Below are 72,089 nucleotides of genomic sequence, written 5' to 3'. Positions count from 1 at the left end.
AAGATTCAGCAGCATCTGCTTAACCTGAGAAGAGGCCTTATAAAGCAGGTGCTGTCCACGCCCCACTCAGACCTCACAGACTGTGAGCACAAAAACCAGCACCGGATCCCCTGCCGTGCACAGAGCCTGTAACCACTGCACAGCAAAAGACCCGAACCGGAGTATCAGCTGCGCTCAGGTTACTCCGCTAGCACTTGTCTCCCGGTTGCCATGACGACGTGGCAGCACAGGGCAGGAGACCCTAACACCTGGTTGGACAGATATGCTCCGGGTGCCCGCCAGCTGGCTCCAGACTGACATCGGGTCGCCCTCCTCTATGGGCGACATTCCGCAAGTATAAGTCCAGGGAGCTTCCTCTCGTTTAGTGGTTCTGGACTTTGCTGAGAAGTGTTATAAACGTATAAACGCATAAAGGTTTAGGTATTGGGGTTGTTTTGATCTGTACGCCTGGTACAGTGTTGCCGTAGGCTTTGGGATCTCCAGGGCTAGAGTTCGGTTAGGGATATAGGTATGCCACAGTTCGGGGAGGTATACGGGGTGGGGGGATGCTTGGGGGCCGCTGTTGGCCTCTCAGCAGTTTTTCTGTTTTATGTTTTGAATTTACGAAGCCTATATACGTGTTATTCAGAGGGTGAGGTGGGGTTGCACGGTCTACAGGGGTTCGGCTCGGGGTCCGGGGCCTGCGGATAACATGATTGCGTGAACGGAGCGCCGGGTGGATGGGCGGTTGATGGGAGTGTTGTGCCCCTGTTGATGACTTGGCCGACATGCCCCCCTTAAAAATCTTGGCGTGGAATGTCCGGGGCATCAACAACAAAGTAAAGCGATCCTTAGTGTTTAAAATGATCAAGAAATATGGCCCGGATATCATTTGTCTAAGCGAAACCCATTTGGAGGGAAATAGGCTGTTGTCGCTCCGCAGGCCTTGGGTGGGGTGGGCATATCATTCCTCGCACTCCTCTTATTCCCGAGGGGTGTCGGTAATGATAAAGAGGACTGTACAGTTTGAGATGATCAGAGTAAATACAGATCCGCATGGTAGATACGTGTTCATAGAATGTAAACTGTTCTCATGAAATTTTTTCCTGTTGTCTGTGTATGTTCCCCCCCCGTTTTCATATGTTGTCCTACAAAAGGCCGCCTCATTTGTTGCCTCCTCCCCCCACACCCCTGTCATCTGTCTGGGGGACTTCAACGCTGTGTTGGATGCCTCCTTGGACAGATGGAGGGCTCCTCGAGATCAAGGGACGGGGGGCGGCTTAATCTCATCTGGATCTAAATTCGCAGATTTTCTAGATAGTATGCAGTGGGTAGACGCCTGGAGGATTCGGAATCCTAATCTTCGGCAATACTCCTGTTATTCGGGTACACATGGTTCCTTTTCCAGAATCGACCTGGCCCTGGTCTCGCCTGGGCTTCTGCCTGGTGTGACGGATGTCCGTTACGAAGCACGGGGGGTGTCCGATCACTCGCCCCTGGTGCTCTCATCAGATGGGGACTGTCAGAGGGGACAGTCATATTGGCGGCTGCACCCATCTTGGCTGGCCCAGCTGGGCGATTGCCCGGAGTTAGGATCCACATGGGAGGGATTTTTGCGGATAATGTGGGATCGGCCCCGGCCCCGGTTGTTTGGGATGCATTCAAAGCATATTTGCGAGGTACATTGATTGGCAAAATTGCTGCCATTACAAGGTGGCTAACAGGGCGATGGAAAGACAGCTCGAGACTGAGTGTAGGGATCTGGAGACGCGATACCTGACTGAGGGTACCCCCGCGCTGAAGGCCCGCTGGCTGGTGGCTCAGGAGGCCTGGCTGGCTCACCTTTCAGACAAAAATGCACGTTCCCTTTTGTTTAGGGCCACTAACATCTATATGCAGGCGGACAGACCAGGTAGCTTGCTGGCCCACTTAGTGCATTATGATCGACCTGGGACCACGATAGCGCAGCTGCTTGACTCCGACGGCTCTATGGTAGATGCCACTCCTGACATCGCACAGATGTTCCTCGGCTACTTCAGGGAGGTATACGATAGTCGACTGACATGTTCCACGGAGGAACTAGACCTGTACCTGACAAATATTCCCCTTTCTAAACTCTCCCCTGAGGCTAGGGACGCCTCGGACGCGCCTCTGACCCTGGAGGAGGTGGCGTCGGCGGTGGAGGTGTCTCCTAGTGGTAAATCCCCGGGTAGTGACGGTATCCCCACGAAACTATATAAACAGTACATTGAGTTCTTTGGTCCTCAGCTGCTTGACACGTACGTTGAAATGTTTGCCGCTAACAGCCTTCCTCCCTCAATGTCCGAGGCGATTCTCATAATGCTTCCAAAGCCTAGTAAGGACCCCAAGCTGTTGGAGTCCTACAGGCCGATCTCTTTTGTCACCACTGATGCCAAGATCCTGGCGAAAATTCTTGCGGTCCGGCTCAACCTAGTAATTAAATCTATAATTCATCCGGATCAAACCGGCTTCATGCCTGGGAAATCCACATCCATTAACTTGCGCAGGCTATACACCATTTTGCAGGCTCCTCGCGACTTCCCCTCGGACGCGGCTGTGGTCTCATTGGATGCAGCCAAGGCATTCGACAGTGTTGAGTGGCCTTACCTGTGGGGAGCCATGAGAAACATGGGCTTTGGCCCAAACTTTATTCAATGGATCAAATTGCTATACCAGAATCCACGCGCCAGGGTCTTGGTGAACGGCTACATTTCCTCCTCCTTCCCTTAGACACGGGGCACCAGACAGGGATGCCCCCTCTCTCCTGCCCTGTTTGCCATAGCCATAGAGCCCCTCCCTTGCTTGGTCAGATCGCACCCGGACATTGGGGGAGTGGGTACGGGTTCCTGCACCGACAAGATAGCCCTTTATGCGGATGACTTGCTGTTATTCCTTCGAGACTATGCGGTAGAGATGCCCACTGTGCTGCGGGTCATCAAGACCTTTGGTGGGTATTCGGGTCTCCGCATAAACTGGTCCAAATCATTTATTATGCCCATTATAGGCTCCCCCCCCCCCAGGTTCCGAAAATATCCCTGCCGCTATGTTGGACAGCCCAGTTTAAGTACCTCGGGATTCTAATTACCAACGACCCATCAGACTTTGTGCCCTTAAACCTTGACCCTCTTGTACAGACAGTAGTGCGCAAATCGAGAGCTTGGTGTAAGCTACCACTGACAATGACGGGCAGGGTCGGCCTCATTAAAATGGTAGTTTTGTCTAAACTATTGTATGTTCTATTGCAGTCCCCTGTATACATCTTTCCAGCCTTCTTTAGGAAATTAAATAGTGTCCTGACGTCCTTGATATGGGCCAATAAAAGATCTAGAATAAAATTAACCACCCTCACCAGACAAAAAAGGGACGGCGGCCTGGCCTTGCCCCACTTCCAACTGTATTACTATGCTGCTCAGCTATCACATATCGGTATGTGGCTTCAAGGAAGGGAGGGGGCTGAGCTGGGTCGGGCGTTCCTTCGGTGCTATTACCCGGATCTTTCCCCGGCACAGGTCCTGGTGGGGGGAAACCCTTCTAGATTCTCACCTCCTATTGTCTTTCAGGCTATGAAGATATGGCTAGCATTGAAGGGCCTGCTAGGGTACGAAGGTATGGACCCAGATACTCCCCTATGGCACTCCACATTGCTTAATGAACTGAGGTCTCTAGAGGGCGGGGAGGTATGGGCTCCATATTCGATAGACTCGCTGTTCCAGTTATATAGTGACGGTTCATTGAAATCATTTCAGCAATTAAAGGAGGAGTTTGGACTCCCGAACTCTCACTTTTACAGATTTCTACAGCTCAGGCACGCCTTGCAGGCACAATTCGGAGATTCCCCCCGGCGCTCCTCCCCTTTCCCATAAAAACATTTATACATTCACTGGGTCGAGTCAAGGTGATCTCCTTCACCTACTCGTACCTCCTTCAAACAGTACATGCAGACCCGCTCTCGAATCTTCAGGAGAACTGGGAGTGTGACTTAGGTCCCATAGACGGGGAAGACTGGGAGGGCGCTCTGGGCAATCCGAGCCAGGTCACCAAATCGCTGCGGTTTCAGCAGATACATCTTTTCATTCTGCATAGATCATACATGACACCGAGCAGGCTCGCCAGATTCAGGTCTGATAGTGCTGATGTTTGCCCCAAGTGCGGGGCTGCCGGAGGCACATTCTGGCACCTCATATGGGAATGCCCGTTGCTGCAGGTGTTCTGGGCTGGGGACGGGTCGATTCTGGAACATACGGGAATACCGAGAGGATTGCTGACTCCGAGATTTTGTATTTTGGGGGTGGGCGACTCTGATTCTGGGTCCCGACGGGAAAGCATGTATGCCCGCAGTGTGTGCGCGCTTGCAAAAGTGTGTATCGCGCGGACATGGATGGCCCCGTGTCCTCCCACGATGCCTGCTTTCAAAAGCTTGGTAAACGATACCCTATTAAAAGAACGATATGTATATATGAAATAAAATGCCCTTACCAGATACGAGAAGATATGGTCTCCCTGGATCACTTCCACATACTCCTCCCTTGCCCTTCAAATTTAGAGGGCACCGGCTCTCGCTGCGGGAGCGTTATTTGGGCCCCAGGGCGCTGGGCCGAGCCTTTTATCTCCCCTATAATGCAGCTGTTTAACTATCTGGCTGTCACACCACACCATACACACCTTAGCTTGACTAGGCTTGAGTTCGTTTCAGAGGGTTTCGTTTGGGGTTAGTGGGGTTGTGGGCTATATACGGCCCACTAGACGGGGTAATTACACAAAAGGTGTGGGGAGAAAATATTTAAAATGTTAAGTATGTGAATTATGACCTGTTTACAGACTGCGAACATTAAGTATATTGCGGGAAGACCGCGTGGGAATAGTAATATGGGGAATGTCATTCGTATATGTATACCATTAAAAAATAGACAAGAATGACTCAGAATATTGTGATAATTCAACTGTGCTTCCCAGTGTATACTGAAATGTCTGTATCTTTAACATGCTGTTGAATAAAAAATGACTCTATTAAAAAAAAAAAAAATTCAAAATAAAAGTTTATTTAACAGTCTCCGTGAAATGACAAGCAGCATTCAAAGTAAATCAAAGAGAGTGGCAAATAACACAGGTCCTGGATCACATAACCATAGGAGGTATCTCAGAGCACTGGTAGGTATAGAACAGATGTAAAAGTCCTTTGATGGAATCACCTTACCAGGCCTGGTTGTAGTAGTGGAGATAGCCGAGGAACATGCCAGTAGTTGTAACAGGTGAATCTGTAACTTGAGTATGCTGCTGTATCAGCTGGATGGAACCAGCCAGGTGGTAAGACACGGAGTGGATGCTGAGTGGAATCAGCCGGGTGATGAAACACAGAGTGGATGCTGAATGGAATCAGCCAGGTACTAAAGTCACGGAGTGGATGCTGGATGGAACCAGCCAGGTGATGAACGCAGAGTGAATGATGCGAGATGCTAGAGAGCGTAGAAACTGAATAGCTGATAAATGATTACCGGTGGTAGTGGACACTGCTGGTAAGATAGGATCCGCTGGATCAGCACCGGTGTTTAGTAGAAGCTGAAATCTGTTGAAAGCTGGCTGCTGGAAACAGATTGTAGATAGCTGGAAACTTGGACAGCCACGGAAGACTGTAGAGTCAGGCTACACCGCAAGATGGAAAGCAGGTGCAGGTCTCTTTGTGGATGCTGGAGACAGGAACTGGAACCTGGAGAAACAAACCACAGGAGAGAGAGACTGGAACAAGGTATGACATTCAAAGCACTGACATCTATCTGGCCTAGATACAGGATACTTATACCTGCTGCTATGCAGGCATTGGCTAGGCAATTATGCAGATTCCAGAGATGGTGGATTGGAGGAATTGGAGCATGTGATCAAATCCAACATGGCTGCGCCCATGCTGGAACCTGGAGGGAAAACTAGTTTGAAATGAAATGTGCAAACATAGTGATAATGGCGGCGCCGGCCACGGAGAACAGGAGACGCCAGATGGCAGTTATATGCTGAGACACGTGGAGGACAGCGGAGGCCGCGGCAGGCATAATAAACCACTCTGAGAACCTCCAGCAATATTACAGGAACGGCGGCGGAGGCCGCGGAGGACGGGAGACGCCATGTTGGATTCAAACATGGCGCCGCTGTGGTAGTGTCTCAGAACGACAGGAGGGATGCACAGAGTGTTGACACAGATAAGATCCGGACTTGGAACGCTGGGCCAGTCTCAGAAGACACCTGAACGGCAGGTAATGGCGTCCAGATACCCGGATCGTGACAGCACCCCCCCCTTTAGGAGTGGCCCCAGGACACTTTTTAGGCTTTAAAGGAAACTTTGAGTGGAAATTTCGGACCAAGGCAGGAGCATGGACGTCTGAGGCATTGGTCCAAGAGCGTTCTTCAGGACCATAGCCCTTCCAGTCAATGAGGTACTGTAACTGACCGTAACGAAAACGTGAGTCCAAAATCTTGGCCACCTCGTACTCGACTCCCCATTGAGTTTGAACTTTGGGAGCTGGAGGAAGTGCGAAATGAAACCGATTCAGGATCAGCGGTTTCAACAAGGAAACATGAAATGTCCTGGGTATTTTCAAGAAGGGTGGTAACTGTAATCTGTAGGCAACAGGATTGATGACTTGTTCAATCAAGAAGGGACCGATGTAGCGAGGTGCAAATTTCATGCTGGGAACTCTCAACCTCAAATTCTTCGTGAACAACCACACACGATCACCCACCTTGAGAGCAGGAACCACTCTACGCTTCCTATCGGCAAACTTCTTATACCTGGATGAGGCTTTAAGCAGGGCTGCATGGACGTTCTTCCAGTTATTTGAAAACTGACGCAAGGTGACATCCACTGCTGGAACAGAAGTTGCGGGAAGCGGTTGAAATTCTGGGACTTTAGGGTGGAATCCATAATTGATGAAGAATGGTGTCGAAGAAGATGAGGAATGGTATTGATTGTTGTGGCTGAACTCGGCCCAAGGAAGGAGTTGAACTCAGTCATCTTGAGAGGAAGACACATATATACGGAGGAAGGCCTCCAAGTCCTGATTCACCCTCTCGGTTTGACCATTGGTCTGAGGATGGTAAGCTGTGGAAAACTTTAACTTGACTTGGAGGGCTTGACACAAACTTCACCAAAATTTGGCTACAAATTGTACTCCACGATCCGAGATGATCTCTTCAGGAAGACCGTGAAGTCGGAAGATCTCTTGTATAAACACTTGAGCCAACTTGGAAGCTGACGGAAGACCGGTGAGCGGGATGAAATGTGCCATCTTGGTGAACCGGTCAACTACCACCCAGATGGTATTAAACTTGTTGCAGATAGGTAGATCAGTAATAAAGCCCATCGACAAATGGGTCCATGGTCGACGGGGAACAGATAATGGAACCAGTTGCCCCGCAGGCGACTGGCGGGAGACTTTGTGTTGGGCACACTTTGGGCAGGAGGCAATAAATTCCATAACGTCCTTCTTCAGAGTTGGCCACCAGTAGGACCTAGAGATAAATTCAAGGGTTTTCTGAATGCCTGTATGTCCAGCAAAACAGGAAGCATGGGCCCAATGCATGAGCTTCTTCCTTAGAACTGGCTTAACAAAACTTTTCCCTGGTGGGGGCGTAGAGTCCATCCCTACCGTGGAGAATGCCAACGGATTAATAATAGGATGCTTGTCTGCAGACTCGGACTCATTTTCTTGCTCCCATGAGCGGGAAAGGGCATCGGCCTTACGATTCTGAGAACTCGGACAGAACTGGAGCTTAAAGTCAAACCTAGAGAAGAAAAGTGCCCATCTGGCCTGACGAGGATTCAGACATTGTGCGCCTTTGAGATATAAAAGATTTTTGTGGTCGGTAAGTATGGTGATTGAGTGGGAAGCTCCCTCCAACAGGTATCTCCACTCCTCCAGAGCGAGCTTGATGGCTAGCAACTCCTGATCGCCAATGGCATAGTTGCGCTCAGCTGGGGAGAACTTCCGGGAGAAGAAACTGCAAGGATGTAGATGTCCATCTTTGGCCCTCTGGGATAACACCGCTCCTACTCCAACAGAGGAGGCATCTACCTCTAAAATAAAAGGAGAGTCGGTGTCGGGCTGTTTCAGAACTGGTGCAGAGATGAACCGTTGCTTCAGAAGGTGAAAGGCCTGCGTAGCTTCCTCGGACCACTTGGACGGATTAGCACCTTTCTTGGTTAATGCAGTGATAGGCGCCACAATGGCGGAAAAGTCTCGTATAAACTTTCTATAATAATTGGCGAACCCTAAGAACCTCTTGACCCCTTTGAGGGTTAAGGGTATAGGCCAATTCTGGATTGCTTGGAGTTTCTCAGGATCCATCTCTAGTCCGGAACTGGACACAATGTAACCTAGAAATGGAATGGTTTTAACTTAAAACACACACTTCTCCAATTTACAATAGAGGTGATTGACATGGAGACGGGAAAGAACCTCCTTTACCTAGAAACGATGATCTTCTAGATCAGTGGTTCTCAAACTCGGTCCTCAGGACCCCACACGGTTCACGTTTTCCATGTCACCCAGCAGGTGCACTGTGTATCACCAACTGTCACATTTTAAAAATCTACAGGTGACCTGCAAAACATGAACCGTGAGGGGTCCTGAGGACCGAGTTTGAGAACCTGTGTTCTAGATTATTAGCAAAGATGAGGATGTCATCTAGATAAACCACGACATGGCGGTATAAGATGTCCCTGAAGATCTCATTCACGAAGTGCTGGAAGACTGCTGGAGCGTTGCTCAATCCGAAGGGCATGACGAGGTACTCATAATGTCCGTCACGGGTGTTAAAGGCGGTCTTCCACTCGTCACCCTCACGGATTCGGATGAGATTGTAGGCACCCCTCAAGTCCAGCTTTGTGAAAATGGTTGCACCACTAACTCTATCAAAGAGCTCTGTAATCAGGGGTAAAGGGTATCGGTTCTTGACGGTAATGTCGTTCAGACCTCTGTAGTCGTTGCACGGACGCAGACCACCGTCTTTCTTCTTAACGAAGAAGAAGCCTGCGCCGGCTGGAGAAGAAGATGGTCGGATGAAACCCTTCGCCAGGTTCTCTTTGATGTGCTCTTCCATGGAGTGTGTCTCAGGCAGAGACAACGGATAAGTTCGGCCTCGCGGTGGAACCTTCCCTGGAATGAGGTCGATTGGGCAGTCCCATTCTCTATGAGGAGGAAGGATATCAGCAGAGGCTTTACTGAACACATCCGTGAAGTCTTGATATGGAGGAGGTGGAACATCAGATGACCTGGGGAAGGAAGAACAAACAGGAAGAACTTTGACTAAACAAGTCTCAGCACAGGAGGGACCCCATGCCAGTATTTGCGTAGTCGACCAGTCAATCGATGGGTTTTGAAGACGGAGCCATGGAAGGCCTAAAACCACTGGATGTGTGGCTCTTGGAATCACTAGAAAAGAAATATACTCAGAATGAAGAACTCCCACTCTCAGACGAACTGAAAGAGTCCTTAAGGAAATGACTGCGTCAAAAATCTTGCTGCCATCCACGGCAGTCAAACAGATGGACGAGGACAGTCTCTCGGTGGGTAGGAACCACCGTTTAACATAAGCTTCGGTTATGAAATTCCCAGCTGCTCCGGAATCAAGGAGGGCAATGACGTTCCTGTAACGTTGAGCAATTTGGAGCGACACTGGGAGGTTACAATCATGAGGAGATGGAGAGGAGATCATTACTCCTAGCCGGCCCTCTCCTTGGCGAGCTAGGGTCTGGAGTTTTCCCGAACGTTGATAGTGTGCGACGGAGCTGCACAGTAGAGACATAGAGACTCAGAGAGGCGTCTTCGGCGCTCAGCGGGAGATAGATGGGAACGACCAATTTGCATAGGCTCATCCTTGGATGGAGATGGTTGACGAGGAGGAGGAGCAGAAGATTTAGGAACGGATGATCTTCCTCGCTCGGTTGCTCTCTCTCTGAACCGTAGATCAACCTTCGTGCATAGTGAAATTAGCTCATCCAACTTAGAAGGCAAGTCTCTGGTAGCTAACTCATCTTTAATGCGTTCTGACAAGCCATGCCAGAATGCAGCATACAGGGCCTCGTCGTTCCAGGCCAGTTCAGATGCCAGGATTTTGAACTGTATAAGATACTGTCCCGCAGTACGTGTTCCCTGGCGTAGACGGAGAATCTCAGATGAAGCAGAGGATACCCGGCCTGGCTCGTCGAAGATGCGCCTGAATGGGATCAGATTTCTCCCATAACGGTGATGCCCAATCAAGGGCTGAGCCACTGAAAAGAGAAATAATATAAGCAACTTTGGTACGGTCACTGGGGAAGTTGCCAGGTTGAAGCTCAAAATGGATTTCGCATTGGTTGAGAAATCCCCTGCAGAACTTTGGAGATCCGTCAAATTTTGCTGGCGTTGGAAGATGAAGACGTGGTATGGAAATGGGTAAGGTGAGTGGGGTTACAGCTGGAGTCACTGTGGTGGACGCACCAGACGTGCCAGGTCCACGGAGGGTCGTCTGAATCCCATCCAGCCGAGTAGAGAGATCCTGGAGACAGCGGACGATGTGACCTTGTGCTGCCTCCTGATGTTCGAGTCTGGCTGCCAGTTCTTGCATAGGTCTAGCCGCTTGATCCTGGTCCCCGGCTGGATTCATATGGTCAGTGCTTACTGTCACAACTGAGGGTTTAGGCTGACGGGAGGAAGCCTCAGTTGTAGGGGCTGAGATGAAGTTAAACCTGGGAGGTTTAATCAGACCCCTGGACATGTAAGTGCAGATTGATTACCCGAAGGTGTGACCATGACAACCAGTTTAAAATTCAAAATAAAAGTTTATTTAACAGACTCCGTGAAATGACAAGCAGCATTCAAAGTAAATCAAAGACAGTGGCAAATAACACAGTTCCTGGATCACATAACCATAGGAGGTATCTCAGAGCACTGGTAGGTATAGAACAGATGTAAAAGTCCTTTGATGGAATCACCTTACCAGGCCTGGTTGTAGTAGTGGAGATAGCCGAGGAACATGCCAGTAGTTGTAACAGGTGAATCTTTAACTTGAGTATGCTGCTGTATCAGCTGGATGGAACCAGCCAGGTGGTAAGACACGGAGTGGATGCTGAGTGGAATCAGCCAGGTGATGAAACACAGAGTGGATGCTGAATGGAATCAGCCAGGTACTAAAGTCACGGAGTGGATGCTGGATGGAACCAGCCAGGTGATGAACACAGAGTGAATGATGTGAGATGCTAGGGAGCGTATAAACTGAATAGCTGATAAATGATTACCGGTGGTAGTGGATACTGCTGGTAAGATAGGATCCGCTGGATCAGCACCGGTGTTTAGTAGAAGCTGAAATCTGTTGAAAGCTGGCTGCTGGAAACAGATTGAAGATAGCTGGAAACTTGGACAGCCACGGAAGACTGTAGAGTCAGGCTGCACCGCAGGATAGAAAGCAGGCGCGGGTCTCTCTGTGGATGCTGGAGACAGGAACTGGAACCTGGAGAAACAAACCACAGGAGAGAGAGACTGGAACAAGGTATGACATTCAAAGCACTGACATCTATCTGGCCTAGACACAGGATACTTATACCTGCTGCTATGCAGGCATTGGCTAGGCAATTATGCAGATTCCAGAGATGGTGGATTGGAGGAATTGAGTGTTGACACAGATAAGATCCAGACTTGGAACGCTGGGCCAGTCTCAGAAGACACCTGAACGGCAGGTAATGGCGTCCAGATAACCGGATCGTGACATATATTTTTCAAAAGGCTATCTACCCTTCTGTCTGTGACATCATTTAGTGAGGTAGATGACAGTGGTAAAGCAGATTTATGCACGAGTCGCAGAACATGTGCATCTACTTTTGGAGGAACTTCTCTTTTCGAACAATCCACAGCTGGAAATGGATAATAAGAATCCCATCTCTTAGGAATCTTATACTTTTTACTGGGCGCTGCCCAAGACTCATCTGTCATTTCTGTCAGCTCATCTGACGCTGGGAATTCAGCTTTCCCTGATTTTGTTTGTTTAAATACAGGTGCTTTAGATTTTAACACTGTCTTGGCTGGCTCTTCCAACGAGAGAACAGCTTTCACAGCATTAATAAGTTCAGCTACATCATCTAAACTAAAACTCTGCGACTGATCATCATACGGAATCGAATCTATTGTATCATCGTCCGATGTATCATCTTGTGTAGTCTGCCACATAGACGTATCTGTCTTAATCTTAACGGTCTCTTGGTTGCTTGTAGAGGCTACTGGAACCAAGCCATAGGAAGGGAGCTGCATGTATGGGTTCATAGTGTAACCTAACCCCTGAGGTGGTGCTACTGTAGTTAACTTGTCCGCTATAGAAGATAGAGTCTTTGCGAACATATTCCATGGTGGCTCTGTTGGTGGTTGAACCAACTCCTGTCTTTTACTTCGCTGAAAAGTGAAACAGTTTGCACACAAACCCTCATAAGTGACCAATTGATTCATATCAATTACCCCTGACTTACAAGATAAGCATGTTAGGGCTATGGGAGTGCTTGATAAATTCTCCTCATCACTTTTGCCACTCACAGACATGGTAATAATTTGTTATTGACTACACAATTTTGTGACTGAAAAACACCCTATATGTCAGTATATAGAGGTGAGATCGATCTGACCACAGTGCACCTGATTTGAGGGTCAGAACAGGGCTGACATTACACAGAAAAGTCAGCACACATACTAGCAGTCAGTCACATGTTAAAGCATTAGGAAAATTGTACTTCTGTTTTAACTGGCTCTTTTTTCAACATAACATGCAGAAAACACAGTAATATACAGGTCTCATATGCAATAGGTACTAAAAATTAACAATGCATACTAAAAAGTAGAAGGAATTTTTAGTACTGTATACCCTGCCTCTGGAGAGCGGGATACAGGGAGACTCACCACACTTCCATATCCAAGCAAATACGCTCGTAAGACGCTGAGTGGATTCAGACGTTACTGGTGTACACTGCCGCTCTTGGTAACTGATAACGGACACGGCCGCTCACCAATGGACATGGACGCTGAGCGACTTCCACGTGTATGCAGACGCTAAGGCCTGCGACTCGGTCTGGCAGGTTTTATCTCCAGTGTACACAACCGCAGCGTCTAAGCTGCGACCGAATACCCTCGTGGTAGCGTCTGAGCCGGAAGTGAGGTCATTCAGTTCATGAAACGAGAGACACGCGGGAACTGGCCATGAACTCGGAGGAGGGATGGCCAGGAGAGCGTCTGAATCCCCCGTTGACTCAAGCTCCCAGGATTGCGGCCTCTACCTAGTCCTGGTGCCTATGATCCTCGGAGCGTAGCGCTGTCACACTCGAGATGTTCAGCGCATCAATACACTGTTTGTAGTCTCCACCAAATCAGTGTAGCTGTGTCCTGACCCCTCTAGTAAGAGGAAGTCCATAGACTCACCGTCTCCCCATGCTCCGGCACAGCCTGGTTACGTCTGCTGGACCTGCTAGAACATCCGACACAGACGCCCGTCGAGACAGCACTGATACCCGAAGGTAAGCATTGTTGCGACCCGGTGGGGAGTTGTTGGAGCGACTCTTTCTAATATGCGTTTAAGAAGCTGTTAAGAGAAGTCGCTCAAAAAAAACAATATAGTAAGTCCATAAAAAATAAAATAATAAAAGTTTTAGGCTGCTTTATTCACAGCAGCCCTGTGACCATGCGGCTTCCTGCCGCACCAAGCAAAAAACTGATCTCACTGAGTCAGTGGGCGGGACTATATAGTGGAGGCCCCAATGCATCCTGGGAGGCCAGAAAGCTCGTGACCGTGTTGGTGCCATTTTCGATGCCGCTCGACAATATCCCAATGTTATCCTGTGGATAATCCTGTGGACCCAGCCAGAGAAATGAATTGTGTGAATTTTGTTTAATGCACAAAGTTATAAAAAATATTGGCTGAAATTACCTTCAGGCTGGGTGTATAAGGTGTATATGTAACATAAATGCATTCTGTGCTTAGACTTAGGTCCCATCACCATAATATCTCATTATGGTATGCAATTATTCCAAAATACGGAAAAATACGATATCGAAAATTCCTCTGGTCCCAAGCATTTTGGATAAGGGAGACTCAACCTATATATATATATATATATATATATATATATATATATATATATATATATATATATATATATATGTCGACAGTGTCTAGGTTGACCACTATTGGTCGACAGTAACTAGGTCGTCATGTCGACAGGTCAAAAGGTTGACATAAGTTTTTAAATGGTTTTTCTCATACGTCCTAGAGGATGCTGGGGTCCACTTCATGACCATGGGGTATAGACGGTTCTGCAGGAGCCATGGGCACTCTTAAGACTTTTCAAAGGGTGTGAACTGGATCCTCCCCCTATGCCCCTCCTCCAGGCCTCAGTTTTAGAAATGTGCCCAGGCAGACTGGATGCACTCTGAGGAGCTCTACCGAGTTTCTCTGAAAAGACTTATGTTAGGTTTTTTATTTTCAGGGAGATCTGCTGGCAACAGTCTCCCTGCTTCGTGGGACTGAGGAGGCAGAAGTAGGAGCCAACTTCCTAAAGAGTTTCATGGCTCTGCTTCTGGCTGACAGGACACCATTAGCTCCTGAATGGTACTGAACGCTAGCAGTGCCTAGATGCTCACTCCCACAGCATGCCATCACCCCCCTCACAGAGCCAGAAGTCAGAAGACAGGTGAGTGTAAGAAGATCTTCAATCAAGAGAGTGACGGCTAAGGTGCAGCGCGGCTGGCGGGAGCGCGGTGCGCCATTGCTGCTTACACACACACAGGCACTGCAGGGTGCAGGATGCAGGGGGGAGGGGCACCCTGGGCAGCAAAAATACCTTATAAAAACTGGCTAAAAGGGGGCATAAGATGCCCAGGCACAGCCCTACCCCCGCCAGTATAAATATTATGTGAAAATCTCTGAGGAGAAGATGCACCATTGCGGGGGCAGAGCTTCCTCCTCAGTCAGCTAGCACACTGCTCAACGCCATTTTCTCTCTCTCCTCAAATATACAATATATGAGGAGGCTATAAGGGAGGGAGGTACTGGAAGTTACAGAAGTCACTCCTTTACCTTAGGAGAAGGCCTATTTCTATAAAGAAACGAAATCTAAGGTGACCTTCACTCCTTCCCACGAGCTAAAGAAGGGGTGTGGGTGAATCCCGAAAAGAAATTTCATATTCCCTAGAGGATTCAGATAGCTTATCCTTTCCCAGCAGAGGACAGAAAAAAATGGGAGTCACCCCCAGTGTTAGACAGTGCACTGCCCAGGTTGACAAAGAAGGTAATTCTCCCTGCACCTGGGACGGCTTCACTAAAGGAGCCGGCAGAACGCAAAATGGAGGCTACGTTAAAATCCATTTATGTGGCCAATAGTATGCTGCTCAGGCCCACAATTGTTTGCGCGTGGGTGAGTCGCGCTATTGAAAAATGGTCAGACAACTTGTCATCAGAAATTTACACGATTGATAAAGATGAGATACTCCTTAAGTTAGGGAATATCAAAGACGCTGCCGCATACATGCTAGAAGCGATGAAAGATATTGGACTCTTGGGTTCAACAGCCGCTACCATGGCAGTATTGACTCAGCGGGCATTGTGGATTCGCCAGTGGAACGCGGATGGAGATTCCAAAAGTAATATGGAGGCTCTCCCTTATTTGGTGATGGACTGGATGCGTTAGTCTCGGCGGTTACCGCAGGTAAATCGACTTTTTTGCCTTCTGCTCCTGCACCGGCAAAAAAGACATATCACTCTCACATGCAGTCCTTTCGGCCCAATAAATACAAAAAGGTGAAAGGTTCCCCCTTCTTTGCTGGTTGGGGAAGGGGAAAGGGAAAGAAGTCCACAGCGGCTTCAGGATCCCAGGAGTAGAAGTCAACCCCTACTTCTGCCAAATCGAAAGCATGATGCTGGGGCTCCCTTGCGGGAGGCCACTCGGGTGGGGCACATCTCAAACTGTTCAGCCATGGTTGTAATCAATCTGGCCTGGACCCCTGGGTGTTACAAACAGTGTCCCAGGGGTACAAGCTGGAGTTTCAAGACGTTCCCCCATGCCGATTTTTCAAATCGACCTTGCCTGCTTCTCTTCCAGAAAGAGAGGCGGTAACAGCGGCAATTCAAAAATTATGGCAGGATCAGGTCATAGTCCTGGTACCTTTGTCACAACAAGGGGAGGGGTTCTATTCAAGCCTCTTTATAGTTCCGAAGCCAGACGGCTCGGTCAGACCGATCTTAAACCTAAAAAAATCTGAATCTCTACTTGAAACGGTTCAAATTCAAAATGGAATCACTGAGAGCAGTGATTTCCAGTCTGGAGGAGGGGGACTATATGGTGTCAGTAGACATAAAGGATGCTTACCTGCATGTTCCCATTTATCCTCTTCACCAGGCTTATCTGAGATTCGCGGTTCAGGATTGCCATTACCAATTCCAGACGTTGCCTTTCGGTCTCTCCAAGGAACCGAGGGTATGCACCAAGGTGAGGTAAAATAATTACTTCAATTAAAGAAGAATATACTTGTCCAGTAGTGTATGGAATTGTCGAAAGAATGACATCAGACATATTTAATAAATTATTATGGACATCGGAAGGATTTACTTACCTGCAAGGGAGGAGTGTTATCTGATATATGCAATGAATTATTAAGGACATCTGAGGGATTCACTTACCTGCTAGGGAGTAGTTACATCCTTATAGGGTGTACTTACCTGATAGATCCAGATACACAGTAGATTGGAGAGGAGTAATGTATACCATTCAATATATGTATTTACGATTAAATTGAGCATATAACAACATAAGGAGTTTATTGGTACTTGAAGTTGTAGAGTATTAGCATATAACCCACATCATTGGGAGGTAGTGCACAATTTATGAGTTCATAAGTGCACAATATTTGGAATCAATATGTAGGAGGAATACATCCTTTATAGCACACTATATCATATATTTATTATGGAAGTAGTTCAAGTATGGAATATACTATTATAAACAATACAAGAGAGGTCATCAAGAGGGACTGGCCCTTCTGATTTATGATCACGAGCACGATTATTATTAATAATTTGTGTTACACGTCAGTCACATTTGCACACATTATGTTTTCATAACACATAAATATTATTATTTGTAGGATTATACAGGTACTAGGTAATATAAAATATATCATAATAGATTATTGTGTTAATATATCACCATAAATTAATATGTAGGAGAACATATCTGTCATAACATACCATAATGATTATGAAAGTGGCCTAAGTATGTAATAAACTATTATAATATAAGAGGGGTCATCAGGAGGGATTGGCCCTAATGGTTTATGATCACGAGCACAATCACTACAAAGAATTTATTTTACACTATAGTCACACTTGCACATACTATATTGTCATAATACACAAATTTCATTATCTGAAGGACAATACAGGCACATGGCAATAAAAAACATATTATAATAAATTAATATGACACATGACACGGTTTGATTTTTCACTAGTTTATAGTAATTTATTTTTCTATAGTTATTTTGGCACAGTCACTTTTATTTATTAATTTTTTATTTTCTATTCACAAATCAATGATTAGAATTATCAGTCACTTTTGCATCACTCAATACAATGAACCATTTAGTATTTGCAGAGGGTATTAGTATAATTACAATAGAAATGGATATAGTGAGGATATTTAGAAGTATGCCATAAGGCAGTAGACAATTATATTTTTAAGTTCCCCTATAGAGATTCCATGAATTAAAACAGAGAGCACAAATGGCACACTTGTCAAACATCTCAAAATAATTTATGAATGGGCAATAATCTGCATGGTATCCATTATAACAATTAGGATTTGCAAGGTATTTATTATAACTATCAGGACCTTAATCCCGTCTAGCCATGTAAATATCCCTTAGGTTATTTAATTTACAGGTTACAGGGTGTTTAAACCATTCAGACACAGGTTAAATAGTATACTACAGGGGGGAAGAATGATAGATTCTTCATTGAATCTAATTAGTGGCCAGCACGGAACCGCTGACAGAGCGGCTATGGAGAAGTAAGGGAGACGCGCTGCAGCTGTGTGTAATAGCAGCAGATTAGAAGCAGCGCACTGATTGTAACGAACAGGGATTTGAATTCCCTGTCCGATGTGTCCATTGGCTCCAGCTTGCTCGGCTCTCCTATGACAGGTAGTCAACACGTATAAATACACTTCCTGGGGCGGGCGCCGAGTACTATAGCCCTGACGAAGCTTAGTAAAGTGAAATGCGCATTGGCATCGCTGTGCGCTGTCTACACTGTGTAAAAATATGTACTGAATACCTGTGAATCCATATAGGCTACCAATGTTAGTTTAGAGGGGATCATTGTTTATAACACGACAGGCTTGCTGGCCGTAATTATGTGAGATAGGAGTGTTTAAATTGAAAAGAATACATCAGTTTGGCTCACGTATACTGCCACTGTGAGTTATAGGGAATATTGTGGCTGTTTGCAGCTAAGTTTGATGCTGGATGAACTGCAATTGATATACTTAGGGTCCAATGACCATTTACCTATAAAGATTTAGAGAACGCCAGCCAGGCAGTGAGGTATAGTAGAGGTGGGACTGTCATCAAAATATGTCGCAAATAAAAGTTTGATGACACAGGAGTGAATCCATATTATTGTTAGGCAGATATTTAAGATGCATGGTCTAATTCTGCAGCTCTCGATTATATAATGACTGTTAATAAGTTAGTGTATTAAGGACAAAGCGAGTGTTATTTAATACTCACAACACTACCAAATACTAGTGGCAATTCTGAAGACTCACTGATACAATACAGTTATCTGACAATATAAATCTCACATCTGTGTAATAATAGGCAGTAAAATCAGCAGTCACTTAAAGTGTCAATAAACATGAGTGGGGACCAGTTTGTTACAAACAGATCTGGCATTCCAGAGGGCACAGGATAGGGGGTATGAGTTTGTGGGAGAGATGTGAATTAGATTATCAGGGTTGCTGTAGCGATGAGGTGAGATTAACTTTGAGGGCAGGGATGATGAGAGAGTAGTGATGGTACGTGTGCCTGAGCTAGGAGGGGAAACTGCAGGAGGTGGGCAGGGAGGGAGGTCAGTGTGATGTGGATGGGGGTGTGGGGAGGTGACAGGGAAGGGAGAGAGGGAGCAGGGCTGAGTTGTGGGGTAGCAGGACCATGGGGCAGAGGTGAATGAAAGTGGGGTAACAGGAAAGGAGGGGGAAGGAAACAGAGGGATGGAGGGGAGACAGAGGAGGGGAGAGAGGAGGAGGTGTAGGAGACTAGGGGGGGGGGGAAGGATAGAGATACATTATTAGGTAGACACTGAGTGATGTGGGGAGTATAGGAAAGCCTTGACATAGTATTAAGTAGGTGAATAGGTTGAGGGAAAGTGGAAGTAGGAGAGGAGACTGTAAGGGAATCAGAGCAGAAGAATTGCAGAAATACAGGTGAGAAAAGCAGTGTAGGCTCAATGGGTGTAGATATAGTATGAAATGAGTCAAAAGCCTAGATAAAGTGGGTGCAGAAATGTATCTGGGCTGTAAGAAATGAAAGGATTGGTTAAGAAGCAATGGTAATTCTGTTTGATTTTTTTAAGTGCATGTAGATGAGAAGATGAAATCACAGTTGTCCCAAAGAAGATCTTTGTGATCCTGATTATGGATGGAAACTTGATCTTACATATGTTTCTTTCTAAACAAAACAGACAAATAATAGCTCTTCTATCTAAAGACAGCAGGATGGATGTAACGGCTAGTACAAACTCTACACAGATGCAATTTAATTCTATTCTAGTGACCTCTCTTATTAGATCCATATAACTGCAAATAGACAAATAATATAACTAGGTCACATCCAATTTGCAGTTATATGGATCTGATGAGAGGTCACTAGAATAGAATTAAGGTGCATCTGTGTAGAGTTTGTACTAGCCGTTACAGCTATCCTGTCTTTAGATAGAAGAGCTATTATTTGGCTCATTATGACAAATTGTCCCCTCGTGTATTTTGTCCACTGCTGTATAGTGTCAGTCTAGTTCCAGACATTCAGTTTTATGTGTTTATGTAACACTGTATTGTTTGCACAGAGGCGAGATCCACGTCCCAGGAGTACCCGGCACGCCGGCGCTTCGATGACATCATCAGGACTCCGACGGGACTCGTGGAGATGGTGATGGTGCACTCTTTATAAAGGTACGGTTTTTAATGGTTTCTGTGGTCTTGATAAAGGGAGTAAAATCCCGAAACGTTGAACGCATCTACCTTTGTACAGTTTGTCTCTTTGTCCACGAGTGCCAGTTACTTTTGGAATCTATGCAGTTGAAAATCGGGGCACCGTGGCACTATTTTTCTACAGCCAGAGTGCTGGACATATATTGCACTATATATATATATATATATATATAAATATAAAAACCTTGCTAGAACAACAAAATATTTATCTTTCATTGCACCTATATGGAGTCGTATGAGAGCTTAATATATTAATCAATACAGAATAGTGGCTGTTATGTGACCTATATGATATATGGAAACATATTGCGGTAAATAGTACTTTTAAATGACTTTACCTATATTTGGCCACTGAGTGATGTGATTTTGATACATTTTATCTATTGTCCCTCTCCCAGAGGTTATTATGTATATTGTGTGTTTTTATTAAACTGTTCGATGCAATTCTTATTAATCAAACATTTTCCATATATGCAACACAATAATTCCGAAACACTCAGCAGTTTATTAAACAGTGACAGAATCAGACACAGTAATTATCTTTGCATAACTTGGTTGGGCGTGAATTCCATTCATGCAAATGGTCATCAATCTAATCAAGTTTCCATCATCATTTACCTCCAGCCGCCATGTTTATCTCTTATCAGAGATCTGTGAGTGAAACGCGTAAAGAATTACTGGTTTTATTTTTTATTCATGATTTGTTGCTTATACCTAAAACTCCCTGCATATGTGGAGCAGTCAACAGTTTTTCTCCCATATGCATCCTGCGGTGTTTCCAAAGATTGGACTCGGCGGTAAAGCATTTCCCAAACCAAGTGACTTCTATCCCGTGTGACATCGTGAATGACGAATCAGTACATCTTTCCTTTGAAAACACTTACCACATTCTGAGCAGGAAAAACGCCTCTCCCCTGTGTGAACAGTCTGGTGTCGGATGAGTAACGACGGCTGTGGAAAACATTTCCCACATTCAGAACATGAATATGGCTTCTTTCCAGTGTGTTCTTTAACATGTTTGCAGAGTTCTGATCGACGGGGAAAACATTTCCCACAAAAAGAACAAGGAAATGTCTTTTCATCCGTATGAGACAGTAAATGTTGCTTCAGAGCATTGTTATGTCTGAAACGTCTCCCGCACTCAGAGCAAGGAAACGGCTTCTCTCCTGTGTGAATTGTCTGGTGCCGGATCAGGTGAGATTTCCGTGTAAAACCTTTAGTACATACTAGACACAGGAATGGTCGCTCCCCCGTGTGTCTGTTGAAATGCTCGTTGAGACGACATTTTTGATTAAACCGTTTTCCACATTCAGGACAGGAATATGGTTTCTCTCCCCTGTGGTTTCTCAGATGAATGGTAAGGTATGCTTTGTTGTTAAAACATTTACCACATTCTGTGCAACAAAATGGCTTCTCTCCTGTGTGGGTCAGTATATGTCGTTCTAGATCTGACTTTTGTCTAAAATGTTTTCCACACTCAGGACACAAATGTTGTTTCCCTTCTGTGTGAATTGTCAAATGTTGTGCAAGATGGATTTTCTGTGTAAAATGTTTCCCACATTCCAAGCAAGAATAACTTTTCTCGCTGGTATGAGTTATCTGGTGTCGGACAAGGTGTATTTCCTGTGTAAAACATTTACCACATTCAGAGCATGAAAATGGCTTCTCGCGCATACTACATTGAAAATTCTCATCATGATCCTCAAGCTGTCCAAAATCACCAACAGTTCCCGAAAAACAAAATGGTGGCACTCCTGTATCAATTATCTTCTGTCTGACACACGTTGGGCTTGTATTGAGATTCTCTCTGCATTTTGAATGAACTGCAAGTTTTTCTCCCTCATATAAGACACATTCCTCCTTAATATAAATAGGTGTATATTGTGTATGATCTGTGGGTCTATAATTGTCAGTGTCTGTGAGGTCTCCTCCATCACATGAGACAGGTTCCTCCTTAATATAAGTAGATGTATACTGTGTATGACCTGTGGGTGTATACATGTAAGTGTGTGTGAGGTCTCCTCCATCACATGAGACAGGTTCCTCCTTAATATGAGTAGCTGTATACTGTGTATGACCTGTGGGTGTATACATGTCAGTGTGTGTGAAGTTTCCTCCATCACATAAGACAGGATCCTCCTTAATTTGATTAGATGTACACTGTGTATGGTCTGTGGGCATATAGTTGTCAGAATCTGTGAGATCTTCTCCATCACATGAGACCGGTTCCTCCTTAATATGGGAAATGGGAGCATTGAACTGTACAGATTTATGGCAGGTCTCCGATAAATCTGTTGAAAGGAACAAAAATATCAGTATTTTATTCACAAACTAAAATATCAAAACAAACGGAGAAGAGAGGATTTTTGGTCACTTACCATTTGAATTCTCTTCTCTTAAGCAGGCTGGGGGACACTGGACCATAGGGGTGGTAGGTTGAGACTACTGGAGCTGGCACTTAAACTATAGCTTTAATTGAAAGCTCGAGACCTGCCCCCCACCCTCTGACCCAGCACAACTGAGCTGAGAAAGGAACACAGTGTCCTCCACCACCCTCCCTCAGGGGAGGGAACGCTCAGACTGCCTTACCGGAGAACCGTACGCCCAAAATGGCAGTCACCAGAGGCAAAAACATGACAACAGTAAAAATGAGAAAACGTGTGAACAGAAGACAGATTTGTTCTGCTGAAGCCCAGGAGGTCACCACTGCCCTAGTGGAATGTGTTTACACTAAGGTCTAGTGCCAGTCGCCCTACACTAGAATAGGCTTTAATGATGACCAAGTGGATCCAACTGGGTCTGCTTTGTAGCCACGTTTATGTGAATTGTAAAGAACAAGCAGAGAACCTGTGCAGCAGACAGAAGAAGTCCTGTCCAAGTAAACCCGCAGAGCTTGGAGCACGTCTAGCACATCTAGTTCATCCTGGTCCCGGGAAGTCGCCTCAGGAGGAAAAAAACGGAAAGATGATTTCCTGGTTTAAGTGGAAAGCCGAAAAAATAACTTTTGCCTGGAAAGTGAGAACTATATGGAGAACCAATCTATTGTTATGGAAGACAAGAAAAGGTGGCTTAAATTAATCCTGTTTGAGAGCTGAAAGGACCATATTAAGATCCCACGGTGCTACCAGCAGACAAAACAGTGGTTGAATACGCACCAAACCCTGTAAAAAGGTTCGGGCCTCTGGAAGAAGGGCCAAATGCCGCCAGAAATAAATTGACCGTGCTGAAAGCTGTACTTTCAAAGAAATATGCTTTTAAATCGGTCTTCCTGAAGGAAGGCCAAGAAATGAGAGAGCTGAAACTTGGAGGTATGGACTCTTCTCTGTTCACACCTTAAGATGTAGATTTTCCATACCCTGTTGTAATTGTGTGAGGAAACCTGTTTCCAGGCCCACAGCATGGTATGGATTACAGAGGGAGAAAGACGTTTAGCTTTTCAAAGCTCGGCCTCAAAAGCCAGACTGTTAATGCCAACCGAGGAAGGTCCTCGTGTAGATACAGACCTTGTTGCAGCAGGTTTGGTCAAAGTGGAAGATGCCACCAGAGACCTACCGACATTTTGAGAATGTTGGTGTACCACAACCTGCATGGCTTGTCTGGAGCCACTAGGATTACAACTGATCTTTGATATGCTTGGAGAAACTAAGGCAACACTGGGGTTGGCAGAAACAGATACACTTGATGAAAATCCCACAGAACCATCACTGCATTCTCTGCAAAAGCCTGCGGGTCCATGGATCACACACAAAAGTGTGGACCATGAAGTTATGTCAAGAAGCCATGAGATCCATCTGCGGAAGGCCCCACTTTCCAGCTAACTGTTAGAAGACTTCTGGATTGAGAAACCACTTTCCCGGGAGAAACCTAGTTCTGCTGAGGAAGTCTGCTTCCCAATTGTCTACTCCTGGTATTAACACCACAGAGAGTGCCGGAACAAAGGCCTTTTACCCAGGAAAGGATTTTGGGCTGCATCCATCATCACTTCCGTGCTCTATGTGCCTCCTCTGACGAGTGCTGTTGGACAGAAGGAGAAATTGAGTTGAGAGGCTGATCCCATCCAATTTTGGAGAATTTCCCACTGGAATTCCCACAAGTGGAACCTGGCGTACTGAATGATCTCGAAGTTGGAGACAATCGTGCCCAACAACTTCAACAGGTGAGGCACTGACAGTACTATCATTACCAAGTTCTATAGGGTCCATGCTTTTGACTCCGGCAAGAAAATTCGCTGAAGAGAGGTGTCGAAGACTACCCCCAGGAACTGAAGGTGCTGACGAGGTATTAGGTGAGACTTCTCGAAATTCAGAATCCAGCGGTGATCCTGCAGTACTTGAACTAAGCGATCTAAGTGCTTTTGTAACTGTAAAGTCGTGTCGGCCTTCACAAGCAGATAGTCTAAATAAGGTATGATCGGGATACCTTCCTTGCGTTGCAAGCTCGCCATTACTGACTTGATCTTGATGAAAACGCACTGCGTCATGGCTTTACCAAATGGTAGGACTTGATAGTGATCGGTTTTGACTGCAAAAAGGAGGAGAGAATGATGACATGGCCAAATCGGAACATGAAGATACGCGTCCTTGAAGTTCAGTGAGGCCATAAATGAATTGGCCTCCATGTTGTGGAGATTCCATTCCAAAACGATCTACCCATAACTTGGTGTTCAAGGCGCAAAGATTTAATAATCGGCCAGAATGAGCCGTTAGTCCTCCGAACAAGGAACAAGTTTCCATTCCAGCAGGGGAAATGGAGTAATGACGCTGTCCGAGAGGAGAGAATTGAAAGCCTGAGCCAATGCCTTCCTATTTTCCTCATCCCAGGGAACAGCGGTGACAGACCCTTAAGGTCGACAATGTAACTTCTGGAAACGATGCCCAGCACTCAGATGTCTGAAGACGACACAACCCAGTGGTCTTTGAACTGGAGCAACCGTCCTCCGACTGGCACCATACTGGGTGGAGAGAGACCCCATTAGGTGCAAGGCTTCTTCGGAGCCTTGGCCCCCGAGCATCAGTTGGCACCAGAAAATCTGCCATTAAAAACTGAACTCCTGTGGGGAGGAAATGGCCTCAGGCAGACTGACCTCTAGTGGGCGCCCCACCCTGTAAGAAGGAGCAAAGGCTTGAAAACGTGGACCTTACTGCTTAGGGAAGCCACCGGAAGAAAAGTGCTTTGTGAGGAATATTAGTATCCAGTAATGGCCCAAAAAAAACTTCCCCATCAAATAAAGATATTGCAAGGAACATTCAGATTCTGAATCCGCATTCCAAGCATGGATTCAAAGGACCCTGCAAGCCAATACAGCTATAGCTTAAACCCTAGAAGGCCTTGGACGGCCTCACAAACATATTCAGCTGCATTGCGAAGCTGCTCCGCTAAGTTCAGTAGGGAATCCTTGGCTGAATCACAGGGAAGCTCCTCGACGAGTTTGATGGCCCTAGTCTCCATAGCTCGAGTAACTCATGCTGAAGCTTGTAAAGGTCAGATAACGACCCCTGAGCCTATAGGACTTGAGAAAACCTTCCATTTTTTTATCTAACGGATCCTTCAAGGATAAGCCCTGAACAAGAAGAGCTGTGTGTTTAGCTAAATACGCCACCGCGAGTGTCAATCTTGGGAGGCAATTGCCACTTGGACATATGATCTGCTGGAAGTGGACAAAGCAAAGCAAATTGGCGAGGAACAGAAAACTTATCCGGAGCCTTCTTGCCTCCTCGTTGAGAGCCAAGAGATCTGAAGAAGAGAATATAACGCTCTTCCTGCATCGATGCTTGAACGGACCCACATATTCCACTTGGGAATCCATATCCAAACAATCTAGAGAGTGGTGTACCACAATAAGTTCCTCAACCTCTTGACTTGAGAAGGAGTCCTTATCCTCACCATCCGGGACAACGACATCCTCCAAAAGTTCCCTCTCTTCCGAATCCAAATTCTGTAACGGACCCCGTACCAAGAACCAGGCGCAGCAGCAGCCCTAATCTGATCCTCCCGCTGAAATGCTACTAGCTTCATGAAGTCGGAGACTGACTAACCCAAGGCCTGTGCCCATACCGGCTCTACCAGGGCAGAACACCCCAGAGTCCACCTGTTCATATTGTATTTTGTTATTACACTGGGCGCAAGTGAAAAACAATGCCATAGTAGCACTTTTTCTCTTACGTCCTAGAGGATGCTGGTGTCCACATTAGTACCATGGGGTATAGATGGGCCCACCAGGAGCCATTGGCACTTTAAGAATTTGAGAGTGTGGGCTGGCTCCTCCCTCTATGCCCCTCCTACCAGACTCAGTTTAGAAAATGTGCCCAGTCACAGTTAGGGGAGCTCTACAGAGCTTTTCTTGAAAAGTTTATTTTTAGAGTTTATTATTTTACAGGGAGCCTGCTGGCAACAGCATCCCTGCAGCGAGGAACTAAGGGGGGAGCAATGTCCGCCCTGCGGGGTCTGAGCCAGTCTCCGTTGACTGGACACTGAGCTTCAGAGGTGTCTGATCGTTCTCCGCCACAGGGGACCGCTCGCCCCAGCAGCATGACGCCAACCCCTTACAGAGCTGAAGAAGTGGTGAGTGAGACATCGACCGCGCCTAGCATGCGGGGGACCGGTGTGAAGATGGCGGCAGCGGGGAGGCAGCGCAGTATTAATTGCGCTCCTGGGAAGGCTCAGCGGCACATGGTGCGGCACTGTGAGGGGCTCCCTGGGCCAGCGCTTACCCTCTACACTGGTCCAGAAGCCTGTCGGGGTCCTCGGATCTTAGCCAGCACAATTTCCTCAGGCCAGTATAATCTATGAACAGCGGGAAGACAGTGCAATTAAGGAGGCGGAGCTTCTCCTCAGAGCGAACCCAGCAGCGTTTCAGCGCCATTTTCCTGCCTGCACAGCGCTGAGAGGAAGAACAGGTCCCTCCACAGCAACTCCAGCTATCTATACACGGTACCAGGGGGCTGTAGAAGGGAGGGGAGGCTGTAATAAGACTGTGTGTCCTATTAAGGTGCAGTCAGTGCTGACAAGGGGTCTCCCTTTGCTAAAAGCGCTGTGTGTGGGTTGGCTCCAATCTCTGGCCCTCATTCCGAGTTGTTCGCTCGCTAGCTGCTTTTAGCAGCATTGCACACGCTAGGCCGCCGCCCTCTGGGAGTGTATCTTAGCTTAGCAGAATTGCGAACGAAAGATTAGCAGATTTGCAAATAGAAATTTCTTAGCAGTTTCTGAGTAGCTCGAGACTTACTCCTCCACTGCGATCAGTTCAGTCAGTTTCGTTCCTGGTTTGACGTCACAAACACACCCAGCGTTCGCCCAGACACTCCCCCGTTTCTTCAGACACTCCCGCGTTTTTCCCAGAAACGCCAGCGTTTTTTCGCACACTCCCATAAAACAGCCAGTTTCCGCCCAGAAACACCCACTTCCTGTCAATCACACTCCGATCACCAGAACGATGAAAAATCCTCGTTATGCCGTGAGTAAAATACCTAACTTTTGAGTAAAATAACTAAGCGAATGTGCTCTGCGAACCTTGCGCATGCGCAGTAAGCGACTAATCGCAATATAGCGAAACTCGGCAACGAGCGAACAACTCGGAATGAGGGCCTCTGTGTCTCTCTTGCCATTCTTGGGAGGGGGACTGTGTGTGTGTGTGTGTGTGTGTGTGTGTGTGTGTGTGTGTGTGTGTGTGTGTGTGTGTGTGTGTGTGTGTGGTGGTCTGCTTTAGCTATGTCCAGGGATACTGTGTCATATGCTGCAGAGGATTTATCCTCCCAGGATGATCCCATTCCATGTAATCAGGATAGCGCTGGTTTAGCACATATACCAGCAAGGGAACCGGAGTGGTTTTCCTCCATCAAATCTTGGATTTCTCAGATTTCTGACAGGGTTGCAAGTAATAAATCTGCAACCCAGGTATTACAGAGCTCTATGGCAGTATGGCCGGTTTTTGGTACCTCAGGACGCCCCGCTATATACCCCCACAAACGTGCGTTTGTGCAGGTCACACAAGACGATACGGATACTGATTCTGACACCACAGATGGTGATGGGGATGTGTTGCGGGGGTCCGCATCTCTTGCAAAGGGGGGGCAATTGTTGATAGAGGCTATCAGGGATGTGTTGAATGTTAATGATACCACACCTGAGCAGGTTGAGGAGGCTTTTTTTACTGAAAATACAAAAGCCTCGCTAACCTTCCCTGCGTCAAAGGAATTGAATGCTATATTGGAGAAAGCATGGGTAAACCCTGAGAAAAAATTCCAGATCCCTAAAAGGGTCCAGGTAGCGTTTCCTTTCCCTGAGGAGGATAAAAAAAAATGGGAAAACCCGCCGATTGTTGACGCATCTATGTCCAGACTCTCAAAGAAGGTGGTTTTGCCTGTTCCAGGATCTACCGCCTTAAAGGAGCCGGCTACTAGAAAGATTGATAACACGTTTAAATCAATGTACACTGCTTCAGGGGCCATATTACGTCCCACTATTGCTACCGCATGGATTGCAAAGGCAATAGTAAAGTGTCGGCTACCTTACTTGAAGATTTGGATACGATGGTTAGGGATGATGTTGCATTATATTTACGCAATATACATGATTCAGCAGGTTTTATGGTAGGATCCATGAAAGACCTGGGTTCCATGGCTGCGGGAATATCTTCCATGTCTTTTTCAGCTTGTCGGGGACTGTGGCTGGGCCAGTGGTCGGCCGACGCGGAATCCAGAAAAAGTGTGGAGTCCCTACCCTATACAGGTCAGGCTCTCTTTGGGGAAGCTCTAGACGCGTGGATATCCACGGCTACAGCGGGTAAGTCTCCGTTTCTTCCCTCAGCAGCACCTGCTCCAAAGAAATCCTTCTCTTCATCTGCAACGCAGTCCTTTCGGCCTAACAAGCCTAGAAAGGCCAGATCGTCCAATACCTTCTTTAGGGGAGGTCGAGTTAAGTCCAAGAAACCTGCAGCAGCTGGTTCCCAGGAACAAAAGCCTGCTTCAGGTATGCAAAAGTCCTCCGCATGACGGTGGACTGCGCGGCCTGGAGGTGGGGCCAGTGGGAGCGAGACTCAGACACTTCAGTCAGGTCTGGGTATCGTCCGTGTGTAAGGAATTGATTACCCTGGGGTACTCGGGCGCTCTGAGTATGGGATGCTATACCAAGCAGCGGCCTCACAGATAAAAGGGAAGTCACTCCCACAAACATAAACAAAAAGCAAGATGGAGGCTGCGCTAAGTTTGTTCAATATGACAACAATAATGGTGTATCTAATAATTCCACAATTTAATAATAAAAAAGTTGATACACTAAAAGTTTAAAGGTAAATACACCATAAAAATGCATGCATCAATAATAAAGGGTTAAAAGGCACAAATAGTACAGTGAATGAATTTAGGGTTACCCAAACAGCCAGGAATTGAAAGAAGATTTAAAGGTGGGAAGTCCGTTCCAAAGTTGTTCCCCAAAGATGTCAAAGTCCAGCATAGGCAGATTTTAGGAGGTAAGCAATGTCCAATGTATTGACAAATTACCGCTAGAGGATGTAGTGCTCCGGGATTTTAGATGGTGAGCTCCTCATGCAATACGGTGGATGAAGTTCATCGGTTCAACTTGCTATTCGAAATCCTCCAAGTGCAAATAGTGATCTGGATTAAATAGGGGATGGTCCGGTCATCCAGCAGTAAGTTCCTGGCGTGGGTCCCTGTACACCTGACGCGTTTTGCTGCAATCAGCTAGCAGCTTTTTCAAAGGTATCAATGGTTTGAATATGTGGGGTTTATATACCCTTTCAATATGGTGGCTAATTAGCACCTGGTAACAGTATTGCATAATTACTGAGCAATGTGCATATAAAAACAGCAAAGTTATATAGAAGACAGACCTACATCTCCTATGATGGGAGAGATGTAAACATAATTCAATTTTTATTGTAATTTATTGTTTTACAAAGCGTACTTAACTTTGACAACAAAGATGAGCAGAAAGTATAAGTGGATAGCCAATCATTACATTTGTTATGGTTAATGTCACTATAGAAACACAATTTTGTGCAATGTTATTGGTTAGGGACAAAGATATAGGTGGCACAGTATTTACCCTCATAGATATCACGTCCCAAGTAGCCGCAGGCACCACTATAGGTTGGTTCAAATGAAACGCTGATACCACCTTAGGGAGGAATTGGGGAGGCGTCCTCAATTCTGCTCTGTCCATATGGAAGATCAGATAGGGGCTTTTACAGGACAAAGCCGCCAATTCTGACACCCGCCTAGCCGAAGCCAAGGCCAAAAGCATGACCACTTTCCACGTGAGATATTTTAAATCCACGGTCTGAAGTGGCTCAAACCAATGTGATTTTAGGAAATCCAACAAAACGTTAACATCCCAAGGTGCCACTGGGGGCACAAAAGGGGGCTGAATATGCAGCACTCCCTTAACAAACGTCTGAACTTCAGGCAGTGAAGCCAGTTCTTTTTTAAAGAAAATCGACAGGGCTGAAATCTGGACTTTTATGGATCCCAATTTTAGGCCCATAGTCACTCCTGACTGTAGGAAGTGCAGAAATCTACCCAGCTGAAATGCTTCTGTGGGGACCTTCATAGCCTCACACCAAGCAACATATTTTCGCCATATACGGTGATAATGCTTTGCTGTCACATCTTTCCTAGCTTTTATCAGCGTAGGAATTACTTCAACCGGAATGCCCTTTTCCATCAGGATCCGGCGTTCAACCGCCATGCCGTCAAACGCAGCCGCGGTAAGTCTTGGAACAGACAGGGCCCCTGCTGTAGTAGGTCCTGTCTGAGAGGCAGAGGCCAAGGGTCCTCTGAGATCACCTCTTGCAGTTCCGGGTACCAAGTCCTTCTTGGCCAATCCGGAACAATGAGTATAGTTCTTACTCCTCTTTTTCTTATTATCCTCAGCACCTTTGGTATGAGAGGAAGAGGAGGGAAGACATAAACCGACTGGTACACCCACGGTGTCACTAGAGCGTCCACAGCTATCGCCTGAGGGTCCCTTGACCTGGCGCAATATCTTTCTAGCTTTTTGTTGAGGCGGGACGCCATCATGTCCACCTGTGGCAGTTCCCATCGCTTTGCAATCTGTGTGAAGACTTCTTGATGAAGTCCCCACTCTCCCGGGTGGAGGTCGTGTCTGCTGAGGAAGTCTGCTTCCCAGTTGTCCACTCCCGGAATGAACACTGCTGACAGTGCTTGCACGTGATTCTCCGCCCACCGAAGAATCTTTGTGGCTTCCGCCATTGCCATCCTGCTTCTTGTGCCGCCCTCGCGGTTTACATGGGCGACCGCCGTGATGTTGTCTGACTGAATCAGCACTGGCCGGTTTCGAAGCAGGGGCTCTGCTGAGCACTCTGCAGCCACCACAGAAGAGACACCCTGGCCCTTGGGGACAGGGTGATCAGCCGATGCATCTGAAGATGCGATCCGGACCACTTGTCCAACAGATCCCACTGAAAGATCCTTGCATGGAACCTGCCGAAGGGAATGGCTTCGTATGAAGCCACCATCTTTCCCAGGACTCGCGTGCAGTGATGCACCGATACCTGTTTTGGTTTCAGGAGGTCCCTGACCAGAGATGCTAATTCCTGGGCCTTCTCCACCGGGAGAAACACCTTCTTCTGTTCTGTGTCCAGAATCATGCCCAGGAAAAGCAGACGCGTCGTAGGAATCAGCTGCGACTTTGGAATATTCAGAATCCAGCCGTGCTGTTGCAACACTTTCTGAGAGAGTGCTACGCTGATCAACAACTGCTCTCTGGACCTCGCCTTTATGAGGAGATCGTCCAAGTACGGGATAACTATAACTCCCTTCTGCCGAAGGAGTATCATCATTTCGGCCATTACCTTGGTAAATATCCTCGGTGCCGTGGACAGGCCAAACGGCAACGTCTGGAACTGGTAATGACAGTCCTGTACCACAAACCTGAGGTACTCCTGGTGAAGTGGGTAAATGGGGACATGCAAGTAAGCATCCTTGATGTCCAGCGACACCATAAAATCCCCCTCTTCCAGGCTTGCAATAACCGCTCTGAGCGATTCCATTTTGAACTTGAATTTCTTTATATAAGTGTTCAAGGATTTTAAATTCAGAATGGGTCTCACCGAACCGTCCGGTTTCGGTACCACAAACATTGTGGAATAGTAACCCCTTCCCTGTTGAAGGAGGGGGACCCTGATAACACTTGCTGGAGGTACAGCTTGTGAATTGCCGCAAGTACTACCTCCCTTTCTATAGGGGAAGCTGGCAAGGCTGATTTGAGGTAACGGTGGGGGGGAGTCGCTTCGAATTCCAGCTTGTATCCCTGAGATACAATTTGTACAGCCCAGAGATCCACCTGTGAGCGAACCCACTGGTTGCTGAGGTTTCGGAGACGCGCCCCCACCGCACCTGGCTCCGCCTGTGGAGCACCAACGTCATGCGGTGGACTTAGTGGAAGCAGGGGAGGACTTTTGTTCCTGGGAACTGGCTGCATGGTGCAGCTTCTTACCTCTACCCCTGCCTCTGGCAAGAAAGGATGCGCCCCTTACCCTCTTGCCTTTCTGAGAACGAAAGGACTGCATTTGATAATACGGTGCTTTCTTAGGCTGTGAGGAAACCGGAGGCAAGAAAGTCGACTTTCCAGCTGTCGCTGTGGACACGAGGTCCGATAGACCGTCCCCAAACAATTCCTCACCCTTATAAGGCAAAACCTCCATGTGTTTTTTAGAATCAGCATCTCCTGTCCATTGCCGAGTCCATAAGACCCTCCTGGCAGAAATGGACATAGCATTAATTCTTGAGCCCAGCAGGCAAATGTCCCTCTGAGCATCCCGCATATATAAGACGACGTCTTTTATATGGCCCAGGGTTAGCAAAACAGTATCCCTGTCGAGGGAATCTATGTCGTCTGACAGAGTATCTGTCCATTCTGCTACAGGACTACACATCCAGGCTGAAGCAATAGCAGGTCTCAGTAGAGTACCAGAGTGTGTATACACTGACTTCAGGATAGCTTCCTGCTTTCTATCCGCAGGCTCCTTTAGGGCGGCCATATCCTGAGACGGCAGGGCCACCTTTTTAGATAAGCGTGTCAGCGCCTTGTCCACCCTAGGGGATGTTTCCCAACGTAACCTGTCCGTTGGCGGGAAAGGGTACGCCATCAGTAACCTCTTAGAAATCACTAGTTTCTTATCAGGGGAACTCCACGCTTCTTCACATAATTCATTTAATTCATCAGATGGGGGAAAAGTCACTGGCTGCTTTTTCTCCCCAAACATATAAACCTTCTTGGTATTAACAGGGTTAATCTCAGAAATGTGTAATACATCTTTCATTGCAATAATCATGTATCGGATGGCCTTGGTCATTTTAGACTGTAAATGTGCCTCATCATCGTCGACACTTGAGTCGGACTCCGTGTCGACATCTGTGTCAACCATCTGAGATAGAGGGCGTTTATGAGCCCCTGACGGTTTCTGAGTCGCCTGGGCAGGCGCGGGCTGAGACCCCGGCTGTCCAAAGGCTGCAGCGTCATCAAATCTTTTATGTAAGGAGCTTACATTGTCGTTTAAGACCTTCCACATATCCATCCAATCAGGTGTCGGCCCCGACGGGGGCGACACCACACTTATCTACCCTTGCTCCGCCTCCACGTAACCCTCCTCATCAAACATGTCGACACAGCCGTACCGACACACCGCACACACACAGGGAATGCTCAGACTGAGGACAGAACCCCACAAAGTCCTTTGGGGAGACAGAGAGAGAGTATGCCAGCACACACCACAGCGCTATATAACACAGGGATTTCCCTTGTAATAAGTGATTACCCAATAGCTGCCTTATATGTTTTATTTGCGCCTAAATTTATGTGCCCCCCCTCTCTTTTTTTACCCTTCTTGTACCTGGATACTGCAGGGGAGAGCCTGGGGAGCTGCTTCCAGCGGAGCTGTGAAGAGAAAATGGCGCTGGTGTGCTGAGGAAGAAGGCCCCGCCCCCTCAGTGGCGGGCTTCTGTCCCGCTTACTGTGTAAAAAAATGGCGGGGGTTTTTACATATATACAGTGCCAGACTGTATATATGTATTTTTATTGGCAAAAGGTACTTCAATTGCTGCCCAGGGCGCCCCCCCCCCCCAGCGCCCTGCACCCTACAGTGACCGGAGTGTGTAAGTGTGCTGGGAGCAATGGCGCACAGCTGCGGTGCTGTGCGCTACCTTAAATGAAGACAGGAGTCTTCTGCCACCGATTTCGTCGTCTTCAAGCTTCTGTTCTTCTGGCTCTGCGAGGGGGACGGCGGCGCGGCTCCGGGAACGGACGATCGAGGACAGGTGACTGTTTTCGAACCCTCTGGAGCTAATGGTGTCCAGTAGCCTAAGAAGCACAAGCTAGCTGCAAGCAGGTAGGTTTGCTTCTCTCCCCTTAGTCCCACGTAGCAGTGAGTCTGTTGCCAGCTGAAGCTCTCTGAAAAGAAAAAACCTAACAAATACTTTCTTTACTAGTAAGCTCAGGAGAGCCCACTAGGAGCACCCAGCTCTGGCCGGGCACAGATTCTAACTGAGGTCTGGAGGAGGGGCATAGAGGGAGGAGCCAGTGCACACCAGATAGTACCTAATCTTTCTTTAGAGTGCCCAGTCTCCTGCGGAGCCCGTCTATTCCCCATGGTCCTTACGGAGTTCCCAGCATCCACTAGGATGTCAGAGAAATAGGATTTTGGTACCTACTGGTAAATCCTTTTCTCGTAGTCCGTAGAGCGGTTCGTTTCCTGCAAATGTTATTTGGTTCAGTACAACTTCATTTTGTTGAGTACTGCATTGTTGCTTGGTAAGTAATGTTTCAGTAGTTGCTGAGTGTTCAAGCTTTGTTGGCTTGACGTGTCTTGTATGTGTGAGCTGGTACGAATCTCACCACTATCTGTGTATAATCCTTCTCTCGAAGATGTCCGTCTCCTCGGGCACAGTTTCTAGACTGAGTCTGGTAGGAGGAGCATAGAGGGAGGAGCCAGCCCACACTCTCAAACTCTTAAAGTGCCAATGGCTCCTGGTGGACTCGTCTATACCCCATGGTACTAATGTGGACCCCAGCATCCTCTACGGACTACGAGAAAAGGATTTTACCGGTAGGTACCAAAATCCTATTTTTTCCTTGACAGGTTTCGATTTGTCAGTCATAGTCCCCACTTGGTCTCGCTGTTTTCAGAGGATGCAGGCAAACCAAAACCCTTCAAACAGGTATATTAAATAAAAGTCACTGAGCAACTGCACAATCTCTGTAAAAAAAACAAAAGGCAAGAATAGGCAATAAAATCACAGATAGTGTGCTTAGCCTTCCTGGACAGGCTAACAGCTGTAGAGGAGAGGAGCTGATGCCAAAACTGGACCACAGTGATCCCAGCCTGCAAGACAGCCAAGCCCCCGTGGCTGCACTCTCCCAGCCACAAGTGCTACTCCCACCCCTCTATGGAGAAATCATTTGGTTTGGTTGGCCTGTGTGGTGCGCACTTCGTACAAGGAGGCCACCTTATGGGGGAAACCCAGCAAGATGGTGCCGCCATCCAGGACATCGCTGCCATCTTGCAAATAGCGAGAGCGCACACTGTCCCCGATGCCAGGCAGTCTCAGCTGAGGCCAGAGTGCTATCGTGGCACAGCTTCACTCAAGCTGTGCACTGCTACAAGTATAGAGCCTCACTACAAAGAAAACATGCCTTATTCCACAGGCACTTAAAATACACTGGTATGCTGGGATTACAGCGGGGGGAGGAGTTGACAATTAAAGCTACAATTTAAATTGAAGTTCCAGTGTCCCCCAGCCTTGCTGCAAGAGAAAAACAATATTTATAAAAAATACAAAATTTCTCCTGCTGTTGGCGGTATAGTCTCAGTAAATGATTGTCCTACAGAAAAGGAGTCTGCTACACCAGAAGAACATACTAGTTTAGTTTATTAACAGGTTTGCACCTAGACATTAAGTTATTACAGACATGAAGGACACCAATGAAGAAATCAACCCAGATTACGTGTGACCAGCAGAAGGATAGAACTCAGGGCCTAATTCAGACCTGATCGTAGCAGCAAATTTGTTAGCAGATGGGCAAAACCATGTGCACTGCAGGGGGGGGGGGGGGGGGGGGGGGGCAGATGTAGCATGTGCAGAGTGTTCAATTTGGGGGGTTATATTGTTTCTGTGCAGGGTAAATATTGACTGCTTTATTTTTACACCTCAATTTAGATTTCAGTTTGAACACACCCCACCCAAATCTAACTCTCTCTGCACATGCTATATCTGCCCCACCTGCAGTGCAGCATGGTTTTGCCCATCTGCTAACAAATTTGCTGCTACTATCAGATCTGAATTAGGCTCTCAGTCCTGAAGACCTACAAAAAATGCAGTGTTTGTAAGAGAAGTGAGTGAATGACAAATGCAGCAGAGACGTCCGGGAGAATTTGAAGTAGTGGCATTTAGAGAGAGTAGTGATTAAATGTTTGAACACCTTGGACAGTGCACGGTCTGTGGAACGTTGGAACCATGAAGCTGATTTCTGAGGATCCAATAGGTTGTAGGAGCTAAGGAGCTATGTGAGGGGAGTACAGGTAAGCCTCTACAGAAGCCCGGAGGGGCATGGGTGATGGATAGGGTGATAATAGGAGAGAATATTTGGTTCAGAATAGTAGTAATTACCATTATCATGATAAAAGATATTAAAAGCAAGATGAGCAGGATACAGTGAACAGCTGATTTGTGAGGGGGTGGTTGTGAGATGGGAATACAGAGAAAAGGTCAGACAATTCAATTTAGTTTGTGGGACCATATGAAGAGAGGGGATAGGGTACAGAGAAGGGAGCAAGAGGGGAACTTGAGAAAAAATGACTTCACAGAAAAAATAGTGGATAAGTGGAATAGCCTCCCAGCACAGGTGGTTGAGGCTAAGAGAGTAGAGCAAATAAGGATCAAATAGGATTTGAGGTTATCATAAAGTAATTAGAGCGGCAGACTAGATGGGCCAAGTGGTTCTTATCTGCAGCCAAATTTTATGTTTGTTCAGAAAGTGGCTACTGAATTGCTGCCACTGGGGCCTGTGATGTTCTGATCCTGGCAGCTTCGGCCCGATGTGTCCCCTGGTAGGAACCAAAATTCCACCTCCTAGATTATTCTATGTCAAGAGCCGAACTCAACTTCAACTGGCCAAAATGGGTTTGTCATTTTAAACCCTCATTTTCTCACAATGAGGTGACACCCCTGGGTGTGAAATGCAAAAGCCTAAGCCCTGGTATTGAAGGGCTTTATTTGAAGAGACTGGATACAGAACAGTTAGTGGTCCATCTTTCCTCCTATGTGGGGGGTATTCAATTAGTGCCGTCTTTTCGACTAGTCAAAAAACTGCACTATTCGCCCGTTTTTAGGTCGAATTACATTCGATGTATTCAATGCCCGTGCTGTTTTTCCAACTGGTTAAAAAAATCCAGTACTTGCGAAAACCACGCGTATTAGTGAATTCACCGCTGATACACGTGTTTTGGTGAATTCGCTGGCATTTTCACCTGTTTTTGGTGCAATTTTCGCCCATGCCGATAAAAAAAAAAAAAAAAAGTGAAACAGCATGGTCAAAATGGAATACAGGGCAATTGTATACCCTGTGTCGAATTAGTGCTGTTTTTTCGACCAGTCGAAAAAATGGCACTTAATTGAATACCCCCCTATGTCTCCTGCCATTCCGGTAGAACATAGGGAGAAGTTGTTGCCGCACAGTGGAAAGTTGTTGAATAGTAACACAAGATGTATCTGTGGATATTTGAAGGCACGGTTGAGTTAGACTGTGGAGGAGAGATGTAAGGTGATAAGGTGATGGTCTGAGAGAGTGAACAGAGTGTTTAAGAAATCAGAAACTTAAAGGACAGTGGAAAAGAGGAACAAGGCAGCAGCCATCACAATGGGTTAGAGGAAACGGCTGCCACGGGAAAAGGCCGACAGAGGAGGTTACAGAGAGTAGACTGTGACAGAATGAGAATATGCATCATTATTCTGGATATTGAAAGGACTCAAGATAATGGTTGGAACGTCAGGAGACATAACATGATGGAACCAGGCTGACAAAGGTTTAGGGATCTGCAGGTTGTTATCCAGAGTGGGAATAGCTCAGAGCTCCACTCTGAGGGAAGGGGAGGCACACCCAGATATTTTGTGCCTCAGAAGATGGAAATGGATGGGAAAACTGTAACTGTATAGCATGGGGAAAGGCAATACCACCTCCTTCTCTGCTTCCAAGCCTGTTAAAATGGTTTTAACAATAAAACCTAAATATTATCATATACAGCAGGTGAGTTGTTACTACTATGTTCTGCTATTTGACATTCAATACATCAATGTTTAAGTTAACCTTATTCAAATGAATTCCACTGGCACTAGAGAAACAGAAGGAGTGGGCACAAGGAAAAACAAAGGCTGCTATATCAGACCTCCATATTCTCCAGGGCATGTGGTGTTCCTGAGGGTGAGTGCAGCTCTTCCTGTGCTATGTGAGTGGGGAATGAGAGGCAGCCCTGTGTGTATAGGAGATCTGCACTGTGCAGGAGCTGTGCTATGTTCTGTAAACAGTTATTAATTCAGAAAAGGGTGAAGGATGCACAAAGATGAGAGTATTCCTGATTTAGATCAACCTATTCTATTCACAATCAATGGTTAAACTTTCACTTACCCAGTGATACGCAGATCTGGTCATTCTTCAGCATTATATCTTTACACAGGCCATTGTGTCCATCTACATAATCCAGCTCCTACATAGAGAAATAGACAGTGATATCCTCACATCTTATAGGAACCTGACACACACAATGACACAATCATCACCCAGACACATCCCCTGGTGTTACTGTATAATGTCCCATTCCCAGCAGTCACCTCTCCAGTCATCACCCAGACACCCCCCCTGGTGTTACTGTATAATGTCCCATTCCCAGCAGTCACCTCTCCAGTCATCACCCAGACACATCCCCTGGTGTTACTGTATAATGTCCCATTCCCAGCAGTCACCTCTCCAGTCATCACCCAGACACATCCCCTGGTGATACTGTATAATGTCCCATTCCCAGCAGTCACCTCTCCAGTCATCACCCAGACACCTCCCCTGGTGTTACTGTATAATGCCCCATTCCCAGCAGTCACCTCTCCAGTCATCACCCAGACACCTCCCCTGGTGATACTGTATAATGTCCCATTCCCAGCAGTCACCTCTCCAGTCATCACCCAGACACATCCCCTGGTGATACTGTATAATGTCCCATTCCCAGCAGTCACCTCTCCAGTCATCACCCAGACACCTCCCCTGGTGATACTGTATAATGTCCCATTCCCAGCAGTCACCTCTCCAGTCATCACCCAGACACATCCCCTGGTGTTACTGTATAATGTCCCATTCCCAGCAGTCACCTCTCCAGTCATCACCCAGACACCTCCCCTGGTGATACTGTATAATGTCCCATTCCCAGCAGTCACCTCTCCAGTCATCACCCAGACACATCCCCTGGTGTTACTGTATAATGCCCCATTCCCAGCAGTCACCTCTCCAGTCATCACCCAGACACCTCCCCTGGTGTTACTGTATAATGTCCCATTCCCAGCAGTCACCTCTCCAGTCATCACCCAGACACATCCCCTGGTGTTACTGTATAATGCCCCATTCCCAGCAGTCACCTCTCCAGTCATCTCTCCAGTCATCACCCAGACACCTCCCCTGGTGTTACTGTATAATGTCCCATTCCCAGCAGTCACCTCTCTAGTCATCACCCAGACACATCCCCTGGTGATACTGTATAATGTCCCATTCCCAGCAGTCACCTCTCCAGTCATCACCCAGACACCTCCCCTGGTGATACTGTATAATGTCCCATTCCCAGCAGTCACCTCTCCAGTCATCACCCAGACACATCCCCTGGTGTTACTGTATAATGTCCCATTCCCAGCAGTCACCTCTCCAGTCATCACCCAGACACCTCCCCTGGTGATACTGTATAATGTCCCATTCCCAGCAGTCACCTCTCCAGTCATCACCCAGACACATCCCCTGGTGTTACTGTATAATGTCCCATTCCCAGCAGTCACCTCTCCAGTCAGAAGCTGAATGATCTTGTTGGTGAGTTCCAGAATCTTCTGCTCATTGACTCTCCCATGTGTCAGTGAGTGAGGTGGAGGCCCCGTGTTGGGGCTCTGGGTCCTGCTCAGTCCTCGGGGTTGGCTGATGGGTGTTACACTCTGACCAGATTTGTCCAAAACAATATAATCCTACATACAGTGAGACATTAATAAATAACATAGTGCACAAAGATCAACACCCTACAACAAACATCTCATCACGTACATATCATCATCCCTGAGGTTCTCTATAAACCAAACCATCTCCTATGCCAAACTCTAATTAAATCTCTTGCCTCAGTATAACTGAGATTAATATCTAGCTTTATTCAAAGATATAGAATTGATGTCACTGTGACACTCCCAGACTCCCTCACCTCCCCAGTCAGGACCCTGTGTTAGTAATAGAGACAAGAGTGATGTCACTGTGACACTCCCAGACTCCCTCACCTCCCCAGTCAGGTCCATATGTTAGTAATAGAGATGAGAGTGATGTCACTGTGACACTCCCAGACTCCCTAACCTCCCCAGTCAGGTCCATGTGTTAGTAATAGAGATGAGAGTGATGTCACTGTGACACTCCCAGACTCCCTCACCTCCCCAGTCAGGTCCATATGTTAGTAATAGAGATGAGAGTGATGTCACTGTGACACTCCCAGACTCCCTCACCTCACCAGTCAGGTCCATGTGTTAGTAATAGAGATGAGAGTGATGTCACTGTGACACTCCCAGACTCCCTCACCTCCCCAGTCAGCAGGTAGACGATTTCCAGGGTAATGTTTAATATCCTCTCAGTTCGGCAATTCCTGTCCCTCTCCATCCTCCGTGACTCAGTCAGATTATGTACTCAGGATACCGGCCTAAATATGAAATGGGAGCGTGAGCATACTGTACAATTTTATTTACAGACATAGGTCATATAAAGCAATTTGCACCAACAATAACCCAGGGTGACACAGTACTCAATTTTAGACAAATACTCAATACCCAACTGTAATTCAATCCAAACTATATATTTAATAAAACAGGCAACATATTGTATTCCTTCTAATATCTATAGATTTTAAACTTGCGAGCAGGGTCCTCTTAAACAATAGTAAAGCTGATTATGCTGGAGCTAGATAAGTAACTGTTAAGAAATAAATGTACAAACCAGGAGTACAGGATTCATAATAGAATACCCTACAATGCATATTCCTATCATTAAAACATCAATCAATATAAAATTAAACAAATTACCATAATTTGCATTCCTACCAATATATAATCCACAACAATATGATAATATTATAACATCCCAGAACACCAGACTATTTCATTAATAATATAACATTCTGTAATCTATATGCAAACCGTTATTTAATTAATGACCGTCGCCTCTCCACCGCCCTGGTCACTGCTTCCCATGCACGAGTTCAGGATTTTGTCCGTGCTGCACCCCTTCAGTGGAACGCACTCCCCCGCTCCATTAGACTCTCCCCGACCTTGCAAAGCTTCAAACGGGCACTAAAAACCCACCTATTCATCAAAGCATACCCTCCCGATGCATAACCCAGTGCTGAAGCCGCGCCTCCACCCCCCTGCCTCATGCTGTGAACACCTCAGCTTTGCTTGCATACTGCCATCTGGCTACCTCCCACTTGCCTGCACCTCTTGTCATGTGTCTGTCGCCCCTCCCCACTAGATTGTTAGCTCTTCAGAGCAGGGCCCTCTTTCCTTGTTATCTAAGCCCTCGTCTCGACACATTTCACTCGCAGCTCTCCCCTACTCAATGACCATCTTTATCCTGCTAGTAAAGGCTCATCTCCATCTATGGCCACCAGCCTCTAGTAGTACGATGTTCACTCCATCAATACTTACATCTTAGCTGTATTATGTCTTGAGAACGTGTGGTGCTCTGTTACCTGTACTCTATTTCTGTTATTTATTTACTGTAATGCTATGTTTTGTCTCCCTGTACTGTCCTTTGTACGGTGCTGCGAAACACATGTGGCGCCTTATAAATAAAATGTAATAATAATAATAATAATTAGGCTTACCATACTATCCCTTTAAACCGATACGCTGATGGATTAAACAGGTTCTGTGGATGATTACAACCAGGTGAACTGCAGGCTTGAAGTCAGCCAGCCCCAGAACCTGTATAATCCATGAGTGTCCCGGTTTAAAGGGACGGTATGGTACGCCAAGACTGTATAAAATCACTGATTCAATGCAACATAATCCATATGCCTTTTACATATAATTCTTGACTAACGGAATAATGATATAGCAATTTATAATCAATATTGCATGACTATGGAAGCACACATATAGCATCCCATATGCCCACAAATGATACACTCCAAGACCACACAGTTACTGATATACACTGTCCTTTGTATTCCCCCAGAATAACATCCATGGCTATAGAACTGCTAATACACCTCTACATAATCTGTATTCCGATTGCTATACAATCCATGACTATATAATTATTAATGTAACATCCCACCATCTCCTTACAAATCATAGAAACCTATTTGGGTCACATCAGCTCACCAATCAGTCGAAAACATACAGTAGCAATGTTACTCCGGAAATACTAGAGCACCACTTCCTGTCTATGCGTTCCAACAGCATCACTTCCGCATCGTGCGGTCCACCTGCATAACTTCCGCGTTGTGCGTTCCACCAGAGTGACTTGAGCTGTACTTCCTTGCGTTCCACCAGCATTGCTTTCGGGATGAGCGTTCCATCTGCTCTTTTACGTTCCCACTTCCTGTGTATGCGTTCCACGAGTATGATATAAATTGCAGTGGAGGCTGCTGTTACTTACACTGGTAAACCACCCATTGTACGTGTGTAATTGTCATTGGTTGCTTCCACTGTGTATAAGAGGAAGCTCCAGTGTATCTTAGTTAAACTAAAGCACTACAAGACCCAGCATGAACTGTTACACACACACAGACTGCAGGAGAACTAACAGAATTAATATAAGTATAGTCCAAATGGCTGCCTAAACTGTCGCTATGGTAACGATGCAGTTATTCTGCGTTTACACATTTATTGTCTGGGCCTGGTGCACTGCTGTCATTAGAGACCTTATCAATAAACTTGCCTACCTGACCCTCTCCATGAGGGAGAAAATGCTCTGTTCCTGGACTGTCCTGGTAATATATGATTGCCATCACCTGTGGTGAGCTAGGTAATTTATAAGAAAGGTGTTTCACCACAGGTGATGGCAATCATACATTACCAGGAAAGTCCAGGAACAGAGCATTTTCTCCCTCATGGAGAGGGTCAGGTAGGCAAGTATGCCTTATATACATGTATTCTTTGCTAATTAAATGTTCCTGTCACCCAATTGCAAATGGCCTGAGAATGATTCATCAGCTTCTGTGCATTCCAGCCATGTTTTTGTATCACCGGCTTATTTTCCCCGGGGTTGGAACATTGGCTGTACTCTCTGTAGTGGATGCATTGTCTCTCTAGAACACAGCTCCATGGTGCAGGAGAGTGCTCACAATAAATTTGTTATTTCATATGGCTATAAACCTAACTGATATGTGAGCATCAGTCTACTGCGAATGCAGGTCTCCAGAAGCATGGCGCCCGCGCCGTGTTCCAAGGGACATTTCTATTGCGCAAGCGCTAATCACTGGTAGATAACTGCGGCACACATTTTCCCAGTTATATTTGCAGCTCTGCAGCCAGTGCGGGCCCGACTGAGAGGGGAGTATAAATAAATGGGTGCAGGGTGTGCGGTGTGTGGCCCCCCTGTACCCAGCATGTCACCTTGTACCCCTGACAGCATGTCACCTTGAGAAAAACGCCCTGCGCGGCGTTGAAACGTTGGTTTATAACCATGCTTTTTTTTAATCTCTAATACATAACTTTTTCATCAAATCCAACGAGTGCCGCCTGGTTCCTGTTTGCCATTGGGGGGATCGCCACATGCCCACGCAGGGGACCTCCGTGCATATATACAAGTTGAGGAGGGCACCGTGGTTATTTTGTTTCATTTGGAGTGATTATATATATATATATATATATATATATATAGCAAAAGAAATCAGGTGGCACTCACAGACTTGTAGCTTCGTGGAAACAAACTTCACCCCGTGAAGATATTTAATGTGAAACAGGTAACGTTTCGGGACGTATCCCCTTCCTCAGATACGTCCCCGAAACGTTACCTGTTTCACATTAAATATATTCACGGGGTGAAGTTTGTTTCCACAAAGCTACAAGTCTGTGAGTGCCACCTGATTTCATTTGCTATACGTTGGTGGGCCGGCTGGTCCACAAGGAAGGGCACCACAGCCAGCTGATCTGGAGGAGTGACGGGGCAATCTTGGTATATATATATATATATATATATATATATATATATATAAAACGTGCAGTGAGGTACTGGTATTAGTACCAGAGCCCAAGGGTTCATGTGGTCATTATACACTGGTCATTATACACAGGTGCAATATATGCTGCTGGAGATTTGGTGAGTGTTGATCAGAGATGTGCGGAAAAGATAGACATCACCTCACCTGCCATAGACGTTTTACTCCACTTTTAAACTGTGTATTTGCTTTTCTCTAACGTCCTAAGTGGATGCTGGGGACTCCGTAAGGACCATGGGGAATAGCGGCTCCGCAGGCAGGAGACTGGGCACAAAAGTAAAGCTTTAGAACTACCTGGTGTGCACTGGCTCCTCCCCCTATGACCCTCCTCCAAGCCTCAGTTAGATTTTTGTGCCCGAACGAGAAGGGTGCACACTAGGTGGCTCTCCTGAGCTGCTTAGTGAAAAGTTTAGTTTTAGGTTTTTTATTTTCAGTGAGACCTGCTGGCAACAGGCTCACTGCATCGAGGGACTAAGGGGAGAAGAAGCGAACTCACCTGCGTGCAGAGTGGATTGGGCTTCTTAGGCTACTGGACATTAGCTCCAGAGGGACGATCACAGGCCCAGCCATGGATGGGTCCCAGAGCCGCGCCGCCGGCCCCCTTACAGAGCCAGAAGACAGAAGAGGTCCGGAAAATCGGCGGCAGAAGACGTCCTGTCTTGAACAAGGTAGCGCACAGCACTGCAGCTGTGCACCATTGCTCTCAGCACACTTAACACTCCGGTCACTGAGGGTGCAGGGCGCTGGGGGGGGGGCGCCCTGAGACGCAATAAAAACACCTTGGATGGCAAAAAATGCATCACATATAGCTCCTGGGCTATATGGATGCATTTAACCCCTGCCAGAATACATAGAAAAACGGGAGATAAGGCCGCCGATAAGGGGGCGGAGCCTATCTCCTCAGCACACTGGCGCCATTTTCCCTCACAGATCCGTTGGAGGGAAGCTCCCTGGCTCTCCCCTGCAGTCACTACACTACAGAAAGGGTTAAAAAAAGAGAGGGGGGGCACTAATTACGCGCAGTATTAAAGATACAGCAGCTATAAGGGGAAAAACACTTATATAAGGTTATCCCTGTATATATATAGCGCTCTGGTGTGTGCTGGCAAACTCTCCCTCTGTCTCCCCAAAGGGCTAGTGGGGTCCTGTCCTCTATCAGAGCATTCCCTGTGTGTGTGCTGTATGTCGGTACGTTTGTGTCGACATGTATGAGGAGAAAAATGATGTGGAGACGGAGCAGATTGCCTGTAATAGTGATGTCACCCCCTAGGGGGTCGACACCTGAGTGGATGAACTGTTGGAAGGAATTACGTAACAGTGTCAGCTCTGTATAAAAGACAGTGGTTGACATGAGACAGCCGGCTACTCAGTTTGTGCCTGTCCAGACGTCTCATAGGCCGTCAGGGGCTCTAAAGCGCCCGTTACCTCAGATGGCAGATATAGACGCCGACACGGATACTGACTCCAGTGTCGACGGTGAAGAGACAAATGTGACTTCCAGTAGGGCCACACGTTACATGATTGAGGCAATGAAAAATGTTTTACACATTTCTGATAATACGAGTACCACCAAAAAGGGGTATTATGTTCGGTGAGGAAAAACTACCTGTAGTTTTCCTGAATCTGAGAAATTAAATGAGGTGTGTGATGATGCGTGGTTTTCCCCCGATAACAACTAATAATTTCTAAAATGTTATTGGCATTATATCCTTTCCCGCCAGAGGTTAGGGTGCGTTGGGAAACACCCCCTAGGGTGGATAAAGCGCTCACACGCTTGTAAGAACAAGGGCTCTACCCTCTCCTGAGATGGCCGCCCTTAAGGATCCTGCTGATAGAAAGCAGGAGGGCATCCTAAAAGGTATTTACACACATACTGGTGTTATACTGCGACCAGCAATCGCCTCAGCCTGGATGTGCAGTGCTGGGTTGGCGTGGTCGGATTCCCTGACTGAAAATATTGATACCCTAGATAGGGACAGTATATTATTGCCTATAGAGCATTTAAAAGATGCATTTCTATATATGCGTGATGCACAGCGGAATATTTGCCGACTGGCATCAAGTCTAAGTGCGTTGTCCATTTCTACCAGTAGAGGGTTATGGACACGACAGTGGTCAGGTGATGCGGATTCCAAACGGCATTTGGAAGTATTGCCTTATTAAGGGGAGGAGTTATTTGGGGTCGGTCTTTCAGACCTGGTGGCCACGGCAACAGCTGGGAAATCCACGTTTGTACCCCAGGTCGCCTCTCAACATGAGAAGACGCCGTATTATCAGGCGCAGTCTTTTCGTGGGCAAGCGGGCAAAAGGTTCCTCATTTCTGCCCCGTGACAGAGGGAGAGGAAAAAGGCTGCAGAAATCAGCCAGTTCCCAGGAACAGAAACCCTCTCCCGCCTCTGCCAAGCCCTCAGTATGACGCTGGGGCTTTACAAGCAGAATCAGGCACGGTGGGGGCCCGTCTCAATGAATTTCAGCACGCAGTGGGCTCACTCGCAAGTAGACCCCTGGATCCTTCAGGTGATATCTCAGGGGTACAAATTGGAATTCGAGACGTCTCCCCCTCGCCGTTTCCTAAAGTCGGCTTTACCGATGTCTCCTTCTGACAGGGAGACCGCTTTGGAAGCCATTCACAAGCTGTATTCCCAGCAGGTGATAATCAAGGTACCCCTCCTGCAACAGGGAACGGGGTATTATTCCACACTGTTGTGGTACCGAAGCCGGACGGCTCGGTGAGACCGATTCTAAATCTAAAATCTTTGAACACTTACATACAGAGGTTCAAATTCAAGATTGAGTCACTCAGAGCAGTGATTGCGAACCTGGAAGAAGGGGACTACATGATGTCTCGGGACATCAAGGATGCTTACCTTCATGTCCCAATTTACCCTTCTCACCAAGGGTACCTCAGGTTTATGGTACAGAACTGTCACTATCAGTTCAGACGCTGCCGTATGGATGGTCCACGGCACCCCGGGTCTTTACCAAGGTAATGGCCGAAATGATGATACTCCTTCGAAGGAAGGGAATTTTAGTTATCCCTTACTTGGACGATTCCCTGATAAGGGTAAGATCCAGGGAACAGTTGGAGGTCGGTGTAGCACTATCTCAGGTAGTGTTGCGGCAGCACGATTGGATTCTCAATATTCCAAAATCGCAGCTGATTCCGACGACTCGTCTTCTGTTCTTAGGGATGATCCTGGACACAGTTCAGAAAAAGGTGTTTCTCCCGGAGGAGAAAGTCAGGGAGTTATCCGAGCTAGTCGGGAACCTCCTATAACCGAGCCAAGTCTCAGTACATCAATGAAATGGTTCTGGGAAAAATGGTGGCTTCCTATGAAGCAATCCCATGCGGCAGATTCCACGCAAGAACTTTCCAGTGGGACCTGCTGGACAAATGGTCTGGGTCGCATCTTCAGATGCATCAGCGGATAACCCTGTCACCAAGCACAAGGGTGTCTCTCCTGTGGTGGTTGCAGAGTGCTCATCTTCTAGAGGGCCGCACATTCAGGACTGGGTCCTGGTGACCACGGATGCCAGCCTGCGAGGCTGGGGAGCAGTCACACAGGGAAGGAATTTCCAGAGCTTATGGTCAAGCCTGGAGACATCACTTCACATAAATATCCTGAAGCTAAGGGCCATTTACAATGCTCTAAGCTCAGCAAGACCTCTGCTTCAAGGTCACCCGGAGTTGATCCATTCAGACAACATCACGGCAGTCACCCACTTAACAGACAGGGTGACACAAGAAGCAGAAGGGCAATGGCAGAAGCTGCAAGGATTCTTCGCTGGGCGGAAAATCATATGATAGCACTGTCAGCAGTATTCATTCCGGGAGTGGACAACTGGGAAGCAGACTTCCTCAGCAGACACGACCTCCACCCGGGAGAGTGGGGACTTCACCCAGAAGTCTTCCACATGTTTATAAAACTCGACAAGTATTGCGCCAGGTCAAGGGACCCTCAGGAAATAGCTGTAGACGCTCTGGTAACACAGTGGGTGTACCAGTCAGTGTATGTGTTCCCTCCTCTGCCTCTCATAACCAAGGTACTGAGAATTATAAGATGGAGAGGAGTAAGCACTATATTCGTGGCTCCGGATTGGCCAAGAAGGACTTGGTAACCGGAACTTCAAGAGATGCTCACAGAGGATCCGTGGCCTCTACCTCTAAGAAGGGACCTGCTCCAGCAAGGACCCTGTCTGTTCCAAGACTTACCGCGGCTGCGTTTAACGGCAGGGCGGTTGAACGCAGGATCCTGAAGGAAAAAGGCATTCCGGATGAAGTCATCCCTATCCTGATCAAAGCCAGGAAAGATATAACCGCAAAACATTATCACCGCATTTGGCGAAAATATGTTGCGTGGTGCGAGGCCAGTAAGGCCCCGACGGAGGAATTTTCAACTAGGTCGATTCCTACATTTCCTGAAAACAGGAGTGTCTATGGGCCTGAAATGGAGGTCCATTAAGGTTCAAATTTCGGCCCTGTCATTTTTCTTCCAAAAAGAACTAGCTTCAGTCCCTGAAGTTCAGACGTTTGTGAAAGGGGTACTGTATATACAGCCTCCTTTTGTGCCTCCAGTGGCACCTTGGGATCTAAATGTAGTTTTTGGGTTCCAAAAGTCACATTGGTTTGAACCACTTAAATATGTGGAGTTAAAATATCTCACATGGAAAGTGGTCATGCTGTTGGCCCGGGCCTGGGCCAGGTGCGTGTCAGAATTGGCGGCTTTATCCTGTAAAAGCCCTCATCTGATTTTCCATTCGGACAGGGCGGAATTGAGGACTTGTCCTCAGTTTCTCCCTAAGGTGGTTTTCAGCGTTTCACCTGAATCAACCTATTGTGGTGCCTGCGGCTACTAGGGACTTGGAGGACTCCAAGTTGCTAGACGTTGTCAGAGCCCTGAAAATATAGGTTTCCAGGACGGCTGGAGTCAGAAAATCTGACTCGTTGTTTATTCTGTATGCACCCAACAAGCTGGGTGCTCCTGCTTCTAAGCAGACTATTGCTCGTTGGATTTGTAGTACAATTCAGCTTGCACATTCTGTGGCAGGCCTGCCACAGCCAAAATCTGTAAAAGCCCATTCCACAAGGAAGGTGGGCTCATCTTGGGCGGCTGCCCGAGGGGTCTCGGCTTTACAACTTTGCCGAGCAGCTACTTGGTCAGGAGCAAATACGTTTGTAAAATTCTACAAAATTGATACCCTGGCTGAGGAGGACCTGGAGTTCTCTCATTTGGTGCTGCAGAGTCATCCGCACTCTCCCGCCCGTTTGGGAGCTTTGGTATAATCCCCATGGTCCTTACGGAGTCCCCAGCATCCACTTAGGACGTTAGAGAAAATAAGAATTTACTTACCGATAATTCTATTTCTCGTAGTCCGTAGTGGATGCTGGGCGCCCATCCCAAGTGCGGATTGTCTGCAATACTGGTACATAGTTATTGTTACCAAAAAATCGGGTTATTGCTGTAGTGAGCCATCTTTTCTAGAGGCTCCTCTGTTATCATGCTGTTAACTGGGTTTAGATCACGAGTTATACGGTGTGATTGGTGTGGCTGGTATGAGTCTTACCCGGGATTCAAAATCCTTCCTTATTGTGTACGCTCGTCCGGGCACAGTATCCTAACTGAGGCTTGGAGGAGGGTCATAGGGGGAGGAGCCAGTGCACACCAGGTAGTTCTAAAGCTTTACTTTTGTGCCCAGTCTCCTGCCTGCGGAGCCGCTATTCCCCATGGTCCTTACGGAGTCCCCAGCATCCACTACGGACTACGAGAAATAGAATTATCGGTAAGTAAATTCTTATTTTTTTTTGGATTGGAATTAAAAGAATTGTGATCGTTTCCGCTGGCTGCTGTGCTCCGTACATTTATTGGGAGTGGTATACGAGGAAACAATGGGGGTCATTCCGACCCGATCGCTTGCTGCAGTTTATCGCAGCACAGCGATCGGGCCAGAACTGCGCATACGCCGGCACCACAGTGCTCCGGCACATGCCAGCCATTGTTGCCTAGCGATTGCCTCTGAGGCAGAGGCGGCCGCTGGGCGGGAGGGAGCTGGACGGCGGCGTGGTCTGGACAACGCAGGCGTGGCCGGACCGTTGGGGGGCGGGCCGCGGCGGCTGTGTGACGTCACACGTAGCCGCTGCGGCCCGGGGCAGTGAAGAGGTGCTCCCGGCCAGCCGCAGGAGCTGCGCTGGCCAGGAGTAACTCCTGAGATGCAAAAGCATCACCGTTGTGCGATGCTTTTGCATTTCTGCAGGGGGGGGGGGCACTGACATGCGGGGCGGACTAGCCCTGTGATGGGCGTTCCCCGCATGTCTGAGTACCTGATCGTAGCTGTGCTAAATTTAGCACAGCTACGATCAACTCGGAATGACCCCCAATATCCAAATGAGGAGAAGGGGACAAAGCTGTTCCAGGATAATGAAGACCCACCTGATATGTCTGCTTTATCTCCTGAGCTTGTGAGAGCTGTGCTGAGGTGCCGCCCACCTCCCCTGACAACATCTATATGGTGATACAGATGGAGCCCTGCTTATCTCTCCCTTTAATATTATTAATTGAGCCACGGCAGTCAGCCTTAATCCCCTGCTGTAATGACTTAGGGGGTCATTCCGAGTTGATCTCACGTAGCAACTTTTTGCTGCTCGTGCGATCAACTAGACGCCGCCTATGGGGGAGTGTATTTTAGCATAGCAAGGCTGCGATCACTTGTGCAGACCTGCTATGCTAAAAAAGTTTTGTGTAAAACAAGACTAGCCCTGGACATAGTTACCCTGTGCGATGGATCCAGCGATGAACGTCCCGGAATTGACGTCAGACATCCACCCTCCAAACGCCTGGAGACGCCAGCGTTCGGATCTCCACGCCCGGAAAACAGTGAGTTGACGCCCCGGAACGCCTTCCTCCTGTCAATCTTCTTGCAGTCGCTGCTGCGACCGCTTTCTTCATATGCGGTGTCACTTCCCGGTGAACCTGCGCAATTTGGCCGCCGCACATGTGCAGTTCCGACCCATTCGCATCGCTGTGATGAACCGCAGCGTGCGAACAGGTCGGAATGACCTCCTTGATCCCCTGCTGTGTTGTTCTCTCTGTATTGTACTGCAGCTGAGAACAATAGATGAAGGGCTTATGCTAATAAGCCTTGGTGCACCTAGGCGCAGCAGAGAAGGTTAGATGTCTAAACAGATACATAGAACATAGAATGTGGTGGCAGATAAGAACGACTTGGCCCATCTAGTAGGCCCATGTACACACACACACACACACACACACACACACACACACACACACACACTAGCGTTCATTTTTGTTGGGAGACAATTAACCTACCAGTATATGTTTGTGGTGTGGGAGGAAACCCACTCAAGCACGGGGAGAACATACAAACTGCACACAGTTAGGATCGTGGTGGCAAATGAACCCACGACATCAGTACTGTGAGGCAGTAATGCTAACCATTACACCAGGCATGTCCAAACTGCGTCCCTCCAGCTGTTGTGAAACTACATATCCCAGCATGCCCTGACACAGTTTTGCTGTCAGAGAATGCTAAAGCTGTGTCAGGGCATGCTGGGATGTGTAGTTTCTCAACAGCTGGAGGGCCGCAGTTTGGACATGCCTGCATTACTCCAACCAAAGCAAGACTTGTAATGGGCCTTACATGTGTAACCTGTAAGTGCACTGCTTGGGGGGCATCCCCAGGGAAATCACTACTATTTTAGGGGTGCGTTAACCACCATATAATATTCTGCACACTGAATACTACCCAAATATTTAAAGTGTATTACACAGGAATTTTGGGCCAAATGTAAAGGGCTCCATACACTTATACGACATGACGGTCTGTCATGTCATATAAGATTTTCTCCAACCTCCCGGCAGCTTCCCCGTTGGCAGGATAGTATTAGATATATCGTATGCAGTTTTTTTTTTTGCATACAATGTATCTTTTACTTTCCCATCCATTTAATGTGGGATCCGACATATCACGAGTGCAGCACTTGTGATATGTCGGATCTAGGGGGATCCGATCCAATGCACACGGGAACGCTCATCGGATCTGATCAGGGGAAAAGCACACCGAAAATGCCCCATTTCACCCAATAAATCGGGCCGAATGCCCGAATTGGGCATTATCGGTCTAGTGCATGGGGCCCTAAATAGAGTGAGAGTTTCAAAAAGTTAGACATTTGGTAAGGTTTTGCAGTTTTTTTTTTAAAGTGGCAATCATTTACACAGCTAGATCAAACTGGTAAATGATTGCCATTTTAAAGAAAACCTGGAAAACCTTACCAAATCTCTCACTTTTTGAAACTCTCATTCTATTACATTTGGCCCTTTGTGTGTTTTCTTTTTTTGTTTGGCATATTTCTCATCTCGCTACATCGAGGTTCAAAGAAGGGGAACAAACCTCCATCAATAACCCCAAGGGAAGTAACATTAATGTATACTCTAAGCGCCACTGTACAACGATATAGCCTTTTTGTTCATGTTGTTTGTGGAATTGTTGGTGTGTTTATTTATTTTGTTGGATATAGGGGGTTATTCCAAGTTGATTGCTCGCTGACGATTGTCGTAGCGCAGTGATCAGGCAAAAAAAAAAAAAGTCAAAACTGCGTATGCACCGCAATGCGCAGGCGCATCGTATGGGTACAAAGAGGATTGGTGCTGGGCGATGGATTTAGCGAAGAATCCATTCGCACAGCCGAACGCAAGGTGATTGACAGAAAGAGGGCATTTATGGGTGTCAACTGACCGTTTTCTGGGAGTGTTTGGGAAAATGCAGGCGTGTCCAGGCGTTTGCAGGGCGGGTGTCTGACGTCAAATCCGGCACCAAAAAGACTGAAGTGATCGCAAGAGCTGAGTAAGTCCAGAGCTACTCAGAAACTGCACAAAATGTTTTTGCTGCACTCGGCTGCAAAGCGAAAATACACTCCCCCGTGGGCGGTAACTATGCGTTTGCATGGCTGTTAAACGTAGCTAGCGAGCGATCAACTCGAAATGACCCCCATAGGCTACTGGAGTTGCTCAGTAAGATAGTGCTATTTGTTCTTATGCCACCAATATGAATGGTCAGAACATAGAATAACAACAATTAAACACAGTGCACACTGTTGTATAGACTGACACTGCCATACATCCCAGAATAATGGTTAATATCTCAAATTATGGAAAGAACGATCCAATAGGAGATAAACACCTTCCTCAAAAGATAACATTTTATTGTAATAGTGTCTTAAAAAATCCAAAACAGTAAGTAGCAAACGTACATTACAGGAGATAAAAGATTATAAGCACTTATCTGTCCATAGAGGGTTCCTACGTACAGGATAACAGTCCAGAACCAACGCGTTTCGTCTATGGAGAAAATGTCATCATACACACACACACACACACACACACACACACACACACACACACACACACACACACACACACATATATACATAAATATATACATACATTACATCAGAGTTTCCCATACTCCACCATTATAGACCAGGTTTTAAGGATATCCATGCTTAAACCCACATGGTTAAATCTAATTGACTGAGTTACTAATTATGTCACCTGTGCTTAAACATGAATCTCCTTGAAACCTGGGACAATAATGGTGGAGTTTGGAAAACTCTGCATTATACTCAAGTGTACCAGGTGAACCATCTAGGCTGGTTGTTCATTAAATTGGTTCCCAAGGCACTTTAACAGTCCAGGTTGTAAGGCAATACGTGGTTGAACAGAAATTAAATAAGATGGTAGAGCAATTTAAACATGCTTGGGATAGGCATATGAATATCCTTACAAAGAATTAAGGTTCAAAAAGGGTTGAGATTACTTAAAGGATAAAAAAAAAGGGGCAGACTAGATGGGCCAAGTGGTTCTTATCTGCCGTCAAATTCTATGGGGTAAATTTACTAAGATGGGAGTTCTATTTAAGATGGCATGTTGCCCATAGCAACCAATCAGATTCTACTTCTCATTTATCTAGCACCTTCTAGAAGATAATTCCTGGAATCTGATTGGTTGCTATGGGCAACATCCCATCTTAAATAGAACTCCCATCTTAGTAAATTTACCCCTATGTTTCTGTGACTGATGTACTATTTAGGGGTGGTATTCAGTATACTGGTTGTTGGGATCCCGGCGCACAGTATACCGGCGCCGGAATCCCGACAACCGGCATACCGACACCTTTTCTCCCTCTTGGGGGTCCACGAGGGAGAATAGACATCGTGGCGAGCGCAGCGAGCCCACAAGGGGCTCATTTGCGCTCGCCCCACTCTCGGCAAGCCGGCGGTCGGGATCCCGGCGCCGGTATGTTGGCCGCCGGGGACCCGGCCTCTGGCAACTCATACCACACCCCTATTTAGGTCATGCAAACAAACACAGTGGTAACTGCTCAATCACTCTGGAGATACTTATCAGGTGCTTGAAAAGAGGAGCGGTGTTTGCTGTGTACTATTTAAGTCACCTGAGATCAAGCATGGATATACTTGAAACCTGGAACGTTAGGGTGCCTTGAGGAGAGTTTTAACAAATCTAATCTAGGCCACTGTCTCACTATCCCAGTCTTTAGGGAATCCTGACAGTGCATGTTTTCCAGATCTCCTCACAGAGCCACAAGTGAAATAATTAACACCACCGACACTCTAGCATAGAGTATTTAAAACATGCAGTGTTAGGGTGCCCTGAGGAGAGAGGTTAAGGAACACTGGGAGTGATGTGTGAAAAAAGTTCTAACGGACGTTATGTGGCTGGGGGCGTATCACCACATTATCGTGGTGATACGCCCGCACCCGCCATCAAAATGTATGATTTAGGCCCCCACCGATGTGGGAGGGCGGTATCTTACCTGTCTTGTGATAGCGCACCTTCCACATCGGCTCGGCTGGTCTCGGCGCCGCAGTGTGTGCGCACGCGCCCTTCTCCGCTGCTTCCAGACTGCACCGATGGCGGCCCCCGGCTCATGCGCAGTTAGGCTGTGTGGGACATCTGAATAATGTCCATGTACAATAAAGTTTAAAAATATATACACTGCTCAAAAAAATAAAGGGAACACTTAGACAACACAATGTAACTCCAAGTCAATCACACTTCTGTGAAATCAAACTGTCCACTTAGGAAGCAACACTGATTGACAATCAATTTCACATGCTATTGTGCACATGGAATAGACAACAGGTGGAAATTATAGGCAATTAGCAAGACACCCCCAATAAAGGAGTTGTTCTGCAGGTGGTGACCACAGACCACTTCTCAGCTCCTATGCTTTCTGGCTGATGTTGTGGTTACTTTTGAAAGCTGGCGGTGCTTTCACTCTAGTGGTAGCATGAGACGGAGTCTATAACCCACACAAGTGGCTCAGGTAGTGCAGCTCATCCAGGATGACACATCAATGCGAGCTGTGGCAAGGTTTGCTGTGTCTGTCAGCGTAGTGTCCAGAGCATGGAGGCGCTACCAGGAGACAGGCCAGTACATCAGGAGACGTGGAGGAGGTCGTAGGAGGGCAACAACCCAGCAGCAGGACCGCTACGTCCGCCTTTGTGCAAGGAGGAACAGGAGGAGCACTGCCAGAGCCCTGCAAAATGACCTCCAGCAAGCCACAAATGTGCATGTGTCTACTCAAACGATCAGAAACAGACTCCATGAGGGTGGTATGAGGGCCCGACATCCACAGGTGGGGGTTGTGCTTTCAGCCCAACACCGTGCAGGACCTTTGGCATTTGCCAGAGAACACCAAGATTGGCAAATTCGCCACTGGCACCCTGTGCTCTTCACAAATGAAAGCAGGTTCTCACTGAGCACATGTGACAGACTTGACAGAGTCTGGAGACGCCAAGGAGAACATTCTGCTGCCTGCAACATCCTCCAGCATGACCGGTTTGGCAGTGGGTCAGTAATGGTGTGGGGTGGCATTTCTTTGGGGGGCCGCACAGCCCTCCATGTGCTCGCCAGAGGTAGCCTGACTGCCATTTCGTACCGAGATGAGATCCTCAGACCCCTTGTGAGACCAGATGCTGGTGCGGTTGGCCCTGGGTTCCTCCTAACGCAAGACAATGCTAGACCTCATGTGGCTGCAGTGTGTCAGCAGTTCCTGCAAGACGAAGGCATTGATGCTATGGACTGGCCCGCCCGTTCCCCAGACCTGAATCCAATTGAGCACATCTGGGACATCATGTCTCGCTCCATCCACCAATGCCACGTTGCACCACAGACTGTGCAGGAGTTGGCGGATGCTTTTGTCCAGGTCTGGGAGGAGATCCCTCCCTCAGGAGACCATCCGCCACGTCATCAGGAGCATCCCCAGGCGTTGTAGGGAGGTCATACAGGCACGTGGAGGCCACACACACTACTGAGCCTCATTTTGACTTGTTTTAAGGACATTACATCAAAGTTGGATCAGCCTGTAGTGTGTTTTTCCAATTTTAATTTTGAGTGTGACTCCAAATCCAGACCTCCATGGGTTAATAAATTTGATTTCTCTATCGTCCTTGTGGATGCTGGGGTTCCTGAAAGGACCATGGGGAATAGCGGCTCCGCAGGAGACAGGGCACAAAAAGTAAAGCTTTCCGATCAGGTGGTGTGCACTGGCTCCTCCCCCTATGACCCTCCTCCAGACTCCAGTTAGATTTTTGTGCCCGGCCGAGAAGGGTGCAATCTAGGTGGCTCTCCTAAAGAGCTGCTTAGAGAAAGTTTAGCTTAGGTTTTTTATTTTACAGTGAGTCCTGCTGGCAACAGGATCACTGCAACGAGGGACTTAGGGGAGAAGGAGTGAACTCACCTGCGTGCAGGATGGATTGGCTTCTTGGCTACTGGACATCAGCTCCAGAGGGACGATCACAGGTACAGCCTGGATGGTCACCGGAGCCGCGCCGCCGGCCCCCTTGCAGATGCTGAAGTAAGAAGAGGTCCAGAATCGGCGGCTGAAGACTCCTGCAGTCTTCTAAAGGTAGCGCACAGCACTGCAGCTGTGCGCCATTTTCCTCTCAGCACACTTCACACGGCAGTCACTGAGGGTGCAGGGCGCTGGGAGGGGGGCGCCCTGGGAGGCAAATGAAAACCTTTTTTGGCGAAAAATACCTCACATATAGCCCCCAGAGGCTATATGGAGATATTTAACCCCTGCCAAGATTCACTAAATAGCGGGAGACGAGCCCGCCGAAAAAGGGGCGGGGCCTATCTCCTCAGCACACAGCGCCATTTTCTCTCACAGAAAGCCTGGAGAGAAGGCTCCCAGGCTCTCCCCTGCACTGCACTACAGAAACAGGGTTAAAACAGAGAGGGGGGGGCACTGATTTTGGCGATATTGAGATATATATAAAGATGCTATAAGGGAAAACACTTATATAAGGTTGTCCCTATATAATTATAGCGTTTTTGGTGTGTGCTGGCAAACTCTCCCTCTGTCTCCCCAAAGGGCTAGTGTGGGTCCTGTCCTCTGTCAGAGCATTCCCGGTGTGTGTGCTGTGTGTCGGTACGTGTGTGTCGACATGTATGAGGACGATGTTGGTGAGGAGGCGGAGAAATTGCCTGTAATGGTGATGTCACTCTCTAGGGAGTCGACACCGGAATGGATGGCTTATTTAGGGAATTACGTGAGAATGTCAACACGCTGCAAGGTCGGTTGACGACGTGAGACGGCCGACAAACTATTAGTACCGGTCCAGGCGTCTCAGAAACACCGTCAGGGGCGTTAAAAACGCCCATTTACCTCAGTCGGTCGACACAGACACAGACACGGACACTGAATCCAGTGTCGACGGTGAATAAACAAACGTATTTCTCATTAGGGCCACACGTTAAGGGCAATGAAGGAGGTGTTGCATATTTCTGATACTACAAGTACCACAAAAAAGGGTATTATGTGGGAGTGAAAAAACTACCTGTAGTTTTTCCTGAATCAGATAAAATAAAATGAAGTGTGTGATGATGCGTGGGGTTACCCCGATAGCAAATATTGGCGTTATACCCTTTCCCGCCAGAAATTAGGGCGCGTTGGGAAACACCCCTTAGGGTGATAAGGCGCTCACACGCTTATCAAGTGGCGTTACCGTCTCCAGATACGGCCGCCCTCAAGGAGCCAGCTGATAGGAAGCTGGAAAGATATCCTAAAAAGTATATACACACATACGGTGGTTATACTGCGACCAGCGATCGCCATCAGCCTGGAGATGCAGTGCTGGGTTGGCTTGGTCGGATTCCCTGACTGAAAATATTTTATTCATATAGAGCATTTAATAGGATGCATTCTATATATATGTACGTGAGATGCACAGAGGGATATTTGCTCTCTGGCATCAAGATAAGTACGTTGTCCATATCACCCAGAAGATGTCATGGACACGACAGTGGTCAGGTGATACAGATCCCATACGGCACATGGAAGTATTGCCGTATAAAGGGAAGGAGTTAGTTGGGGTCGGTCCATCGGACCTGGGGACCACGGCAACAGCTGGGAAATCCAACCTTTTTACCCCAAGTTACATCTCAGCTGAAAAAGACACCGTCTTTTCAGCCTCAATCCTTCCTTTCCCATGAGGGCATGCAGGCAAAAGGCCAGTCATATCTGCCCAGACATAGAGGTAAGGGAAGTAGACTGCAGCAGGCAGCCCCTTCCCAGGAAAAGAAGCCCTCCACCGCGTCTGCCAAGTCCTCAGCATGACGCTGGGGCCATGCAAGCGGACTCAAGGTGGGGGGGTAGTCTCAAGAGTCTCAGCGCGCAGTGGGATCACTCGCAGGTTGACCCCTAGATAGTACAAGTATTATCCCAGGGGTACAGATTGGAGAGTCGAGACATCTTCTCCTCGCAGGTTTCTGAAGTCTGCTTTACCAACGGCTCCCTCCGACAGGGAGGCAGCATTGGAAACAATTCACAAGCTGTATATCCAGCAGGTGATAATCAAAGTACCCCTCCTACAACAAGGAAAAGGGTATTATTTTTCCACACTATATTGTGGTACTGAAGCCAGACGGCTTGGTGAGACATAGTCTAAACTGAAATCTTTGAACACTTACATAAAAGGTTCAAATCGAGATGGAGTCACTCAGAGCAGTGATAGCGAACCGGAAAAAAGGGGACTATATGGTGTCCCTGGACATCAAGGATTACCTCCATGTCCAAATTTGCCCTTCTCAACAAGGGTACCTCTGGTTCGTGGTACAGAACTGTCAATATCAGTTTCAGACGATGCCGTTTGAATTATCCACGGCACCCCGGGCCTTTTACCAAGGTAATGGCCGAAAAGATGTTTCTTCAAAGAAAAAAGGCATCTAAATTATCCCTTACTTGGACGATATCCTGAAAAGGGCAAGTTCCAGAGAACAGTTGGAGGTCGGAAGAGCACTATCTAAAGTAGTTCTACGACAGCACGACTGGATTCTAAATATTCCAAGAATCGCAGCTGTTTTCCGACGATACGTCTGCTGTTCCTAGGAATGATTCTGGGCATAGTCCAGAAAAAGGTGTTCCTCCGGGAGGAAAAAGCCAAGGAGTTATTCGACCTAGTCAGAAACCTCCTAAAACCAGGCCAAGTATCAGTGCATCAATGCACAGGAGTCCTGGGAAAAATTGTGGCTTCTTACGAAGCGATTCCATTCGGCAGATCTCAGGGGATTTGCTGGACGAATGGTCCGGATCGCATTTTCAGATGCATCAGCGGATAATCCTGTCTCCAAGGACAAGGGTGTCTCTTCTGTGGGGGCTGCAGAGTGCTCATCTTTTAGAGGGCAGCACACTCAGCATTCAGGACTGTGTTCTGGGGACCACGGATACCAGCCTGAGAGGCTGGGGAGTAGTCACACAGGGAAAAAATTTCCAAGGAAGTGTGGTCAAGTCTGGAGACTTCTCTCCACATGAATATACTGGAGCTAAGGGCAATTTACAATGCTCTGAGCCTAGGAAGACTCCTGCTTCAAAGTCAACCGGTGCTGATCCAGTAGGACATCATCATGGCGGTCGCCCACGTTATCAGACGGGGCGACACAAGAAGCAGGAGGGCAATGACAGCAAGGATTCTTCGCTGGGCGGAAAATCATGTGATAACACTGTCAGCAGTGTTCATTCCGGGAGTGGGCAACTGGGAAGATTTCCTCAGCATAAATGAATTCCACCCGGAAAAGTGGAAACTTAATCTGGAAGTTTCCACATGATTGTAAACCGTTGGGAAAGACCAAAGGTGGTTATGATGGCGTCCCACCTGAAGCGCCAGGTCAAGAGACACTCAGGCAATAGCTGGGACGCTCTGGTAACACCGTCGGTGTACCAGTCGGTGTATGTGTTCCATCCTCTGCTTTTCATACCCAATGTATTGAAAATGATAGGAAGGAGAGGAGTAAGAACTATACTCGTGGCTCCGGTTTGGCCAAGAAGGACTTGGTTCCCGGAACTTCAAGAGATACTAAGAAGGGTCTTGATTCGGCAAGAACCGTGTCTGTTCCGGGACTTACCGCAGCTGCGTTGACGCCAAGGCGGGTGAACGCCGGATCCTAAGGGAAAGAGGCATTCCGGAAGAGGTCATCCCTACCCTGGTCAGAGCCAGGAAGGAGGTGACCGCACAACATTATCACCACTTAGGTGAAAATATGTGCCAGGGTGTGAGTCCAAGAAGGCTCCACGGAAGAATTTCAACTAGGTTAATTTCTACATTTCCTGCAAACAGGAGTGTCTATGGGTCTCAAATTGGGTCCATTAAGGTTCAAATTTCGGCCTGTTGATTTTCTTCCAGAAAGAAATTGGCTTCAGTTCCTGAAGTCCAGAAGTTGTTAAGGGAGTACTGCATATACAGCCCCTTTGATGTCTCCAGTGGCACTGGGCGATCTCAACGTAGTTTTGGGATTCCTAAAAAAATCACATTGGTTTAAACAACTCAAATCTGTGGATTTGATATATCTCACATGGAAAATGACCATGCTGTTGGTCCTGGCCTCGGCCAGGCGAGTGTCAGAATTGGCGGCTTTATCTCACAAAGCCATATCTGATTGTCCATTCGGACAGAGCAAAGCTGCGGACTCGTCCCCAGTTTCTCCTTAAGGTGGTGTCAGCGTTTCACCTGAACCAGCTTATTGTGGTACCTGCGGCTACTAGGGACTTGGAGGACTCCAAGTTGCTGGATGTTATCAAGGCCCTGAAAATATAGTTTCCAGGTTGGCTGGAGTCAGGAAATCTGACTTGCTGTTTATCCTGTATGCACCCAACAATGCTGGGTGCTTCTGCTTCTAAGCAGTCGATTGCTCGTGGGATTGGTAGCACAATTCAACTTGCACATTCTGTGGCAGGCCTGCCACAGTCTAAATCTGTTAAGGCCCATTCCACAAGGAAGGTGGGCTCATCTTGGGCGGCTGCCCGAGGGGTCTCGGCATTACAACTTTGCCGAGCAGCTACGTGGTCGGGGGAGAACACGTTTGTAAAATTCTACAAATTTGATACCCTGACAAAAGAGGACCTGGAGTTCTCTCATTCGGTGCTGCAGAGTCATCCGCACTCTCCCGCCCGTTTGGGAGCTTTGGTATAATCCCCATGGTCCTTTCAGGAACCCCAGCATCCACAAGGACGATAGAGAAAATAAGAATTTACTTACCGATAATTCTATTTCTCGGAGTCCGTAGTGGATGCTGGGCGCCCATCCCAAGTGCGGATTATCTGCAATACTTGTACATAGTTATTGCTAACTAAATCGGGTTATTGTTGTTGTGAGCCATCTTTTCAGAGGCTCCGCTGTTATCCTACTATTAACTGGGTTCAGATCACAGGTTGTACAGTGTGATTGGTGTGGCTGGTATGAGTCTTACCCGGGATTCAAAATTCCTCCCTTATTGTGTACGCTCGTCCGGGCACAGTACCTAACTGGAGTCTGGAGGAGGGTCATAGGGGGAGGAGCCAGTGCACACCACCTGATCGGAAAGCTTTACTTTTTGTGCCCTGTCTCCTGCGGAGCCGCTATTCCCCATGGTCCTTTCAGGAACCCCAGCATCCACTACGGACTCCGAGAAATAGAATTATCGGTAAGTAAATTCTTATTTTCCATTGATAATTTTTGTGTGATTTTGTTGTCAGCACATTCAACTATGTAAAGAACAAAGTATTTAATAAGAATATTTCATTCATTCAGATCTAGGATGTGTTGTTTAAGTGTTCCCTTTATTTTTTTGAGTAGTATATATATATATATATATATATATATATATATATATATATATATATATATATATATATATATATATATATATATATATATATATACATACATATACTAAGTGAGTGCACATTTTGCACACATCGCCAGGCTGGGGGAGGTGAACAGGAGCATCGCGGTTACCAGACGAAGACTGCCAACAGAGGCAATCATACATTGCCTCTGCCCTTCGTCTGTCATTCACCACTGCGGGGAATTGGTAAGCGGCTGGGACGCGTGGCTGTCACTGCACATGGTGTTAACACGCCGTTCATACATTACTGGAAAGCGGTAAATGCAGCCTTTAAGTGTGCTGTGGTCAGCAGAAAACAACAGCGCACTTTCATACATCTGCCCCACTGATCCCTGTACACAGGTGCTAACGCATTTACCGACACTGCCTGTATCTGACAGGTATACATTAATGGTCACAACCCATCAGAAAACATTCTATATGCAGTTATAGCCAAATATCACAACACATTTTATTGGCTTATAGCCCCAAAAATGTCAGATGTCTGTAAACCCCCAACTTTTTGTGCCTGATTTTTCTTACTCGTGAACTTTTATGTGACTTTTCATACTTTGGGGTAAATTTACTAAGAATCGTATTTTCCCGTTTGAGGTCAAAGTTCAATCACGAATGACATCGAAAGTGTAAATATGCAACTTTTTGAATTGATTACGACTAATTTACTAAGCTGCCGTATTCTGCATTTTCGGTTTTTCCGATGTCGATGTCATTCGTTTTTTTAGGCAGTGTTTTACGTGAGTGACTTGTAAAACACTGCCGACTTTAATACAATGAATCTCGGCCGTATCTGAGAGATCCGTGCAGGGCTTCATTGTGCACCTTGTTAAAAAAAAAAAAAAAAAATGTTTAAACTTAAAAAAAAAAATTGCGTGGGGTCTCCCCTCCTTAACCAAACCAGCCTCGGGCTCTTTGAGCCGGCCCTGGTTGCAAAAATATGGGAAAAAAATTGACAGGGGTTCCCCCATATTTAAGCAACCAGCACCGGGCTCTGCGCCTGGTCCTGGTTCCAAAAATACGGGGGACAAAAAGCGTAGGGGTCCCCCGTATTTTTGAAACCAGCACCGGGCTCCACTAGCTGGACAGATAATGCCACAGCCGGGGGTCACTTTTATACAGTGCCTTGCGGCCGTGGCATCAAATATCCAACTAGTCACCCCTGGCCGGGGTACCCTTGGGGAGTGGGGACCCCTTCAATCAAGGGGTCCCCCCCCCCACCAGCCACCCAAGGATGGGGGTGAAGCCCGAGGCTGTCCCCCCCATCCAATGGGCTGCGGATGGGGGGCTGATAGCCTTTGTTGAAAGTAATGAATATTGTTTTTAGTAGCAGTACTACAAGTCCCAGCAAGCCTCCCCCGCAAGCTGGTACTTGGAGAACCACAAGTACCAGCAGGCGGCGGAAAACCGGGCCCGCTGGTACCTGTAGTACTACTACTAAAAAAATACCCCAATAAAGACAATACACACACACCTTGAAAGTATAACTTTAATACATACATACACACCACCATATACACATACTTACCTTACGTTCACACGAGGGTCGGTCCTCTTCTCCAGTAGAATCCATGGTGTACCTGTTGAAAAAATCCTACTCGCCAAATCCAATGTAGAGGGCTCCTCGGATAATCCATTTGGAATCCACGTACTTGAAAAAATAAAAAAACGGGACACCCGACCACGAACTGAAAGGGGACCCATGTTTTCACATGGGACCCCTTTCCCCGAATGCCAGAAACCCCCTCTGACTGATGTCTAAGTGGGTTTCTTCAGCCAATCAGGGATCGCCACGTTGTGGCACCCTCCTGATCGGCTGTGTGCTCCTGTACTGTCTGACAGGCGGCACACGGCAGTGTTACAATGTAGCGCCTATGCGCTCCATTGTAACCAATGGTGGGAACTTTCAGGTCAGCGGTTGACCGAAAGTGACCTCACCGCTGCCCTCTACACTGGATTTGGTGAGTAGGATTTTTTCAACAGGTACACCATGGATTCTACTGGAGAAGAGGACCGACCCTCGTGTGAACATAAGGTAAGTATGTGTATATGGTGGTGTGTATGTATGTATTAAAGTTATACTTTCAAGGTGTGTGTGTATTGTCTTTATTGGGGTATTTTTTTAGTAGTAGTACTACAGGTACCAGCGGGCCCGGTTTTCCGCCGCATGCTGGTACTTGTGGTTCTCCAAGTACCAGCTTGCGGGGGAGGCTTGCTGGGACTTGTAGTACTGCTACTAAAAACAATATTCATTACTTTCAACAAAGGCTATCAGCCCCCCATCCGCAGCCCATTGGATGGGGGGGACAGCCTCGGGCTTCACCCCTGGCCCTTGGGTGGCTGGGGGGGGGGGGGGGGGACCCCTTGATTGAAGGGGTCCCCACTCCCCCAGGGTACCCCGGCCAGGGGTGACTAGTTGGATATTTGATGCCACGGCCGCAAGGCACTGTATAAAAGTGACCCCCGGCTGTGGCATTATCTGTCCAGCTAGTGGAGCCCGGTGCTGGTTTAAAAAATACGGGGGACCCCTACGCTTTTTGTCCCCCGTATTTTTGGAACCAGGACCAGGCGCAGAGCCCGGTGCTGGTTGCTTAAATATGGGGGAACCCCTGTCAATTTTTTTCCCATATTTTTGCAACCAGGGCCGGCTCAAAGAGCCCGAGGCTGGTTTGGTTAAGGAGGGGGGACCCCACGCAATTTTTTTTTAAAAAATTATAACATTTCCCACCCCTTCCCACTGATAAACATGCACGGATCTCATGGATCCGTGCATGCCTATACAAACACGGGATAAAAAAGCAGGTCTGGGTTTTTTTAGCACTTTTTCACGATTTGTATTTTAGCACGGCAGTGTTTGGCTATTGTCGGCAGTGTTTGTGTTTTGCACTTTTTAGTAAATGACCGATTTCTACCAAATTGCAGGCGTATTTGACCGATGGTGTATTGATTCGTGATTTTTTCCAAGGACTTCCAAAATATTACGAATGCCCTCATCACTGCCGTGATTTTTGCTTAGTAAATTACCGAGATGACACTTTGAAGAAAAAACGGCATCTCGGTCAAAATCGGGACCTTAGTAAATATACCCCTTTGTTTATATCTAAAACATTCCCCACATTTGGAGCACTGGAACGGTTTTTCTCCTGTGTGTATTCTGCGATGTTTGGAAAGACTGGAGTCAGCTGTAAAACATTTCCCACAATCAGAGCAAGAAAATGGCTTCTCTCCCATGTGGGACCGCAAATGAAGCATCAGTATGTCTTTCCTTCTGAAGCACTTCCCACATTCCGAGCACAAATACGGTCTCTCCCCACTGTGAATGGTTCGATGCTGTGTGAGCAGCGACGGTTGTGGAAAATACTTCCCACATTCAGAGCGGGAAAATGGCAGCTCCCCAGAACGTTCCGCCAGATGCTCACAAAGATCGGAGCTACCGTCAAAACATTTCCCACACACAGAACAAGCATGAGACGTTAAATGGCGCTTCAGGGCATTGCTATGTCTGAAGCATCTCCCCCACTCAGAGCAAGGATACGGATTATCTCCTGTGTGAATAGTCTGGTGTCGGACCAGGTGAGGTTTCTGCGTAAAACTTTTACCACACACAGAGCACGGAAACGGTCGCACCCCAGTGTGACTGTTCATGTGCTCATAAAGGTGGCTTTTTTGAAAAAAGAATTTCCCACACTCGGGGCAAGAGATCTTTTTGTCCCCTGTGTGCACCTTAATGTGCTTTGAAAAATTTGTGCGGTTGGTAAAACATTTCCCACATTCGATGCAACAAAATGGCTTCTCTCCCGTGTGGCTTTATAGATGATTGGAAAGGTACGACTTGCTGTTAAAACATTTCCCACAGTCCGTGCAACAAAATGGCTTCTCCCCCGTGTGTGTCAGTAAATGTCTCTTCAGATAATTTTTTTGTTGGAAGTCTTTTCCACAATCAGGACACACGTACTGTTTGTCTCCTGTGTGAATTTCCAGATGTCGCACAAGATGGATTTTCTGTGTAAAAAGTTTCCCACATTCCGAACAAGAATAGCGTTTCGCGCCGGTATGAGTTGTCCGGTGTCGCACAAGATGTATTTTGTGTGTGAAATATTTACCACATTCAGAGCATGAAAACGGTCTCTTGCGCATACTACATTGAAAATTTTCACTGTTATAGTCCATTTGTCCAAAACGATCTCCACTGTCAGAAAAACAATATGGCGTCGCTCCTGTGTTAATTATCTGCTGATCCACAAACGTTGAGTTTTTATTATGTTGTTCGCTGTATTCTTCATTAAGATTTTCTTCTCCATACAAAACAGTTTCCTCCTTAATACGAACAGTCGTATATTTAATCTCATCTTTTTTATTAGATTTATAGATGTCAGAGTCTGTGAGAATCTTTTCAACATATGAAACTGATTCCTCCTTAATATGAGTAGATGTATACTGTATATGATCTGTGGGAGTATACATATCAGTGTGTGTGAGGTCTCCTCCATCACATGAGACTGGTTCCTCCTTAGTATGAGTAACTGTATACTGTGTATGACCTGTGGGTGTATACATATCAGTGTCTATGAGGTCTCCTCCATCACATGAGACTGGTTCCTCCTTCATATGAGTAGCTGTATACTGTGTATGACCTGTGGGTGTATACACATCAGTGTTTTTAAGGTTTCCTCCATCACGTGAGATTGATTCCTCCATAATATGAGTTGATTAACTTTTAGTTTTATATTCAATAAATACTTTACTTCATGAGTCTGATAATATTTGCATCCTCATTTATCGGCTATCATAATGTGGTAGATTTCCAGAATCTTCCATTCTACGCCAGTCCATCTGCAGAAAAAGATCAGGTTAATTAGACTACAATCTGTTAATTTTTTTGATTGATAAGAATGCGAGACAACATAAGCCCAAAAAAATCCAAAAAGTAAAAATAAAACAATTAAAAGCATACATAAAAGGTCTTGTAACTAGGTAACACAAAGTATTCAAGTTGACCGACTGAGGAAAACCTGTCCTGGCTATGTAGACCTTGGCCGAAGCAAATTAACCACATATTGTCTGTGTGGTTTATCCCTGTAGTCTCTTCATCTACAACAGACATGTCAAACTGGCAGCCCGCAGGCGGAATGCGGCCCACAACACATCCTTTTGCGGCCCAAGTTTACTTATTTAAAAAACAATGGAATGTGGCCCGCCACCGCCGGATGAGTTACTATTGACCATTTATCTCCGATTGGGCAGCACTCACCGTTCTGCATATGCACAAGAAGATAGTGATAGAGATGGAGAAATGTTTATGGGGAGAGCTGCTGAGCATGCCCTGTTGCCTTTGCAAAGCTCTGCCCCCCGCCACATCCGTGAAGCCATCACGCCTTGTATGTGTGTGCGTGCCTGACTGCCCTGCGTACCCAACTGCCCTAATTGCTGGAGGATTCTCCTGGAAACTGGAGAGAGAAACATCTCTCACAGTAGAAGGTAAATTGGAGGGGGCTGGCACAGGGGTTGAAGGCTGAAGAGACACAGGAGGCGTAGAGAGCTTGTGACTGGAGGGGACACAAGGAGGGGATATGTGGCTGGACTGAGGGGACAGAGAGTGACGCATTTTACTAGCTCACAATTATATATATCATTGAGGAGAAGAGATCACACAGTGATATATGAGGGGCAACCACACAAGGCTGGGCTTAGCCTGTCATGGTCGCATCTGATGTGGCTGTAGCTGCCACTCTCAGAGTGACCTCCCGGCCTCTCAGCTTCCTAGTTCCCTCCCCCAGTGCCTGCCAAGCTGTCAATAACTGCTGATTAAGCTGACCAGTGGCAACCCCCTTGCCCATTACCAGCCGCCGGAAAATGTAATAGAAGCTGTCCTTACCTTCCTTGTGTACCCCCCTGGAGGCTGCAGAGAACAGCAGCCACCTCAAACAATGTAAGGTCGCAATGGTCTCGCTGTTCAGTTCATCAATGGTACAATATCGATGGTATAATAAAACCGTGTTGGATATGTTTTAAATAGATCTTATCCTAATTTAATCATAAAAAAAACAAAACAATTTGTGAGCGATTTTTAGGAAAAAATATTAGCCAGTGAAGTGGTTAATGTTATTATTGCTCTTTCTGCGCACAGATTGGAGAGGAGAAACAGTAAGACATATTTTATGGATAAATATATATTAACAAAATAAATTTATAATAAATAATGAAAAAAAATGGGTTGGATTATCACATTAAATTAATCCCATCAGTCATGGCTAAATAATACCTGTTTTTAAGCACAGAATTCAAGATATAATCTGTCAGATTATTAAATCACCCTATCCTTAGGCACATGAATTTAAGGGTCCACTGCAAGAAGATGATATGCAAAGCCCTAATCAGAAATTCATAGGCTTTGTCCGATTGATGGGTGTGGTATGGAAGGTAGATAGTAAGTAGGTCAACAGTGTCTAGGTCGACCACTATTGGTCGACAGGGTCTTTAGGTCAAAAGGTCGACATGAGTTTTGTATGTTTTTTTGGTATCGTTGTCTTCGTAGAGTGACCGGGAACCCCAATTAGTGCACCGTGTCCCCTCGCTTCGGGCAAGGTGCATCAGATTACCGCTCTAATCGTAGTCCACGTGGATCGTTAAGTATGAAAGGTTAAGAGAAAAAGAAAAAGAAAATCGTGAAAACCTCATGTCGTCCTTTTGACCTGTCGACCTAGAACATATCGACCTAGAGACCCTGTCGACCTAGTTACTGTCGACCAATAGTGGTCGACCTAGACATTGTTGACCTAGTTACTGTCGACTTACAGACCGGATCCCCCGATTGATAGTAAGACCCTTTAACTGCCAACATATCTCAACCACTTGTTTCGAGGTACTTAAAAGATAGCATGTATCTACGAAAAACAGGAACAGGCCATCAGCCTATAATGATATAACTTTCCTCCCGTCCTCTATGTCTAGACCTTGTATGCCCAGAGGACACCTAAGTGATCAAGCCGGAGACCCTAAAGCTGAAGCAATTAAAGTTGGAACAATGGGCAACGCTGTTGAGTGTTCCTACCCAAGTAATAGCTACCAAAGATGTAACCATTCACACAATCCCTTGCTTTAGGTAGTACAGCAGTATAACCCAATTACTGTAGTTAGAGGCCAATGATAAATGGTGTGTGTATATATATATTACAACTCGTGTAATAATCTGTATGTAATATGTATGTAACAGCAGTCATCATGTAACAATTTTAGAGTAATACATTATACATTGATATATAACTACTCTAATGTAATAATCTCTATGTACTAACATATCTAATAAATTGTGTGCACAATAGCTCTGTAAAAATATCCTAAAATAAGATTTTAAATCGACCGGTAAATCTTTTTCTCCTAGTCCGTAGAGGATGCTGGGGACTCCGTAAGGACCATGCGGTATAGACGGGCTCCGCAGGAGACATGGGCACTCTAAAGACTTTAGATGGGTGTGCACTGGCTCCTCCCTCTATGCCCCTCCTCCAGACCTCAGTTAAAGAACTGTGCCCAGAGGAGACGGACAGTACAAGGAAAGGATTTTTGTTAGTCTAAGGGCAAGATACATACCAGCCCACACCATCCAACATGGAATATACGCAACTAGTTAACAGTATGAACAAAACAGCATCAGCCAAAGACTGATCTAAACTGTAACATAACCCTTATGTAAGCAACAACTATACACAAGCCTTGCAGAAAATTAGTCCGCACTGGGACGGGCGCCCAGCATCCTCTACGAACTAGGAGAAAAAGATTTACCGGTAGGTTTAAAATCTTATTTTCTCTTACGTCCTAGAGGATGCTGGGGACTCCGTAAGGACCATGGGTATTATACCAAAGCTCCAGACTGGGCGGGAGAGTGCGGATGACTCTGCAGCACCGATTGAGCAAACATGAGGTCCTCATCAGCCAGGGTATCAAACTTGTAGAATTTTGCAAACGTGTTTGAATCCGACCAAGTAGCTGCTCGGCAAAGCTGTAAAGCCGAGACGCCTCGGGCAGCCGGCCAAGAAAAGCCCACCTTCCTAGTGGAATGGGCCTTTACCGAATTAGGTAACGGCAACCCAGCCGTAGAATGAACCTGCTTAATTGTGTTACAGATCCAGCGAGCAATAGTCTGCTTAGAAGCAGGAGCGCCAACTTTGTTGGCCGCATACAGGACAAACAGTGCCTCTGTTTTCCGAACTCGAGCCGTCCTGGCTACATACATTTTTAAGGCCCTGACTACATCAAGGGACCTGGAATCCTCCAAGTCCCCCGTAGCCACCGGCACCACAATAGGTTGGTTCATATGAAACGACGAAACCACCTTAGGCAGAAAAATGGAGGACGAGTTCTCAACTCTGCACGATCGACATGGAATATCAGATAGGGGCTATTGTGAAACAAAGCCGCCAATTCGGACACCCTCCTTGCAGATGCCAAGGCCAGCAACATGACCACTTTCCAAGTGAAAAATGTTAATTCAACCGTTTGAAGAGGTTCAAACCAGTGTGATTTAAGGAACTGTAACACCACGTTAAGGTCCCATGGTGCCACTGGGGGCACAAAAGGAGGCTGGATGTGCAGCACTCCCTATACAAAAGTCTAGACTTCTGGGAGAGAAGCCAATTCCTTCTGAAAGAATATTGATAGGGCCGAAGTCTGCACCTTAACGGAGCCTAACTTTAGGCCCATATCCACTCCTGTCTGTAGAAAGTGGAGAAAACGGCCCAGGTGGAAATCCTCTGTAGGAGCATTTTTGGCTTCACACCAAGATACATATTTCCTCCAGATACAGTGATAATGTTTCGCCGTTACCTCCTTCCTAGCTTTGATTAGGGTAGGGATGACTTCCCCCGGAATACCTTTCCTAGCTAGGATTTGGTGTTCAACCACCATGCCGTCAAACGTAACCGCGGTAAGTCTTGGAACACGCAGGGCCCCTGCTGCAACAGGTCCTCCCTGGGAGGAAGAGGCCACGGATCTTCTGTGAGCATTTCCTGAAGATCTGAATACCAGGCCCTTCGAGGCCAATCCGGAACAATGAGTATTGTCTGCACTCTTTTTCGTCTTATGATTCTCAATATTTTTGAGATGAGCGGAAGAGGAGGGAACACATAGACCGACTGAAACACCCATGGTGTCACCAGGGCGTCCACCGCTA

The 72,089-nt window shown here is 46.9% G+C and overlaps 2 protein-coding genes across 7 annotated transcripts; both read right to left on the bottom strand.

Annotated features, from left to right (window-relative positions):
• Positions 1-20,745: 20,745 nt before the first annotated feature.
• On the bottom strand, positions 20,746-43,213 carry LOC135054759 (gastrula zinc finger protein XlCGF57.1-like). Of its 6 annotated transcripts, none has more exons than XM_063958067.1 (5): positions 42,889-43,213; positions 41,090-41,207; positions 40,318-40,497; positions 38,915-38,993; positions 20,746-22,551 (listed from the first exon to the last, which is right to left on the bottom strand). In XM_063958067.1, exons 2-5 carry the CDS (start codon positions 41,165-41,167, stop codon positions 21,086-21,088), a joined length of 1,803 nt encoding a protein of 600 aa, XP_063814137.1. In that variant the 5' UTR covers positions 41,168-41,207; positions 42,889-43,213; the 3' UTR covers positions 20,746-21,085. The 6 variants fall into 6 exon arrangements, with proteins under 6 accessions (XP_063814137.1, XP_063814135.1, XP_063814139.1 ...); XM_063958065.1 differs by having other exon boundaries at positions 42,853-42,938; XM_063958069.1 differs by lacking the exon at positions 42,889-43,213 and adding an exon at positions 42,842-42,862.
• Positions 42,969-66,568, bottom strand: LOC135057168 (gastrula zinc finger protein XlCGF67.1-like). Its single transcript, XM_063963066.1, has 2 exons — positions 66,010-66,568; positions 42,969-43,108 (listed from the first exon to the last, which is right to left on the bottom strand). The coding sequence occupies exons 1-2, from the start codon at positions 66,566-66,568 to the stop codon at positions 42,969-42,971; spliced, it is 699 nt and encodes a 232-aa protein (XP_063819136.1).
• Positions 66,569-72,089: the final 5,521 nt, after the last annotated feature.

Source organism: Pseudophryne corroboree, chromosome 3, assembly GCF_028390025.1.
Source record: "Pseudophryne corroboree isolate aPseCor3 chromosome 3, aPseCor3.hap2, whole genome shotgun sequence".
Taxonomy (NCBI): domain Eukaryota; kingdom Metazoa; phylum Chordata; class Amphibia; order Anura; family Myobatrachidae; genus Pseudophryne; species Pseudophryne corroboree.
The sequence above is the reverse complement of the archived record's forward strand: the minus strand, read 5'-3'. Positions and strand labels throughout refer to the sequence as shown.

Coding starts and splice junctions, on each gene's coding strand:
- LOC135054759 (XM_063958067.1), bottom strand. CDS start 41,167: ATGGAGAGGGACAGGAATTGCCGAACTGAGAGGATATTAAACATTACC. Junction 40,498..41,089: donor TCTACCTGCTGACTGGGGAG/GTGAGGGAGTCT, acceptor CACTGTATGTAG/GATTATATTGTTTTGGACAA. Junction 22,552..38,914: donor CCAGATCTGCGTATCACTGG/GTAAGTGAAAGT, acceptor TCCTTTCAACAG/ATTTATCGGAGACCTGCCAT.
- LOC135057168 (XM_063963066.1), bottom strand. CDS start 66,568: ATGAACAGTCACACTGGGGTGCGACCGTTTCCGTGCTCTGTGTGTGGT. Junction 43,109..66,009: donor TTTTAGATATAAACAAAGGG/GTATATTTACTA, acceptor ACGCATACACAG/GAAGTGGGAACGTAAAAGAG.